Genomic DNA, 72,089 nt, shown 5'->3' with positions numbered 1-72,089 from the left:
ACAGCAAGGCCAACTCCGCTGCAGCCTCCGCCTCGTCCCCACGGGTGGCCCGGATGGGGGCTTAGGCATCCACAAGCCGGGCCTGCAGCCCCTCCGCCTCCTCCTGAAGCCCTTAAAATTTTGTCTTCTTGGAGGATGGCGCGTTGAAGAAGAAGATCAACCGCGGGACAATAGATGAAGGAAAAAGCAAAGAGACACAATGAAGGGCTTACTCGTCAACCATTACCCAGCGGTGGCGGACACGCGTAGCCCCTAAGGGCCCTCCGCCGTTGCCTCTAGGGGTGGACGAAGGCGCAGGAGGCGCCGCACGCTTCCCCCGGCCTTAATCGTCTCTGGGGGACGACATGAAGACGAAGGCCGAAGGAGAGAAGAGGTTGTCCCGCGGCAGACGGATGATGCAGAGAAGAAGCTCGAGGTTGCGGTGGCCCCTCCCGCGAAGGTGGCTGGGCGAATTTATAGGCACGCCCTAGCCACCAATCGTCACGGGAGCGTGGGCATCGCACGCCCCACAAGGGCCGCGAGGTGGGCCCACGGAAACGCTGCCGCCCACGTCGCCTCACATGTCCACCTACCGGTCACATCTGCGAGGGACGTTGGGTTTGGTCACATTCAATGAGCAATATGATGGCTGCCCGACCCTTGGAATCGGATCACCGTGGCCTGGCACCACTCGGGTGCCTCGAGGAGCGAGAGAGTCGCTGTGAAGCTTTGAGACATGTGGGTCACCTGACCCACAAGAAAATGGGGCTAGCGATGTTTCGGGCCGTCTTAAAGGCTTCGCCAAGAAGCCAACCCGGGCGCACCTTGGGACCGGGGGCTACTGTCGGCATTCTGGGAATGGGGGTACCCGTACATGCCTGCCTGCGGCCCAGGGCTGGCCCACTTCATCAACGCAAGATCGGCGAGGAACAACACCACCCTGAACAAGGCCCTCGTGAGGGGCCAAGCCTCGCGAGGAAGAGCGACATCAGGACCCACAGGGGGCCTCCTCTGGACCCCTCCGGAGCAACTGATAATTCAAGAAAAGGCTGGGCCTCATAAGTCAAGAGTGACGCCATGGATGGACAGGCGAGTAGCAGATGGCAGGACGGGGTAGTTTCCCCTTTAGTGCAAAGGAGGAAGGAGCTTATCAGGGCTTGAAAGGCATCTTCCAACGGTTTCCCTTCCGGTGCAGCAATATCACGGACGCCCGTTGGCAGGACGAGCGTCATCCGTGCGCCCAGCTCTGCAGCGCTGGAAGCTGCTTTGCAGGCGAAGACCACTTTTGACAGGGAAAGCAAGTTCCTTGTCTCCTACCAAAACTGGCCATTTTGGGATCCCTTCCCGCCTGTGATAAGGGAAGAGGACCCAGGCCTCCACTGTTAATAGAGAGGGTAGGATACTTGGCAAAAGTATCGGATCATTGAAACCCCAAAGCAACAACCGAGCCAATTGGCCGCCGTAGGCTCGAGAGCACTGTACCAGTTCATCCACCAACCTCCATGAGAGGCAAACCACAAAAGTAGGATTAGGGTTTGATGCTTCGTAGTGGCCTGAACCTAGGTAACTGTTGTGTTTTGTGTTCCCCTCACCATCGAGTGAGTTCTTCGCCGTCTCCATCGAGTAGAGGTCTAGGTAATGTCGAGCCGAGGGAGATCACCGTACACGCCCCTGCTTTCGAATCCTTAGAGTTTTGCGGAGCCCGAAATTCGACAACGGGGTTTTAGAAAGGTCTTTGAATACACCACTGTTTGCAACACCATGCATAGTACCTCCCTATTTGTGTAGCAACTACATGGCATCCTAACTACTTCCCCACTTGCAGAACCATCATAGGAAGGTTGCGTCATGCTAGGCGGAAGTATCAACAAGGATTTATCGGAGACAATCCACCAAGGTGGTCATGAAATCAACCTTTTTCAATTGCGATGAAGTAAAGTGCCATGTGACATGAATAAAAATTCGTTTAATAGTCATGGTAAAAGGGCGGCTTCCGGGCTCAACAAAGTCCTGGGGTATTCAACGTCCTCCAGTCCAACTCCTTCATCAACAACGCAATATATCGTCGCAATTGTAACGAGAAAAATAAGACCATGGCAAAAACAAGGAAAATAATTCACTCCCAAGAATTTCATACCATTTTTGTAAAATACTACGGTAAATATGAGATATTTAAGAATTATAAGGTCTTGGTGTTTAAGTGTTAAAAGTAACAAAAAACATATTAACACAAATTTAAAAATATGGTTTAAAAAAAATAGTATACATAACATTCTTCAAAAAAATTCACAAGTGGACTCACAAAATCACAAAGAATATTACAAGATTTTAGAAATGGAAATTGTTAAATTTGTACTTATATTGCAAATTGGGGGATATTAGCAAATCCCCTAGAAAAAGAAAAGGAGAAATCCACTGTGTGGCTGGGCCAGAACAGACCCGTCCTAGGTCGTCCTAGGCCAAAGTGACCCATGCGGCAAGGCAAGCATGCCAGCCAGGTTTTTAAACCTGACTGGTGGGGCTTTTGGTCAGACACATAGGGGACTGGGGGATAGAGGTGAGATCATGACAGGTGGAGCCCACCTGTCATCTTTTTCCTTGCGACAGGGAAACGGAGGTGGTCACCGGCTGCAAAGGAGAGATCGGAGAGTCAGTCTTGGGCACTGCGGCAATGGGCTTGGGTGCGAGTTTCTGTTCGGGGAGAGGTGGAGTTTGTCGGAGAGGGGGCCTAGCTTGCCGGGGACGAGGTCCCATGGTGGAGGCGCTTCGGGAATGGACCGACGGGGCCATTTGGAGCTGCAAATCATGGTAGGAGGAGGGGAATCGCATCAGTGGTGCACTGCGGTCCCAAAGAGAGGGAAAGTTAGGCCAGAGGGAGGCCGTACCCCGAGATCGACGGTGATCCCGACGTGGCGATGATTTGGTCGATTTCGAGCCCAAGGACTCAAGCGAGAGAAGGAGTGGTGCGGGGGCTCGATTGAACGAGTGATAGAGAGACCTGTGGGGAAAGTGAGCTCGGGGAGGCCATAGTTCTAGTGAGTGATGTGTGCACCATGGACCCGTGCGCAGACAAGGTCCTAGCCGAGGATGGAGGTCACAAGAGGGCTTGTCTTTGTGCCTAGGATGCACTTGGGGATGGTCTACTAGTAAGAGGAGACAAGACAGCAAGCTGTGATCACATGCGTGTGAAGGAGAGGGTTGGTCGGGGGAGGCGCCAGGCGCGCACTGAAGAGGGCTGAGAGAGAGAGGGAGAGGTGAGTCCCGACATGCTGGCATGTCATGGACACCGAGGCGCCTCGAGTCACGCAAGGGAGGGGCTCGAGGTGACCAGGGGAAGGCGTAGAGTCCACCTTTGTCTTGTCCTATGGCGCTCTCTAGATCATGCTTTTCACCGACATGATATCGACTTTGGCACGCTCTGGTGCAGCCAATAGTATCCACAACTATAGGAGGATTAACCTAGAGTGAAGGGAGCATGGGATTCTTTGAAGGCTGGGCATATGAGTGAGAGAGAATAGAGAGAGGGGAGAAATGGGGCTGTTCAGGTGATGCAAGTGGGTGTTTCAGCCATGCAATCATGGCCTTAGACATTGGGGTTTCTACTGGAGGTGCTCTGGGTCTTAGAGAGGTTGTGGTAAAAGTTTGGTGGCAAGGAGAATAGTATTGGAAGTCAAAATTGTAGTTTTTAGATTCTACCACAAGGTATTTGGTGGAGTTTTGGGCAAGATAACTTTGCGCACTTACTTTGATATTTAACAGGATAAAATGTTGTGTAAAAATTAGGTTGATCAGAGGATTTGCTCCTATTTGAAGAAAGTTGGCAATGCAAACTTTGAAAACCCTAGAAATCAACAGAATGAGGATTCTATTGATCTAGCTAAGAAAATCCGCTCCCGCAAATGCACAACTTGGTGTTGCATCATTATTTCGGGACTAGATCACTCCTGCATGGTTTCAGAGCAATTGGAGAAATTTTGCAATGTAGAGTTGCTCAAATTTGGTTTTGGACACAAAGGGTTTTTCAATATTTGGGTGGACCCAATCAAGTTGGATTGAGATTAAACTTGGCAAGATCATCACATATATCATGTGTGACTTGCGGAAATGTTCATCGAATTATTTGAGAATATTTCGTATGGAAATAGTTCAAAGGCTTGAAATAGGCATAAAGGGTTTTGAGGGGTTTTGTCCAATATTATGAACATGACCATGTGTGCAAACTCTTATACATGGAATATATATATCCATTGAGTTTCCCTAATTTTCCTCAAATTTTTTTAAAGAAAGAAAATAATTTTTCTTCGCAAAAGACTATTCCTGGCTTTAGAAAAAGGTATTTAAATAAAATAGGAAAATAACTTTAAAAATAAAAAATTTGTGGATTTGGGAAGTCATTTCATGATAGGATCCAAATAAAATCCTTGGGTCAAACCATCTACCATAATTTATGGACTTGCAACACAAACCTCAATACAGGGGGCTTTTGATACCTTAAACTGAAGAAAAGGTTTTTCGTCAAAATAAATTTTAATAAAATAGTTTTAGCTCCTATCCACATGGTATGGTCATTGGGCAAGTATTTTCAGCAATAAGATGAGTTTGAGCGAAGGGAAAATTTTGTGAATAAAAACCCAAATTGGTAAACAAGCATATAGAAACCAATTCAATCATCACATGCACCCAAAGAGTACTAAATGGTTCCAATTTTTGTAAAAATTACAATGTGGAAAAGTGGTACAAACACAGGTTGTGACAGACCTATCCCCATTAAGAGAATCTCGTCCCTGAGATGCCTAGGCTAAGTGCTAAAGTGATAAGGAAACTTGGATCTAAGGTAGTCTTCATTCGAGTACGACAACCTTGCAACTAGACACGTTCGAGGATGACAACATTTCGAGAAGGAAAGCAAAGCGAAGTCATGAAAAGCTCCAAAGTATTCTTCATTACGAGGTATTCCCTTTTAGGTGATTCCATGTGTATTAAAAGACCTGCACACGAAGGGCCCTTGTCAAAATTGTCTATGCTCTTTGTTGTTTTGAGTCTGCTCAAAAACGTAAGTAGCCGCGATAAGGACGGCAATGTGGACTTGCCGGCAACAATATCCCCGGTGAGTTACTAAGGACCCATTCCGCAAGCACTCATGGATAGGATATCCGCACCATCAAGCACTCCCTTGCAAGGATAGGGATAAAAACATGTAAATGTGAATCAAACATTGTCGGTGCTCTAGGACCCGGGGTACCCACGCCTGCATGCCTGTGGCCTAGGGCCCGGTGCATGCTATGGGCCCAGGGATGCTCCCCCGAGGCCTAGGAGTCTGATCCTAGATCGCGCCCCTCCTCGTGAGGTACTGGTCATTGAAGGTTGCGGGGGACAAGCACAGTCCCCCTCGTGGCTGTTTCCCCCGAGGCCCGCGTCAAGAAGCCGCCTCACGACAATCCTCCCATGTGGGGTGGACTTACCAAGGGCAGACTGCCGGGGTCGCACGGTCCTACCTCGTCACGTGGGGTGATGTGAGCCATGCTGCACGACACGAGGGTCGGTGCCAGCATGCACGAACAAAGAAGTTTACCCCTCTTGTGTTAAGGGGCCGAGCCATCACGTAGGTTCCCAAAGCAACCCCCAAAGTTTCCCGATCTGTGCAAGACGTCCAAGGCTGGGGGCTCGGTAGGACGGTTGTCACCCTTGAGCCACCAGCATATCATGGAGATGGGCACTTGGAGGAGAAGACCAACTTTGTCATGGCAGGCCACAGTCCAGTCCCCTTTGAAAATGGTCGTTGTGGCGACCCTTCCCACCAAGTGTGTTTTCTAGGGGAAGAGGACCACGGCCAGTACAGAAGAGAGGTCGGACCTCTGTAGGAGGTATCCCTCGACCTCATCATCTCCACTAGGGCAGGAACCCACATTTGTACTCGTCTTCCACGTGAAGCAATCCAGGAAAGGAGGAGTAGGGTTTTGCACTACAAGGTGGTCCGAACCTCGGTAAAGTAATCATGTGTTCTTGTTTGCTTTCCTTACCACGAGCCGTTGGAGAGTCACCGTGAAGTTGAGAGGTAGAAAAGGGTAGGAGAGCAAGCGCATCCTAGAGTTCGAACCTTTATTGGTATACGGAGCCCTGATTCTGATATTTGGTGCTCTAGGTAGGGGTGCGAAGCCATTCTTCGACTCGAGTTTCACTCTCGGCTTCCCGGCCCCATGGGTGACGTTCGCCGTCTGCGCATTGAGTGCAGAGCCGTGCGGGTCATGGTTACCGCGCGTGCGGTCCGTGGCGCCCACAGTCACTCCGCCGGGGCCAAGGCCGCGGACACCGACCCCGCTACCTGCAAGCAACAAGATTTATCAATGCACCCTACCATGTAGCAAGAGGGCCGCACCGCCATGGCTTGCTCCTCCCACGCCTGTCTCGAATGGGTGAACGCACAAGTGGTGCTACTCATGGCGCTTGAGCTACTTCACTATCGCCCGACGGATGCTGGCTACGACACATGGCTGGGGCGCACAACCGTGCTCGTCACCTCCGTGGGAGAGACCCAGGCGCCCTCTCACTCACTTCGCCTCCCTCCTTCCAACAATGGAGAGGAGGCTAAGGGAGCGGCGCAGCCTCCTCCCGTGCGCAGACCAGGTCGTCTAGGATGTTGTAGGTGACCCCTTTGACTATAAAAGGAGGCCCTTAGCTCATTCACAAGGGGTTAGACTCTCTGGACATTGGCGAAGAAGACGGTTAGCATCACTGTAACGAACAATGAAAGAACGTTTAACACGATCACACGAGTAGGACGTAGGGTTTTACACGTAAGCGGCCCAAACCTGGGTAAAAAGGCTTGTCGGTGTTGATTGTCACATCTGCTGTTGATGTTGCTTTTGCCCTCCCTACGATCACAAGGGTATCATGTTGATCCACATAGGTGTCGACCTAGCATCGCCGACAATGTTCATCCTCAATGTTAAGTCACCAAACTTGACCAACTAATCACTTTCTCATGTAACACCTTTATACGCAAGCACACTTGGTTTATGCAATAACAACTGGATGTAGTATAAGCAGGATTACCCAACTGTCCTTGACCGTGGACACGGCTATTTGAATAGTTTCACACTCTGCAGAGGTTGTACGTTGTACCCACGAGATCCGGAAAACTTTTGTGTCAATCACAACTCGCGGTATATAATATACCCGAGTTAAGTACCCGACCAATGCCTACATCCTGATGACACTAGACAAAGAGTCCACTCGATTGGTACCCAACCCACATGATGTACGTCTTACGAGCACCACCTCTAAACCGTATCATCCATGCAGGGACCAACGGTGTGCCGAGAACACGTAAAAATGCCATAATCGTCCTACCTGGCACGACCCCATCATGAGATTGACCATATCACTCCCGCCACTAGTAATGCGGGCTCCTCGCTAGCACGACCAGAGTAATCAACACAGCCTCGTCTCATAAAGGGGTATCGTGGTCGCACATGTAAGGTTGGGATGGTCAGCAAATCTTAAATCTAATCCCATTTCTGAAACCACTCACACAAATCCTTTCCGGTACACCACTTCTTTCTCAAGTGGCCATCCATCACAAGAGCATCAACCTCGGGCATTAGTGGCACCCTACAAGGTTTCCGTAAAACCTTTGTGTTACCATTACCATGCATATGCTCTTCCTATGCGTAGCACTACTATCTACTAGTCCCTTTATCAGCATGACCCTGATAGATGATAAGGTCATGTTGAAATGCAAGTGCTCCACTGGATCCATCGGCAACACCATATCGGGGTGTATCAATTAATCATGAGTATAGGCATCAGAATAAAGTAATCAACATGTCTTGCATAAAACATTTTCCCACACATGGTCAAAGGGTTGCTTGCCTCATCAGCTAGGTATCCGGGGTCTTCGTGGTCTTTGGGTCCATGTCCTTCGTCAATTGCGTGATCAATCGTCGTAATAACAATAATAATAATAAGGACCACAATCAAAAACAGAGTAAAAACACTCAATCATCGTAACCTACTCTGTAAAATCGTATTATTATCTATCAAAATGTTTATTTCTGGCTTTGGACTAAAAAAGTATTTTTAAAGTCTCTTGAACATAAGTTAAAAAATACTTAAACTAGGTTTTAAAATAAACATGTGCATAAAAGTTGTTATAAAAATTCTATAAACAACATTGTTGAATACTACATAATTTTACAAGAATTATGCTGGAAAAATATTCAAATTTGGATAAATATTTTATCCTGTAGATTTATTTTAAAATCAAGATAAAATTAAAGACAGAAAATCCAGCTCACTGGCCTGGCTCGGCTAGTGGCTGGGCCAGCCCAGCTGGCCAACTCCCCAGCCAGCCACCCACCAGAAGCGAGGGTGCCGTCAGGTTTAAACCTGACGGCGGGGCCCTATGGCCAGGACTATGGGGAGGGGTAGAGAGACGAGACGACCACTGACAGGTGGGGTCCCCATGTCGGGGTCGTATTCTTCTTTTGGACACAGAGGAGGGATGGCTCACTGGAGGCACCTCTGGGACTCTCAAAGTGAGACGAGTGCGGGAACAGACTCGTGGCTCCTCTGCCTAACTGATGACGGTCTAAGGGACGACGGAGGTGGCCTGTGTCGCCGGCAACGATGAAGCCACGGCGGCGACCCTTCGGGAACGGGTCGGAATCGGTGCAACGAGCAGGGTGAGGGATGGGGGAGTGGTGGAGAAGGCTCAGTAGGTCTCCGTGGTCACGTGGAAGGAGAAATGAGCTTGGGAGCGTGCTTGAAGCACGAGATCGATGGAACCCCGACATGGCGGCGCCTCGGTCGATATCGAGTATCGGGGCTCCCATAGCTCCAATAGGGTACTGGGTGGTCGACTAGAGTGGACAGGGAGGTTCTGGTGGTGCGTAGGAGTGCGGGGGTGGCCTATTTATCGGCTAGCTTCGCGTCACCAAGAATAGGTGCGCTGGTGAATTTGCTGCAAAGGCACGAGAGGGTGACAGGACTCAGGCGGGAAATCGTGTTTTGTAGATGTGGTTTAGAACCGCGCGGCATCTTCTAGAGGACCGGGGGCAGCTCCTTGGTGCATCGAGGTGGCAGAGTCCTTATGGCCTCTTCGGTCACGCGCGGTTACGCGTAGCCAGGGGTAGAGGAGAGGGGGAAATGTGGGGGATCGTTGGATGGGAAAGAAAAAATTTCCTATGCACACGAAGACCTATCATGGTGATGATCATCTATGAAGGGAGATCGCATCTACATACTCTTGTAGATCGCTAAGTGGGAATCGTCCGATATAGTACCGAATTGCCGCCGTCCAAATTGCCGCCGTCCCACGCTCCGTGCCGATATAGTACCGAACGGACGGCACCTCCGTGTTTAGCACACGTATAGCTCGATGACAATCTCCGCCTTCTTGTTCCAGCAAGAGATACGGGGAAGTAGATGAGTTCTCCAGTAGCGTGACGGCGCGCCGGGGGTGGTGGTGATCTATTCGTGCAGGCCTTCGCCTAAGCACCACAGAAATCTGATCTAGAGGAAGAACTACGAAGTAGAGGTTTAGGGTTGCATGTGGCAAAGTTCTTTTTTGAAAACCCTAAGACCTCTAGTATATACAGGAGGAGGGGAGGGGCTAGCCTTGAGGCTCAAGGGAGCCTCCTTGGGTTCGGCCGAAGTGGTGGAGGGAGGAGTCCTCCTCCAATCCCACTTGGATTAGGACTCCTTCCTAAATTGCCCACCTCTTTTGCATTTTCCACCTTTTTCCTCATGGGCTTTCCTTGGATGACTTGTCAGCCCATTGAGCCTTATTGTGCATTCAATAAACTCACATGGATCCCTTGGGGCGTGGTGGTGCCACTAGGTGGGCCCCCGGAACCCATTCATCACTCCCGGTACACTGCCGGCAATGCCCGAAAATCTTCTGCAATCCAAATACCAACTTCCTATATATCAATCTTTGGTTCGGGACCATTCCGGAAACCCTCGTGACGTCCGAGACCTCATCCGGGATTCCGAACAAAACTTCGATCACCAGCACCTATGACTCAACTATACATAAACGTCACTGAACCTTAAGTGTGCACACCCTGCGGGTTCGAGCACTATGTAGACATGACCTGAGATACTCTCCGGTCAATAACCAATAGCGGGACCTGGACGTCCATATTGGATCCTACATATTCTATGAAGATCTTATCGGTTGAACCTCTATGTCAAACATTCAAACAATCCCGTACATCATTCCTTTTGTCGTTCGGTATGTTACTTGCCCGAGATTTGATCGTCGGTATCCCCATACCTATTTCAATCTCGTTACCGGCAAGTCTCTTTACTCGTTCTGTAATACAAGATCCCGTGACTAGCTCTTTAGTCACATTGCTTGCAAGGCTTGTATGTGATGTTGTATTGCCGTGTGGGCCCCGAGATACCTCTCCACCACACGGAGTAACAAATCCTAGTCTTGATCCATGCTAACTCAATGGACACCTTCGGAGATGCCTGTAAAGTACCTTTATAGTCACCCAATAACGTTGCGACGTTTGATACACACAAGGCATTCCTCCGGTGTCAGTGAGTTACATGATCTCATGGTCATAGGAATGAATACTTGACATGCAGAAAACAATAGCAACAAAATGAGATGATCACATGCTATGTTTATAGTTTGCGTCTTGTCCATCACATCATTCTCCCAATGATGTGATCCCGTCATCAAGTGAGAACACTTATCTATGGTTAGCAAACCTTAACCATCCTTGATCAACAGGATAGTCAACTAGAGGCTCACTAGGGACATAGTTTTGTCTATATATCCACACATGCATTTATGTTTCCATTCAATACAATTATAACATGGATAATAAAAGATTATCTTGAAATAGGAAATATAATAATATCTATTTTATTATTGCCTCTAGGGCATATTACCAACAGTCTCCCACTTGCACTAGAGTCAATAATCTAGTCTCACATCGCTATGTGATTTACATTGTAACGAATCTAACACCCATGCAATTCTGGTGTTGATCATGCTTCGCTCGTGGAAGAGGTTTAGTCACCGGATCTGCAACATTCAGATCCGCGTGCACTTTGCAAATATTTATGTCCTCTCCTTCGACATAGTCTCGGATGGGGTTGAAGCGTCGTTTGATGTGTCTGGTCCTCTTGTGAAACATTGGTTCCTTTGGCAGAGCAATTGCACTAGTGTTGTCACAGAACATAGTTTATTGGATTTAGTACGCTTGGTACAACTCCAAGATGTGTCATCAACTTCTCATCTAGACACCCTCCTTAGCCCCCTCCAAGGCAGCTCTGTACTCCGCATCGAATGTAGAATCTTCTATGACGCTTTGCTTGGAACTGCACTAGCTTACTGCACTGCCATTGAGAATAAATATGTATCCTGTTTGTGACTTAAGAGTCAGCCGGGTCAGTGTCAAAGCTTGCGTCGACGTAGCCCTTTAGGACGAGCTCTTCCTCACCTCCATAAACGAGAAACATTTCCTTAGTCCTTTTCAGGTACTTCAGAATATTCTGGACTGCCGCCAATTGTTCCACTCCTAGATCACTTTGAAACTTGCCTGCCATACTTTTGGCCATGCTGACATATGGACTTGTGCACAACATTGCATGCATGATAGACCCTATTGCTCAAGCATAGGGGACGACACTCATGTTTTCTCTATCTTCTGCTGTTACCAGACACTGGGTTTTACTCAAATTTATACCTTGTAACATAGGCAAGAACCTCTTCTTGGATTCTTCCATTTTGAAATTTTTCAAAACTTTATCAAGGTATGTGCTTTGTGAAAGTCCTATTACGTGCCTCAATCTATCTCTATAGATCTTAATGCCTAATATATAAGAAGCTTCTCCTAGGTATTTCAATGAAAAACTCTTATTCATGTAATCCTTTACGCTCTCCAAAAACTACACATTGTTTCCAATCAGCAATATGTCATCAACATATAATATTATAAATGCTACAGAGCTCCCACTCACTTTCTTGTAAATAGAAGCTTCTCCTACAACTTGTATAAACCCAAACGCCTTGATCACCTCATCAAAGCGCTTATTCCAACTCTGAGATGCTTGCACCAGTCCATAAATGGATCGCTGGAGCTTTCAAACTTTGTCAGCATTCTCTGGATCGACAAAACCTTCAGGTTGCATAATTTACAACTCTTCCTTATGAAACCCATTAAGGAACACCGTTTGGACATCTATCTGCCAGTTTTCATAATAAAAAAATGTAGCTATTGCTAACATGATTGGCACGGACTTAAGCATCGCTACGGGTGAGAATGTCTCATCCTAGTCACCTCCTTGAACTTGTGAAAAACCCTTTGCCACAAGTCGAGCTTTATAAACGATCAAATTACCGATCGCGTCCGTCTTCTTATTAAAGATACAATTGTTCTGAATAGCCTTGCGACGTTCAGGTAATACTTCCAAAGTCCACACTTTGTTTTCATACATAGATCCTATCTCGGATTTCATGGCCTCTAACCATCTGTTGGAATTTGGGACCATCATTGCTTCTCCATAATTCGCAGGCTCATTGTTGTCTAACAACATGATAGACAAGACAGGATTCTCGTACCACTCAAGAGCAGTATGCGCTCTTGTCGACCTGCGAGTTCCGATAGTAACTTGATCCGAAGCTTCATGATCATCATCATTAGTTTCCTCTTCAACTGGTGTTGCCTCAACAGAAATTTCTTTCTGCCCGACGCCACCATCTTGTTGAAGCAGAGGTTCTACAACCTCATCCTGTTCTATCTTCCTCCCACAAAATTCTTTTGAGAGAAACTCTTAAGAAAAGCTTTGTTCTTAGCGACAAACACTTTGCCCTCGGATCTGAGATAGGTGTACCCAACTGTCCCTTTTGGGTAACCTATGAAGACGCACTTTTCCGCTTTGGGTTCCAGCTTTTCAGGCTGAAGCTTTTAAACAAAAGCATCGCATCCCCAAACTTTAAGAAACGACAACTTTGGCTTCTTGCCATACCATAGCCCATATGGTGTCGTCTCAACGGATTTTGATGGTGCCCCATTTAAAGTGAATGCAATTGTATCTAATGCATAGCCCCAAAACGATAATGGCAAATCGGTTAGAGACATCATAGATTGCACCATATCTAATAAAGTACGATTACGACATTCGTACACACCATTACGCTGTGGTGTTCCACGCGGTGTCAACTGTGAAACAATTCCACATTGTCTTAAGTAAGCACCAAACTCATAATTCAGATATTCACCCTATCGTTCAGATCGTAGGAACTCGATCTTATTGCTACGATGTTTTTCAACTTCACTCTAAAATTATTTGAACTTTTCAAATGTTTCAGACTTGTGCTTCATCTAATAGATATAGCCATACCTACTCAAATCTTTGGTGAAGGTGAGAAAATAACGATATCAGTCGCGCGCCTCCACACTCATTGTTCCGCGCACATCGAGATGTATGATTTCCAACAAGTCACTTGCACGCTCCATTGTTCCATAGAATAGAGTCTTAGTCACCTTTCCCATGAGGCATGGTTCGCATGTGTCAAGTGATTCGAAATCAATTGACTCCAAAAGCCCATCCACATGGAGTTTCTTCATGCGCTAAACACCAATATGTCTAAGCGGCAGTGCCACAAGAAAGTGGCGCTATCATTGTTAGCTATACATCTTTTGGCCTCAATGTTATGGATATGAGTGTCATCACAATCGAGATTCAACGTGAAAAAAAACCTCATATTGGGTGCATGATTATAAAAGATATTACCCATATAAATAGAACAACCATTATTCTCTGACTTAAATGAGTAACCGTCTCGCAATAAACAAGATCTAGATATGATGTTCATGCTCAACGCAGGCACTAAATAACAATTATTTAAGTTCATAAATAATCCCGATAGTAACTGAAGTGAGATCGTGACGACGACGATGACATGAACCTTGGAACCATTTCCCACGCACATCGTCAATTCATCCTTCGCCAGCCTTTGTTTATTCCGCAGCTCCTGTTTCGAGTTGCAGATATGAGAAACAGAACCAGTATCAAATACCCAGGACTACTAAGAGAGCTGGTTAGGCACACATCAATAACATGTATATCACATATACCTTGTTTGGCGTTAGACGCCTTCTTCTCAGCCAAATACTTGGGGCTGTTGCACTTCCGGTGACCATTCCCCTTGCAATAGTAGCACCCAGTTCCCGTCTTGGGTCCAGCCTTGGGTTTCTTCGTCGGAGGACCAACAGTTTTGCCACTCTTCTTGTAGTTACCCTTCTTGCCTTCATCGTTCTTCTTAAAACTAGTGGTCTTATTGACCATCAACACTTGATGCTCTTTCTGGATTTCTGACTCAGGGACTTTCAGCAACGCAAATAACTCGCCGGGTGACTTATTCATCCCTTGCATGTTAAAGTTCAACACGAAGCTCTTGTAGCTAGGTGGTAGTGATTGAATAATTCTGTCAGTGATAGCTTCTTGCGGGAGGGCGGTCCCCAGCTCAGCTAGATGGTTTGAGTAGCCAGAAATTTTGAGCACATGTTCACTGACAAACGAATTGTCCTCCATTTTGCAAGCATGAATTTATCGGAGGTCTCATACCTCTCGATCCGGGCATTCTTCTCAAAGATAAACTTCAACTCCTGGAACATCGCATATGCTCCATGACGTTCAAAACATTGTTGAAGTCCCGGTTCTAAGACATACAAAACTGCACATTGAAGTAGTGAGTAGTAATCCTTACGAGCTTGCCAAGCGTCCAAAACATCTTGGTTAGCCGTAGCGGGTGGTTCATCTCCTAGCACTGCATCAAGAACATAATTCTTTTGCCCAGCTTGAAGGATAAGCCTCAGATTTCGAGCCCAGTCTACAAAGTTGCTACCATCATCTTTCAACTTAGCTTTCTCTAGGAACGTATTGAAATTCAGGGGTGCTACTGCGCGAGCAATTGATCTACAACATAAAATTTTGCAGATATTACTTAGACTATGTTGAAGACAATTTGAGTTTAGCTAATCATATTACTAATAAACTCCCACTCAAATAGACATCCCTCTAGTTATTTGAGTGTGGCATGATCCAAATTCACGAACTCAAGTCCAATCATCATGTGAGTTGAGTATAGTTTCAGTGGTGAACATCTCCATGTTGATCATATGCACCATATGATTCATGCTCTACCTTTCGGTCTCTTGTGTTCTGAGTCCATCTATGTACATGCTAGGCTCGTTAAGTTTAACCCGAGTTTTCCGCGTGTGCAACTGTTTTGCACCCGTTGTATGTGAACGTTGATTCTATCACACCCGATCATCACGTGGTGTCTCGAAACGACGAACTGTCACAACGGTGCACAGTTGGGGAGAACAAAATTTTATCTTGAAATTTTAGTGAGGATCACCTTATAATGCTACCGTCGTTCTAAGTAAGATAAGGCACATAAAAGGATTAACATCACATGCAAATCATAAGTGACATGATATGGCCATGATCTTGTGCTTATTGATCTCCATCACCAAAGCACCGGCATGATCTTCATCGTCACCGGCGCCACACCATGATCTCCATCATAATGATCTCCATCATTGTGCCCCCGTCGTGGTTGTCATGCTACCTATACTATTACTACAAAAGCTACTACCTAGCAATATAGTAAACGCATCTGCAAGCACAAACGTTAGTTTAAAGACAACACTATGGCTCCTGTCGGTTGTCGTAGAATCGATGTGCAAGTCGATATTTAACTACTACAACATGATCATCTCATACATCAAATATATAATATCATGTCTTTGGCCATATCACATCACATGCATACCCTGCAAAAAAAAGTTAGACGTCCTCTAATTTGTTGTTGCATGTTTTACGTGGCTGCTATGGGTCTCTAGTATGATCGCATCTTACTTACGCAAAGCCACAATTGTGATATGCAAATTGCTATTTAACCTTCTCCAAGGAACGCCTCGGTCAAATCCGATTCAACTAAAGTTGAAGAAATAAACACCCGCCAGTCATCATTATGCAACAAGTTGCATGTTAGTCGATGAAACCGGTCTCTTGTAAGCATACGAGTAAGGTTGGTCCGGGTCGCTTCAATCCAACAATACCGTCGAATCGAGAAAAGACTAAGGAGGGCAGCAAATCGAACGTCAACGCCCACAAAACCTTTTGTGTTCTACTCGAGATAACACCTATGCATGAAACTAGCTCATGATGCCACTGTTGGGGAACGTTGCATGGGAAACAAAAAAATTCCTACGCACACGAAGACCTATCATGGTGATGATAATCTAAGAGAGGGAGATCAGATCTACAGACCCTTGTAGATCGCTAAGCGGCGAGCGTTAAGAAACGTCTTCGCGATGTAGTGGAACGTCTTCGCGACGCAAATCGCCGCCGTCCCATGATCTGTCATGATCTTGTTCCGAGCGGACGAGACGTAAGCGTTCAGCACAAGTACAGCTCGATGAAGATCTCTGCTTATTTGATCCAGCAAGAGAGATGGGGAAGTAGATGAGTTCTCCGGCAGCATGACGGCGCACCGGTGGTGGTGGTGATCTATTCCTGTAGGGCTTCGCCTAAGCACCGCAGAAATCCGATCTACAGGAAGAACTATGAAGTAGAGGTTTAGGGTTGGACGTGGCAAAGTTATTTTCAAAAACCCTAAAACCTCTAGTATATATAGGAGGAGGGGAGGGGCTAGCCTTGAGTCTCAAGGGAGCCTACTTGGCTTCGGCCGAAGTGGAGGAGGGACGAGTCCTCCTCCAATCGCACTTGGATTAGGACTCCTTCCTAAATTACCCACCTCTTTTGGATTTTCCACCTTTTTCCTCATGGGCTTTCCTTGGATGACTTTTAATCCCATGAAGCGTTATTGTGCATCCAATAAACTCATGTGGACTCCTTGGGGCGTGGTGGGTCCACTACGTGGGCCCGCAGAACCCATTCGTCACTCCCGATATAGTGCTAGTAATGCCTGAAAATCTTAGGGAATCCAAATACCAACTTCCTATATATCAATGTTTGTGTCCGGATCATTCCGGAAACCCTCGTGATGTCCAGTATCTCACCCAGGACTCCGAACAAAACTTCGGTCACCAGCACCTATATCTCAACTATACATAAACGTCATCTAACCTTAAGTGTGCAGACCCTGCGGGTTCGAGAACTATGTAGACATGACCTGAGACACTCTCCGGTCAACATACAATAGCGGGACCTGGATGTCCATATTGAATCCTACATATTCTATGAAGATCTTATCGGTTGAACGTCTATGTCAAGGATTCAAACAATCCCGTACATCATTCCCTTTGTCCTTCGGTATGTTACTTGCCCGAGATTTGATCGTCGATATCCACATACCTATTTCAATATCATTACCGGCATGTCTCTTTAGTCTTTCTGTAATAGAAGATTTCGTGACTAAATCTATATTCACATTGCTTGCAAGGCTTGTATGACATGTTGTATTACGGAGTGGGCCCCGAGATACCTCTTCGTCACACGGAGTGACAAATCCCAGTCTTAATCCATGCTAACTTAACGGGCACCTTCGGAGATGCCTGTAGAGTACCTTTATAGTCACCTAGTAACATTGCGACGTTTCATACACACAAGGCATTCCTCCGGTGTCTGTGAGTTACATGATCTCATGGTCATAGGAATGAATACTTGACATGCAGAAAACAATACCAACAAAATGACATGATCACATGCTATGTTTATAGTTTGGGTCTCGTCCATCACATCATTGTCCCAATGATGTGATCCCGTCATCAAGTGGCAACACTTGTCTATGGTTAGGAAACCTTAACCATCCTTGATCAACAGGCTAGTCACCTAGAGGCTCACTAGCGACATAGTTTTGTCTATATATCTACACATGCGTTTATTATTCCATTAAATAAAATGATAGCATGGATAATAAACGATTATCTTGAAAGAGGAAATATAGTAATAACTATTTTGACATTGCCTCTAGGGCATATTTCCAACAGGAAAGAGGGGTCTGACGCTGTCCTGGATGCGGTCGACTATGTGGTCAAAGGGGGTAATGGGGGAGGCGAGAATCGGCTGATAGTGGTCCCCTAGGTCTCGGTTGCGCACTGTAGCGCATCCAGAGCAGTTTTGGCATGCCATGGCATGCTGGCATGCTCTGGCGTGTCTTGGCTGTGTCTAGCATGTCTGGGAGATGGGGTAGATGCCCTTTGGGTTTTAGGAAGCAAGGATTATCAAGCTAGCCAAAGAGAGAGGGTCAAAGTGGTTCTGCCAACCTTCGTCGAGGAGCTAAAACGAAAATTTTAGCTTCCTCGCTTCAAACCAGAGTTGGGCCTCTCGTCTGCAGTTGAGGAGGGGCACATGCCATCTGTGTCATGAATTTGGAGTGAAGTGAGTGAGTGTGGTGGTTGCTAGATGTTGATTTACAATACTAGCAGAAGGTGTTTGCTGAATGTTTGGGGAAGTTAACTTCCTCCAATTGCGTTGAAAATGAACGGGATTTAGTTTCATGCATAATTAGGAGGCTCTACCAACTTTGAGCTCCATTGGACAAGTTTGACAATGAAAACATGAAAATATCCACAAATGGGGTGATGTGTATTTTTGTGAGAAGATGTGAGTGAATCAATTCCCACAAATCCATTTTTTAGCATGATCGCCATATTTTAGGTATTGAGCACTTCTGCAAAGTTTGAGAATAAATGGACAAACATCACAATGTAGAGTTGCTCCAACTTGATTCTGGACACACAGGGTTTCTGAATTATTTGGTTATTCAAATCACCTTGGATGGAGGTGAAACTTGGCAGGACCACCAAATAGGGCATGTAGGACATGCTAGAATGTTCTGGTAATTTATTGAGCTTTGGAAATATTCCAAAAGGTCAAAAGAGATCGATTTGGTTTTCAAAGGTTTGCTCAAATATTTTGAACAGAACTAGGGGTTAAAACTCTTATGTATGGAAAATATATGTCCTCTGGGTATTCCCAAGTTTTCTCACATTTTTCTAAGGTTGAAAAATAATTTTTCACCCAGAAATACCATTTCTGTCCTTAGAAAAGGACATATAAGTAAAATAGAAAAATAACTTTGAAAATAATTAATTAATGGTTTTGAAGAGTTATAATCACGTGAGAATCAAAATACAATCTTAGGTTGATGGCTCCCCCTTGAATTCAAGGGCTTGAAGTGCAATCCCCAAAGCAAGGTTTTGATTTATAAAAATAACTAAAAGGGAGTTTTTAAAAATATTATTTTCAAAATTATTTTTAAAAGATCTACTTACAAGCAAATACATAACAATGATAAACAAGGCACTCATGGCATTCTCTAAAAAAACTTTAATTCATACAAAATTTTAAGGAGAGACAAAGTGAGGTGAAAGTAGGGTGTGAGACACCTATCCCCCTTACAAGAATCTCGTCCCTGAGATTCCTATGCTAGGTTCTAAAGAGGTACGGAAACTCGGGTCTAAGGTAATCTTCATGCTCTCATGTTGCCTCTGCCTCGGTGTGGTTGTTCCACTTGAGCTTGAAGTACTTGATGGTTTGACTTCGGGTACCATGCTCGGCTTTGATCAGAATGCGAATCGGTCTCTCATGAGAAGTGAGGTCCGACTGAAGGTCAATAGCTTGATGGCCGATGTACTTATATATATCTAGACGACTTGGCACGTGAAGGCACTTCCGAAGTTGTGACACGTGGAAGACGTTGTGCACACCCGAAAGTTCTATAGGTAGCTCCAACTGGTAAGCAACTTCTCCATGCCTTGTATTTATCTTAAAAGGTCCAATGTACCTTGGAGCATGCTTTCCCTTGACGTGCAATAGCTTTGTTCCCATGAGAGGTGTGATGCTGAGGTACACGTGATCTTCAGGGTTGAGTTCCATTTCCCGGCGGTGTGAATCTGCGTAGCTCTTTTGTCGCGACTTGGCAGCCTTTAGGAGCTCCCTGACGAGTTGCACCTTTTCTTCAGCCTCACTGAGAACGTCTGGCCCGAAAATCAATCCTTTACCAGCCTCGGACCAGTTGAGGGGACTGTGGCACTTACACCCATACAACACCTCAAATGGAGCCATCTGGAGACTAGACTAATAGTTGTTGTTGTAAGAGAACTCAGCTAAAGGTAGACAATCTTCCCATTTGGTTCCATGTGCTAGGACACAAGCGCTGAGCTTGTCTTCCAATATCTAATTTACTCTTTCTGTCTGCCCGCTGGTCTATGGGTGGAAGGCAGTGCTGAAGGAGAGCTTAGTACCCAAGGCTTCTTGAAACTGCTTCCAAAATCTCGAAGTGAATTGGGTACCCCAGTCGGAAACAATCTCCTTGGGAAGTCTGTGGAGGCTCACAATACGCTCAATATTGAGGTTGGCCAACTTGACTCCCTCGTATTTAGTGTTGATGGGAAAGAAGTGGGCCACTTTGGTCACATGATCGATGACGACCCATACGGAGTCGTGTCCCTTGCCCGACTTAGGTAGACCGGTGATGAAGTCCATACCGACTTTATGCCACTTCCATTTGGGCACTTGGACAGGCTGTAGCATCCTAGCAGGTCGCTGGTAACTCACTCGCATTCGTCGCATTTGGCGACATATGAAGCTATTTCCCTCTTCATGCTATTCTACCAGAATCTTTCTCCATGGTCTAGATACATCGAGTATGGAGTATCATGGGCTTCTTGCAAGATTAGATGCTTGAGATCAGCCTTGTTGGGTATGAATGTGCGATTCTCAAACCACACAAATCCATGTTCATCCATTGAGAATCCTAGGGCCTTGCCTTCCTTGATCTTCCTCTCAATGCCTTCAATGCTCTCGTGTCCCTTTTGCTCCTCTTTAATGTCGTCCATCAGCCTGGGTTTGGCTTCGAGAATTGCTAGGGATCCTTGTTCAACTAGCTCCAACCCGAAGCTTTCAAGCTCTTCGTATAGAGCGAGTAGCCTTTCCTTGATCATGGCATTCAAGGTGCAAGCCTTTTGGCCTAAGGCATCTTCTACCACGTTGGCCTTACTAGGATGGTATAGAATGCTGAGGTCCTAGTCTTTAATCAACTCCAACCATCTCCGCTGCCTCATAGTCAATTCCTTCTGGGTAAAAATATACTTCAGACTCTTGTGGTCGGTGTATATTTCGCATCGCTTTCCCAAAAGGTAATGATGCCATGTCTTCAAGTCATGAACAACGACCGCCAACTCAAGGTTGTGAGTGGTGTACTTCTCTTCATGAGGGCGCAGTTTCCGTGACAGATAAGCCATGACAGATAAGCCATGACAGATAAGCCGTGACAGATAAGTCTTGCATTAAAACGCCACCGAGCCAAATTCTTGATGCATCGCAGTATATCACAAACTCTAGAGTGGCCACTACTCGGGCGGTTGTTAATATCTTCTTCTATTCCTGGAAGTATTCTTCGCACTCCAGCGACCATTCGAACTTCTTGCCCTTCTTCAGGAGCCGAGTCATGGGTCGGGTGACGTGGGAGAATCCTTCCACGAACTTGCGGTAATATCCCGCGAGCCTGAGGAAGCTCCTGACTTCCTTCACATCGAATGGCGACTCCCAGTTTTTTACAATAGTAATCTTGGTGGGATTGACTTGCAATCCATGTGCCGTCATGGTATGACCCAAGAATCCAATTTCATGTAACCATAATTTGCACTTGCTGAATTTGGCATAAAGGTTATGCTCTCGAAGTTTTTCCAACACCATCCTCAAGTGTTGCTCATGCTCTTACTTGGAGAAGATGAGTATGTCGTCGATGAAGACGACAACAAACTTTTCCAGGTATTCCATGAAGATCTTGTTCATGAGGTACATGAAGTAGGATGGGGCATTGGTCAACCCAAATGACATGATTGTGCATTCTTGCAAGCCATACCTAGTCATGAATGTCGTCTTTGGTATGTCTTCAGGACGAATCTTTAGTTGGTAGTACCCAAATCTGAGATCGATCTTGGAAATTACCTTGTCACCATTTAACTGGTCGAATAGGTCTTCAATCTTGGGGAGTGCATAATTGTTCTTTATTGTGACTTCATTGAGGGAACGCCAATCAACACAGAGTGTGATAGTCCTAGCCGTCTTGGACATGAATAAAGCAGGTGATCCCGAAGGTGAGGCACTAGGGCAAATAAATCCTTTCCTAAGCTGCTCGAGTAGCTGCTTCTTTAGCTATTCTAGTATGCAGATTCCATCCTATAGGGCTTATTGTAAATAGGCCTTGATCTGTGCATGATATCCATTATGAACTCGATGTCTCGATCAGGAATTATCCCAGGCAGTTCATCGGGAAAGACGTCTGGGTATTCACATACCACTGTCACTAGAGCCAACTGATTTCCCGAAAGTCAGTTAACCTGAGGGACTTGAGCGGAGGTAGGCTCAGGGACATACTTGACTTCGACTAGTTTGTCGCTAGTCATCATGAAAGCCATATTGGTGCAGCCTAGTATGCTCTGGTGCTTGGCCAACCAGTCCATACCAAGAATCACGTCCAAGCCTTGCGACTTAAGGACGATGAGATCTGCTACGAAATCTACTTCGTTAATGTTCATCTCAACTCCCCTACATCCTAAGTTGGTCCTGAATACTGCAGCCGGGGTCTGTACCGCCATTCGACCGTTTAGGAATATAGGTTTCAAGCCACCCTTCGTATCAATCTTTTGGAAGACAAAAGAATACGAAGCACCATAATCAAACAATATTTTTGCTGGAGTGGAGTTGATGAGGAATGTACCCAGTATGCAGTCCGTGTCTTCCTGGGCTTCCTGCGCGGAGATGTGGTTCACACGTTCCCTGCTGTGGTATTGATAGTTGCAAGGAGCCTGATTTTTGTTGGTTGCTCCATGTGCTTGATTTGGTGCGTTGGGGCACGGTGCATCGGGCTTCTTGTTGGGGCATAGCCTCGAGTAGTGTCCAGGCTATCCACACCCGAAGCAAGTGACCTACTTTCGATGTTGGGCTTGCCACCACTTTTGTTGGGTGGGTTGAATACTGGCTGGGGATTGGCATCCTGCTGCGCTTGAAAACATGGGCGATGTGCAGGAGCCTTGTACTACTGTTGCTTATAATTAGGCCTTGCCGGGGCGGTTTGCCACGTACACGCCTTCTGGTTAATTGAATCACCATTGCCCATCAGCTTGCGTTTGCGAGTATCTTCCATAGCACGACGCTTGTCTTCCAGCATGAGAGCCTTGTTCACCAGATCACAGAAGTTCTGGCAGTCACAAACAACAAGCTGATACTGCAGTGACTGTTGTAGCCCTTTCATGAAACGTTCCGCCTTAGCGGCGTCAGTGCTGACATTATCAGGCGCATACCTCAACAAGAGGTTAAACTTATGTAGTTATTCCTTGAATGTGCCGCTGCCTTGCTTTAGTGCACGGAACTCCCGCTTCTTGATAGTCATCATTCCTGGGAGAATGTAAGCAGCACAAAATCCATCCTTGAAGAGAACCCAAGTGATAACCTCCGTGCCTTGCATGAGGTGGAACCCGTCCCACCAAGCCCTGGTAGTGCCTCCGAGATAGTGAGAGGCATAGAGGACCTTTTCACGATCGTCGGTGCACTTAACCAGCATGAGGAGGTCTTCAATGGTGATGATCCAATCATCGGCATCCGTAGGCTCAACTGTCTTAGTGAATAATGGAGGCGTCGTCCTCATGAACTCCGACAGAGTGGAGCGACCATTGCCATTTCTGCCCTACGGTGGGTTGTTCACTAAGGCCTGAGCTATCTGATGGATAGTGGCGTTGTTGGCCTAGCGTTCCTCTCGGAGAACCTAGAGGAACTGAGCCACATTCAGATTCTAAGGAGGAGGAGTAGGCGGGGGAATTTCGCCTTGCGGCTGCTCCTCGTGAACTTCAGCTTGAGCAGACCCAGTCGCTCGTGGCTACTGGCTAGATTCGCGAGTGGTGGGGTGGCCGGAGATACTGGTGTGAGTAGCAATCGCCATCCTGTTTGGGGCAGTCATATGAATTTCCCAAAATGGTCGAGAGGAAAGCATAAGGGAGAAACGTGCCTACATAAGGGGGTGTTGGTATGGTGCAAGTTTGTCCAACAAGAACGGTCGGAGAACCCTATGCAAATACACTAATTTAGAATAAGCGATGTAGCTCTTTACATGTTTGCTAGGGCAAAAGTACGATTTGCATCGAGACACAAATAGAAATCACATACTACAAGCATACATGGTTTCATATGAACCATTACACGGACTCCCCTCCGCATGAGGGACTCCTGGTTTGACTTAAGCAGACCATACTAAGTAGCGAATTGCTCAGTCTCATACCCGCGCTCCTCGGGGCCTTCCTCCTCGCCATCAACTGCGCGAGCGTCGTCTCCCGTCAAGGGTGTGGGGGAAGGGAGTAGTCCATAACGACGACGCTACGTCGGGGAAGCGGTGAAGAGCTATGTAAATTCCTCGGCGGTCATGTGGCGACTCCGAATGGGGGAGACCTTATGTGGTGGTATCCCTCCTCTGAATGCGACATGAGGCTCTCCTTCGAGTGCTCCTTCTTTCTTGATCTTGGCTACCTTAATCTTTTCTTGGCGGAGTAGCTCCTTAACATGATGGAGTTCTTGGGGATGCACCACTAATTCCTTGATCACGTTGTGGACCAAGCTATCGGCACAGAGGCTGAAGTTGGTCTGAAACCTGGGTGGTGTTCCTCCTTCCGGGGATAGATTTAGCGTCCAACTCCCATCAGCATCATCCTTAACAAAAGGAAAGTGGCGGGTTGCCGGCTCATCAACCATCTCTGGAAGCAAGTCACGGATGTGCACGAGCGCCTCTCGTGCTGCCGTCTCAACATCCAATACCATAGTCTCCATGTGTGGTCCTTTAGATAACTAACTGGTTACAGAGTCATTTGCCTTCACTATCACGTCCACGTGATATTCCTTGGTGACGTCATTGATCCAGTTCTCGTGGTAGAGGTAAACGAGCGTTCGGCGTACTTGACACTTCTCTAAGCTATCCCCCGGAAGTAGGGGAAAGCTAGTTTCCAGGAGTGTCTCATGTACGACGGCCATCTACAAGGTTTTAGGAGAGAGGTCAGAAAATAGTGAATGTTATAGAAAGGTTCTAAGGGTGTATAAAACCCCATATGTAAGGACTGAGTGTGCTATTTGTTCCAGCTAACGTCCATGATACCAATGGCTTCCTACAGTCAATATGGCTCTGATACCTGCTCTGTGGGGACCCCGACTTACGAGTCGTGATCATCGAATGAACGTGTACAGTGATCCCAGAGATCAATGCTCACTGACCACACAGATACTGAATAACAAGAGTCTTACATCCATGAGTAACGTTTGATACAAATAATGACCATTATGGTCAAGTCTTACAAACACAGGGCCATGAAGGCCAATCACACCAACTCAACTACTAGCGGAATCTTGGTAGTAAACGTGAACCCATGCCATCAGCCTAACCAACCGGCAATCTGACTAGGAAGCGTCCTAGTTCACGTGTCCGTATCCGATGATGAATTCCTCTCCATATTTCAGTCCCTCCATGTTTGGTCAATAAGATAACCTATGGCAAGCCAATGAGTACTTTTGATTGTACTCACAAACAGCCGACGATACAGGTTATGCAATTGAATGTAATATGAAGAATAATGCATCCTTTGCGGTAAGCAGGTTTAATTAATGCATAAACATGGTCAAGTATTTAGATGGTCATGCATCACTAGGAAAAGTAGTAGTCATAAGACCAGGTTACATACATCAATAAAAATATTCTCAGGGCTGAAGACTTCATGTTCATCCTCCATGTTAAGTCAACAAACTTAACCAAGTAATCACTTTCTTATGTAACACCTTTATACACAAGCACACTTGGTATGCGGAAACGACTGGATGTGGTACAAGCAGGATTACCCAACTGTCCTTGACTGTGGACACGTCTATTCGAATAATTTCACACTCTGCAGAGGTTGTACGTTGTACCCACGAGATCAGGGAAACTTTCGTGTCAACCACGACTCGTGGTATATAACATACCCGAGGTAAGTACCCGATCAATGCCTTGCCCATGATGACACTAGAAAAAGAGTCGACTCGATTGGTACCCATCTCACATGATGTACGTCTTACAAGGACCAACTCTAGACCGTATCATCTATGCAGGGACCAACAGTGTGCCTGGAACACGTAAAAACGACATTGTTGTCCTACCTTGCACGACCCCTTCACGAGAGTGATCATATCACTCCCGCCACTAGTAATGCGGGCTCCGTGCTTGCACGACCAGAGTAATCAACACAGCCCCGTCCTATAAAGGGGTATCGTGGTCGCACATGTAAGGTTGGGATGGTCAGCAAATTTTAATTCCAATCCCATTTCCGAAACCACTCACACAAAACATTTCTGGTACACCACTTCTTTCTCAAGTGGCCATCCAACTCAACACCATCACCCTCGAGCATTAGTGGCACCCGACAGGGTTTTCGTAAAACCTTTGTAATCGCCTTTGTGTTACCATTACCATGCATACGCTCTTCCTATGTGTAGCACTACTATCTACTTGTCAACCTTTATCCGCGTGACCCTCATAGATGGTAAGGTCATGCTCAAATGCAAGTGCTCCAGTGGAGCCATCGGTAACACCTTACCGGGGATGTACCGATTAATCATCACTATATGCATTAGAATAAAGTAATCAGCATGTCATGTATAAAACATTTTCGCAGACATGGTCAAAGGGTTGCTTGCCATGATCAGCTAGGTATCCGGGGTCCAAGTCCTTCGTCAATTGCGTGATTTATTGTCGTAATAGCAATAATAATAATAAGGACCACAACCAAAAACAGAGTTCTGGTGGTGCGGTGGATTGCGGCGGTGGCCTATTTATAGGCTAGCGGTGTGTCAGCGAGTGGTGGTGCTCTATTTGTTAGGCTCCGGTGGCAGGAGAGGGAGAGAGGACTTAGGCGTGAAACCATGGTTTGCAGACGTGTCTTAGGACTGCACGACATCTTCCGGATGAGCGGGGGCAAATCCTTGCCGCGTCGAGGAGGCGGGGTCCTTCTGGCCGCATCGGCCGTGCGCGGGAACACATCGCCAGGGGCAGAGGAGAGGGGGGAAAGAGGGGCCTGACGCTTCCCTGGATGCGGCGGACGATGTGGTCAAATAGGGGAAACATGGGGAGATGATAACCGGCCGGTGCTGGTCCCCTCGGTCTCGGGTGCACCCTGTAGCGTGTCTAAAGCGTAGTTTTGGCATGCCACGACATGCTGGCTCGCTCTGGCGTTTCTTGGCTATGTTTAGCGTGTCTGGGAGATGGGGTAGATGCCCTTTGGGCGCTAGGAAATGGGGAGGATCAAGCTACCCAAAGAGAGAGGGTCAAATTGGTTCTCCCAGCCTTGGTCGGGGAACTAAAATGAGGATTTTGGCTTCCTCTCTTCGAACCAGAGTTGGACCCCTCGTGTGCAGTTGACGAGGGGCACAGGCCATCTCTGACATGAATTTGGAGTGAAGGTATTGAGTGTGGTGGTTGCTAGATGTTGTTTTACAATCTAGCAGAAGGTGTTTGATGCATGTTTGGGGAAGTTAACTTCCTCCAAATGCATTGAAATGAACATGATTTCGTTTCATGCATATTTAGGAGGCGGTGTCAAATTTCAGCTCCATTGGACAAGTTTGACAATGCAAACTTGAAAATACCCACAAATGGGTTGATCTGCATTTTATTGAGAAGATGTGAGTGAATCAATTCCCACAAATCCATTTTTTTTTGCACGATCCCCTTATTTGTGGTATTGAGAAATTCTGCAAAGTGTGAGAACAAATGGACAAAATTCACAATGTATAGTAGCTCGAATTTGATTCCGGACAAACAAGGTTTCTGAATTATTTGGTCATTCAGATCAGCTTGGATGGAGGTGAAATTGGCAGGATCACCAAATAGGGCATGTAGGACATACTAGAATTTTCTGGGAATATATTGAGAGTATTTCCTTTAGAAATATTTCAAAATGTAAAAAAATCTAGATTTGGTTTTCAAAGGTTTTCTCAAATATTATGAATAGAACTAGGGGTTGAAACTCTTATGTATGGAAACTATATGTTCTTTGGGTATTCCCAAGTTTTCTCAGATTTTTCTGAGGTTGAACAATAATTTTTCACCCAGAAATATCATTTCTAGCCTGAGAAAAGTACAAATAAATAAAATAGAAAAATAACTTTATAAATAATTATTTAATGGTTTTGAAGAGTTATAATCAAGTGAGAATCAAAATACAATCTTAGATTGGTGAATCCCCCTTGAATTCAAGGGCTTGCAGTGCAATCCCCAAAGCAAGGTTTTGATTTATAAAAATAAATAAAAGGGATTTTTAAGAAAATATTATTTTGAAAAATAATTTTAAAAGATCTACTTACAAGCTCACACACAACACTGACAAAAAAGGCACTCATGGCATTCTCTTAAAAAAATAAATTCATACCAAATTTTGAAGGAGAGGCAAAGTGAGGTGAAAACAGAGTTTGAAAGAGTGCCACCGAGGGCATCACACGCACGAAGGCCTATAAGAAAAAGTCAAAGATGTCCTGTAGGAGGACGGAGTTGGGTTGAAGGTATAGGGCTTGGATCTGGTAATGGGAAAGCATGGCATAGAAGAAACCGGAGAACGGCGGGACCAGCCCGACGTAAATATGCGGAGGAAGAAGGGGTAGGCAGTCTTCACCACGCTGCTCGGCGCTGCCGAGCCCGGCCAGATGGAGGTAGCTCCCTCCATGTTATTGTCGCTGACCACCAGCGCGAGCACCGGGCCCAAGTACTCCTCCCTGGAGATGCATGAGGGCATGAGAGCAGGCTCAGTTCCGCCGTGACCTCCCCTTTCTTGCCAACAGGCGCCATCTATGGACAGGAGCCGCGAGAGGGGCGGAAGGTGACTCGGTTGGAGAATGGATCTAACACGTTCTTGCATGAAGGAAGAAGGTCCAGAAAGGTGGGTGTGGCGTGAAGCTGAGTAATGATGGCTCTGCCCCGTGTGCCCACTTTATGTCAGCCGGGGCAGATGTCAAAGTGTTGTGGAAAGGCAGGGCGCCTCGCGCCCCATCGTGCGCCAAGCCTTCTGCCTGGCCCACAGGCGGTGAGAGCTTGCACCATCTCGCCCTCTGATTGCTAGGTCGTGAACGTCGCGAACTTGGATGCTACTATCGGGGCTCTAGGAGTGGGGGTACCCAGGCCCGCCTGCGTGTGGCCCAGGGCTCGGTGCACGCCGTGTGCCGGGGATGCTCCCCGTCGAGGCCCCTGAGTCCAACCCTCGCGAGGGCCCCTCCTCGCGAGGTACTGATCACTGAAGGTTGATATGGACCTGCGGAGTCCCCCTCGAGGTTGTTCCCCCTGAGGGGCGTGTCAAGAAGCCACCTCCCGACAATCCTCCCCCGCAAGGTGGACTTACCAAGGACAGTCTTTGAGGGTCGCATGATCCAAACTCCTCATGTGGGTGATGTGAGCCATGCTGCACAATGCCACAGTCGGTGTCGGCACACCCAAACTAAGAAGCTTTCCCCTTTGGTGTTAAGGGAGCCGAGCCAGCCCGAGGGTTCTCAAAGAAACCCCCAAAGGTTTCCCGTTTGTTGCAAAAGGTCCAAGGATGGGGGCTCGGCGGTACGGAGGTCACCCCCGAGCCCACGAGCGCGTCATGGCAAAGGGATTTGTCAGGTGAAGACCACCTTTGTCAGGGAAGGCCGTAGTCCTATCGCCTTTCAAAATGACTGTTGTGGGGACCCTTCCCACCATGTGTGTTTTCGGGTGGGGGGGGGAGAGGACCAAGGCTAGTATAAAAGAGAGGCATGGCCTTTGTAGCAGGGGTGCCTCCAGCTCATCGTCCCCACTAGGGCAAGAACGCACCTTTGAACTCGTCTTCCACCTCAAGCAATCTAGACAAGCAGGAGTATGGTTTTGCGCCACAAGTTGGCCCAAACTTGGGTAAATTTCTCGTGTGTTGTTATTTGCTTTCCTTATCTTGAGCCACAGAGTCGCGGTGAAGTTGAGAGGTAGAATAGGGTAGGAGAGCGAGCGCGACCCAGAGTTCAAACCTTTCTGGGTCTGCGGAGTCTCGATTCCGACAAGCATGTAGGAAACTAGCTTCTTTTTTACAACGAATGAATTTAATACATACCAAACAAAGTTGCATTACTAATTAAAGACGAATATTTTTGATACATGCACCATAGCAATTACAAAGAATTCACCCATTCAGGATGATACAGTCGGCCCTGTCCGATACCGAAGCAACGAAGGTGTCCAGAGTGCTTGTTTCGAAACCCTTCGGCAGGTTGGAGAAGGCCTTTCTCAAATCCAGTAATCGGTTATGATAAGAAATATTCACCAAGACTTTGTGGAGAACCCTACGGCAGAGCTTGCGACAATCGTGGAAGAATTTTTCGGCCCGACTGGCCTCATAGTTCGCCAATGCATAAACATGCTTTCCGAAGAAAATGGATAGTGTCGTGGTTTTTTCATGGTACATCTCTTCATGAAAGGACTTAGGTGTGAGGCCATCGCAACTAAGTGCCAGATTGAATGTGGTTGATCAAAATCGAGAGGCACGAGTCTCCGTAGGTTCGGCCCCTCCAATGGAGGTAAAAGCCTACATCCTACTTTTTGTGTTTATTGATGACGATCTCAGTTATGAGGGTGCACAATTGTTGCCTATCTCTCGAGGGTTTCTAACTTGTCAATCTCTAATAAATTCTTCTCTCTTGGGGTGCCTTGCCCCTCCTTATAAAAGTTGAAGGACCAGGCTTAGATGTAGAGTCCTACTAGGAGTGGGACTAGTCTCTTTTATATTACAAGTGGAATCCTAATCCGTATCTTGCTTCTTTTGTGAGGGAATCTTTCCTCTTCTTGGGCCTTCTCTATGAGCTCGCCATCTAGGCTGCTCCATGAGCCGCCTTCTGCCACGGTGCACACTAGGCCTTAGGCTTTTTTGTCCTGGTCGACTCGATAAGTGAGGTGACCCATGAGACACCAAGTGAGGGGCCGGGTCAAACCTGCTGGCCAGGTCAAACCGTGGGCAATATCCCCAACATTAGCCCCCAGGTTATCTTTAATTTATTCATGGTAACCTCTTGAAATAAGAATAATGAATATTCCAAGAGACAGACTTTCTCCACTAGACGGCTTATTTTAGTGATGTGGCTCCTCGAAAATCCGGGTTTCTTCTTCATATCAACGAGTCGTCTTTACATTCATCTTGCTGATTTGTGTCCTTTGTAATAAAATATTGGGTATAAAAAACCATCCATTATTGAGCTGGTTTTCAAATGCTTCAACATGTCGATGTCATGTTCTTATCGAGTTATGAGCGTCAAGCTTTCCTCATCATGGAGGTTAATGTCGTTAGGTGGTGGCATTGGACTCCTAGAAATTTCAGTATCTTTGTCATCGATAAGCCTGCTTCAGAAATAATTTTGGCGAATAAAACATCAATTTACCATTTAGTCGACCTCCTATTCTTTGGCTTTAAGAAAATCTTGGAAATAGAAATAATTTCAGTATCTTTCCGGGTATTTCTATGAATAACCTATAGGAGATAACTCACTTCAAAATTGATATCTTGAAGATGTTCTTCCCTTTTTTATATCCAAATTACTTGTAGCCCCCAAGCTCCAAGATTATCAATTTATGATGACTTGGTGCTTTCTGTAGAACAATATTTTGACTGTATAGGCCCCAAGTGGCGAGTTGTTTTGCATGCAACAACATGGGACTTTGAACTTGGTTTTGAATGTTGTTGGTAGATAGATTTGGGGAAATCCAGGTTGTCATGCGAGTCGCCGCCAGTTATAAACTAAATGTCTTGCATTTCACACAATATTGGGGATATTGCTTATCGGGAATTTATCGGTCGACCCAAGGTAAGGGATAACTCGGCCGATTTATCGGCATATCGGCCGATTTATCGGCATAGAGGTCAACTTATCAGCAAATTTATCTCATCGGTCACACACCAGTAATAGATAAATTGGCCGATTTATTAGCATATCGAGGGATATATTGAACATTGGTTTCACATGTGTAGCCCCAAGGGCCGGCTCATTAGTATGTGATGGGTCGGGTCTTAAGTTTGGATATTATATCTCGTAAACAACTGAATACTGTTGCCTCCTAGTGCCGGGTCACATGCCTGCAACGACTTGGGACTATAGAAAATGTGATTTTTATTTTTATGCCCGTGTTTTCTTAGTTGTACTCGGTTTTCCTCATTCTTTAACTTTTTCCTCACTTTTCCCCATGTCTCGGGTTTTTTTACATTCACATTTTCCTCACATCTCCCATGAAAAGTTGCTTAAAAAGGACACCAAATGAGCGAACGGAGAAAACTGAGTACAACCAACGAATCGAGGGCATAACTTAATAAACCCATAGAAATTTTGATGTGAGTAGTGTAGCCCCCATGTGATGGACCATTTGTGTGCAGCGACTCGGGTGTTTATTTATACTTCTCCTTTTAAAAAAACCGTACGATGTAGCCCCCAAGTGCCAAGTCATTTGCTTGCAGCGACATGGGTTTGTGTGATAATATATTACCCATCATAATGCACTTCGGAAGTTTTCTTGAACTAATATTGATTTGATTTGAATGAATCCTTGCTCGTGGTTATAATGCAACCTAGTAATTTATCTATTGTACGAATATCCTGAAATAATGCCTTTGTGCTTGAAATGAAATCCCTGCCCGTGGTTATGGTGCAACCTAGCAAATAAATGTTTGAGAAATCTAGAAGTGTTATAGTTTACTACAGAGAACAAGTTGAAAATGTCAAAGAGCCGGTTAATTAGATGACCTGGAATTATATGTGATAGGCTGGATCTTTGAGAATAGTCATTTCTTATGAGGTGGCTTTGAAAACCCCAATCATTTTATACTGGTTATGATAAACCATGATGAAAATCCGGCTATTTTGGTTGTCTAAGTTTTATTGTTCCTGCAGAAGTTACAATGTAACATGGTTTGAAGACCGGCTAAAAAAATATAGATATCTATGTATGATGCAATGCACGATGATGTATGATAATAGAATATAAAAGTGCCACATTTCCAGACTTGAGACTTGCTTCAATGAAGTTTATGATCCGGCACTCTATTTGACTTGCCCATGGTTTATCTTCGCTTTCTGTAAGACGGCTCTCATGTGACTCCAATTGATGTTTTAACCTCGATAAGTTTATGATCCATGTGGATTGACTTAACGAGAGTACATAGGGTCACTTTTTTTTGGAGTAGAATCTTGCAAATAGGCAGGTTTAAAAAAATTGTAATGGCTTTTAGACGGTTCTAGAGGAATACAGTTAGAGGCTAACTCATTGAGTCGGGAGCCCCTAACTTACTTTATGAGCATGGAAAAGCTCGACATAGGATATATAGGAGACAATGCTACTACTGCGAAACATCTGGGGTCAAGATAAGGCAGCTTTATTACATTGCTCATAATAATTTGGCAACTAGTAATTTTTCACCAACAAGGCACGAAACCCATGTTTGAACTGTGCACCATGGGAGCTAGTCCTCTTGGGCAGCAGCTCCCGGGACCGGGTGATCTTCCTTGCAATGACCAAGGGTTCTTGTATTTGTTGAAAAATGGTTAAATATGCCGATTCATGACTGTGTAGCCCATGGGGCTTAAGTTGAGTTGAGTAGTTGGCTTGAGAGTCCTAATACTTGGTTGTGGCATAAGCCGACGTAGGTCTCGGAATTGGGGCTCCGCAGACCCAAAAGGTTCAAACTTAGGGTTGCTCTCACCCATCTACCCTGTTCTATCTCGAAACTTCAGGGTGACTCTCTGGCTGCTGAGGTTAAGTAAAGCAATCAAGAACACACGAGCAGTTTACCCAGGTTCGGGCCACCTTGCAGTGTAAAACTCCACTCCTGCTTGTCTGGACTGCTTGAGGTGGAAGTCGGGTACAAAGGAGGGTTGCTGCCCTAGTGAAGATAACGGTGATCGAATCTCCCCTACTACATAGGCCTTGACTCTATTTTATACTGGCCCTGCTCCTCTTCCCACCCGAACACACATTCGGCGGGAATGGTTGCCACAACGGCCATTTTGAAAGGGTCTAGGACTACAGCCTGCCCTGACAAAGGTGGTCTTCGCATGCAAAAACCTTTCTTCATGTCGCGCTGCTGTGATGGGGGGTGACCTCCGTCTTGCCGAGCCCTCAACCTTGGTCTTCTGGCACCAATCGGGAAACCTTTGGGAGTTGGCTTGGGATCCCACCATCTCGCACTGCTTCCCTAGCACGAAAATGGAAATCATCCATGTTCGTGTCTGTTGGACGCTCATGTGCCGCGTGCGCAGCCTGCATCACCAACATGGAGGGACAGGGTCATGGGACTGTGCCTGGCTGCCCTCGGCGGGCCCGTCCCCTGAGAGACTCAAGGGTAGCCTCGGGACATGTCCTTGTAGCGGTAAACCACTTGTTATCCTTGACGATGACCCCTAGATGCTTGCCTCGCGAGTGAGGGGCCCTTGCTGGGGTCTTCCTTGCCAAGCTTGACGATGGGCCGAACCAGGCTTGCCCATCCGCGTCGCTCCTGGGTACCCCCGGTCCCACATGACCCATAGTACCCCCGGGCCCACGTCGTGCATGCCACCTCCTGGCAGTGGGGATTAACGCGTCCCCCAACTGCATGCGGCTAGGCTTGGCGCATGGCACTCAATGCGACGAGGGATTCTTCCTGCACGCTTCGGGAATCGCCCCGAGTGGGTTGATGCAATGCCTCTGCGCCACGTCAGCCATCATTTCTCTTTACCAACGCAACCCACTTGCACCATAATTCCCACGTAAGGTTGCCCCTATGCCCATGGCATGCGCGGAGAGGTCGGTTGGGGGAATGAGGTGATCCGAGCCGTAACTGTCCATGAACTAGTCATGGCACGCGGCACACGATGGGGCGCATGACGCGTCCACTTCCCATGACGCCTTAGGGACTGTGTTCACGGCTATAAAACCGCCACACGCGGGGGGAGGAGCTACAACCACATTGCTTCGTCCTTTCGCCTTCCTCGTGTGCTGCTCCGCCATTCCCGCATGAACGTGGCATTCTTCCTTCTTCCACCCTTTCCATGGAGGCCTAAAGGGATGCTTCACGTGCTCAGGCGCGAGTGGGGCCTTCGGAGCCACGACAGCCCCTGTTGCGACGGCGCTCGGCCACCAGCGATGAGTAAGTACACCTTTGCCATTTCTTCTTCTCGCGTGCCTTGTCCGTCTCGACAAATCTGATAGCTGGACATTCGAGCGAGCCGACTCCCTAGCGGCGAATTGTTGCACTACTAGGGAAAACCGTGTACACAAAATCATAGCAGTAGCGTTGGATAAGAGGGGGCGGTACTCCTAATTAGTAGTATCGTGATGACCCACAAGTATAGGGGATCTATCTTTGTCCTTTCGATAAGTAAGAGTGTCGAACCCAACGAGGCGCAGAAGGATCTCACAAGTGGTTTTTAGCAAGGTATTCTCTAGAGGCACTGAAATTATCGGTAACAGATAGTTGTGTGATAAGATGATTCGCAGCAAGTAGCAAGTAACAAAAGTAACAATGATGCAGCAAAAGTGGCCCAATCCCTTTTGTAGCAAGGGACAAGCTTGGACAAACTCTTATAGGAGGTAAAGCGCTCCCGAGGACACATGGGAAATTCCGTTAAACTAGTTTTCATCATGTTCATATGATTCACGTTTGCTACATTGATAGTTTGATATGTGGGTGGACCGGCGCTTGGGTACTGCCCTTACTTGGAGAAGCATCCCACTTCTGATTAACCCCTCTCGTAGGCATCCGCGACTATGAAAGAGGAATTAAGACAAAGTCTAACCATAGCATTAAACTAGTGGATCCAAATCAGCCCCTTACGAAGCAACGAATAATCTAGGGTTTAAGCTTCTGTCACTCTAGCAACCCATCATCTAATTACTACTTCCCAATGCCTTCCTCTAGGCCCAAATAATGGTGAAGTGTTATGTAGTCGACGTTCACATAACACCACTAGACGAGAGACAGCATACGACACATCAAAATATCGAATGAATACCAAATTCACATTACTTATCCCATGTCCTCAGGTTCAAAAGTAACTACTCACAAAGCATAATAATATTCATGACCCGAGAGGTATTGAATAGAATCAAGGGTCTGAACATATAATCTTCCACCAAGTAATCCAACTAGCATCAACTTCAAAGAGTAATTAACACTACTAGCAACCTTACAGGTACCAATCGGAGTCGCGAGATAGAGATTGGTTACAAGAGATGAACTAGGGTTTGGAGATAAGATGGTGCTGATGAAGATGTTGATGGTGATGAGTCCCCTCCAGTGAGAGGAGTGTTGGTGATGACGATGGCGACGATTTCCCCCTCCGGGAGGGATGTTTCCCCGGCAGGACAACCCTGCCGGAGCTCTAGATTGGTTCTGCTCAAGTTCTGCCTCGTGGAAGCGGCGATTCCTCCCGAAAGCCTCCTCTTGATTTTTTCTAGAACGAAACCCTCCTTATAGCAAAAGAGGGGGGCTAGAGGGCCAACAGGGAGCCCACAAGCCTCCTAGGCGCGGCTAGGGGGGAGGCCGCGCCTAGCAGTCTTGTGGCCTCCTACTGGCTCCCCTCTGGTACTTCTTCGGCCTAGTATTTTTTATAATTTCCAAAATAAATCCTCGTTGATTTTCACGGCTTTTGGAGTTCCAGCTGCCGACATTCTCAAACTTGCTCCTTTTTCAAAAGGTATCTCAAACTTGCTCCTTTTTAGGCCAGAATTCTACCTGCCGGCATTCTCCCTCTTCATGTAAACATTGCAAGATAAGAGAGGAAAGGCATAAGTATTGTACCGTGAAGTGTAATAACAGCCCATAAAGCGATAAATATTAATATGAAATCATGATGCAAAATGGACGTATCAACTCCCCCAAGCATAGACCTCGCTTGTCCTCAAGCGAAAGCCGAGATCAATAAATATGCCCACATGTATAGAGAGAGAGGTGTCGACTAAACAAGATACGGACATGCAGGCATCATGATCATAGTCAGAACATCAATACCATCATGTAAACTCTTATGCTAAAGTGATAATTCCTTCACAAAGTAAAGTATGGATCAAGAACCTTACTGAGAATTAACAACCGATAGCCTTTACTCGTTGAAAGAATTGCAATTTATCATAACATCAGAAAGAGTCAAGTAAGATCTTTTAAAGCAAATCCACATACTCAATCATCCTTTTGTCTTCTACAATTGCTAGAACTCACGTGGTACTCATGAGATCAAAGTTTCAGTCGGACATAAAGAAGGATAGGGGCTTATAGTTTCGCCTCTCAACCATTTACCTCAAGGGTAATGTCAACAATAATAATTCATGAATACTTACCTCCAAATTGACATATGAATATAGATCTTTCCCTAGCATAAGACGTTAGCCAAGAAAAAGGCGAAATAAGGAATTGGGGTAGATCACCATGACTCCTTCCAGGGCAAAAAGTAATGGTACAAGATAGGCCCTTTGTAGAGGGAAGCAGAGGTTGTCATGTGCTTTTGAGGTTTGGATGTGCGACCTCCTAGTGTGAAGGAACGTCACTTTGTATTGCCTCCTATGATAAATAACTTTATTATGCAGTCCGTCACTTTTATGTCTTCCTCATCACAGGTTCGTGCAAACTTATTTTCCACACACTAATAGATCATACTTAATTAGGGAGCAATTTTCATTGCTTGCATGATGAAAACTTACTTGAGGGATCTTCTTAAATCCATAGGTAGGTATGGTGGACTCTCAAAGCAAAACTAGGTTGAAGGTTTATGGATGCACAAGTAGTATGTCTACTTAGTGCGGAAGTTTTGGCTGATAAGAGGTGGAAGCAATCGTCACATGCTAAGGGATCTCCAGTCATATAACTCATTATGTTGTCTTCCTTGTCCAACATCTACTTCTAAGCATGTAATAGTTTCATGAGTGTTCACAATCATAGATGGTGTCAAATATAGTATATTTATATGTGAACCTCTCCTTCTTTATCACTTCCTATTAAATGCAACATAGACCAAGGTCTACGTTTGTCTATCCTCAACATGTTTCAATCAACATTATTTTTATATGTGAAGTCATCACTTCCAATAAGATCATTACATGATTTTTCATGCTTTTGTTCTTTTATCATTCTTTCGATCATGGCATGAGGCAAGCCCCTTGACTAAGGCACTCTTTATTATATGGCTCACGAGTTCAAAAACATCGGGGGTGACACAAAGCAACACTCAAGCCTAAAACACTAAGAACATTATTCTACTAGAGAAAGATAAAACCAAAAAGAATCGAACTAACAAAAATGTAAAGGCAAAAGATGTGATGGAGATACGATACCGGGGCAACTCCCCCAAGCCAAGGGGATTGCCCATGCCCGTGCTTAGTTGTATTCCTTTGGAGTTGATGGTGGTGGAGTTGTTGCAACGTGGGTTTGATCCTTCGTCTTCCAAGGCATATGTGCTCCATCATGGAATGATGATCGAGTCTCCAGAATCCTCAAGTCTGCAACCAACCGTATTGATTTAAATCTGTAATCATACTCAAAATTTTGGTTCTGCAGGTCATAGATCTGGGCTTGGAGGTGATCAATTCTGTCATAGAGCCTGGAGAGGTGCTCCCCGATGTCATTGGCATCGATCTTGTGCTTGTTGGTGAACTCCGTGATCATCATGTGGTTGGCGTTGAGTCCACGCTCCACCATCACTTGGCACTTCAAGACTTGCTGCTACATTGCCTCGAGCCTTGCCTCCACGCTTCCGGTCTTCTTGGGCCCCTCAACATCATGGATGTGCAACTTCCCCTCACGCATCTCGATAGATTGAGGGTATTGCAGCACTCCGACGAGGTAGGGATTGATGACCTTCTCGAAGATCCTGTCGTTCGGAGCTTTTGGGGACGTCATAGCGATCAAGATCTGCAGCAGAAACAAGCTTGAAACGAAAATAGAGGAAATTTGCGTGATACGAGGGTAAGACCTTTCGGGAGAATATATAATGATTTTTTCCGACCAAAAGGAGTACTCCGGAAGAAAACGGAGTTCGGGAGGCACACGAGGTGGTCACAAGCCCCCCAGGCACGGCCAGGGGGTGGCCCGCGTCTGGCAGGCTTGTCGCCTCCTCGTGCGCTTTCCGGACTAGTTTTAAATTTTCTATTTTTCTAAAAATTCAAAAACGGAGTAAAATTCCTACTGTAAAAGTTTTGGAGTGTGTTTACTTACCGAATCACATACCTCTTCGTTTTTAGAGTCTGAAACAGGCTGATAAATATCCCTTATGTACTCCTCCGGAGTTATGGTACTGATAATATTGCTTTCAACATTTATGGGAGTACCTGAGATATAATGCTTGATTCTCTGCCCATTTACCACTCTCTGAAAATTACCTTACGCGTTGTTGATCTTGATGGCACCGGAACAATATACTTCCTCAACAATGTAAGGACCTTCCCATTTAGAGAGAAGCTTGCCTGCAAAAAATCTTAAACGAGAATTATATAGCAAGACATAATCACCTACATTGAACTCACGTTTTTGTATCCTTTTATCATGCCACCTCTTAACCTTTTCTTTGAGCAGCTTGGCATTTTCATATGCCTGAGTTCTCCACTCATCAAGTGAGCTAATATCAAATAACCTTTTCTCACCAGCAAGTTTGAAATTAAAGTTGAGCTCTTTGATTGCCCAATAAGCTTTATGCTCTAGCTCAAGAGGTAAATGACATGCTTTACCGTAAACCATTTTGTATGGAGACATGCCCATGGGATTCATATAAGCTGTTCTATAAGCCCACAATGCATCATCGAACTTCGTAGACCAATTCTTTCTAGACCTATTGATAGTCTTTTGCAGAATTAGTTTAATCTCTCTATTTCTTAGCTCTACTTGACCACTGGACTGAGGGTGATAGGGATATGCAATTCTATGATTGGAATCGTACTTAGCAAGCGTTTTACGGAAAGCACCATGAATGAAATGTGAACCACCATCAGTCATTAGATATCTAGGGACTCCAAATCTAGGGAAAATTAACTTCTTTAAGCATCCTGATAGCGGTGTCGTGATCAACACTACTAGTAGGGATAGCTTCTACCCACTTAGTAACGTAATCAACAACAACTAGGATATGAGTATACCCGTTGGATATTGGAAAAGGTCCCATATAATCAAAACCCCAAACATCAAATGGTTCAATGACAAGTGAATAGTTCATAGGCATTTCCTGACGTTTACTGATATTACCTATTCTTTGACATTCGTCGCAAGACAAGACAAACTTACGGGCATCCTTGAAGAGAGTGGGCCAATAGAAACCTGATTGCAATACCTTGTGTGCAGTTCTATCTCCCGCATGGTGTCCTCCGTAAGCCTCGGAGTGACACTTCTATAGGATCTGTCCCTGTTCATGTTCAGGTACACAACGTCTAATAACACCATCTACTCCTTCCTTATAAAGGTGAGGATCATCCCAAAAGTAATGTCTCACATAAAAGAAGAATTTCTTCTTTTGCTAGTATTGGAAACTAGGTGGTATATATTTGGCAACGATATACTTTGCATAATCAGCATACCACGGTATACTACGTGAAGCATTGATGACATTCAATTGCTCATCAGGAAAGCTATCATCAATAGGTTGTGGGTCATCTAGAACATTCTCCAACCTAGACAGGTTATCTGCTATGGGGTTCTCAGCACCCTTCCTATTAACAACATGCAAATCAAATTCTTGTAGCAAGAGAACCCATCTGATAAGTCTAGGTTTAGCGTCTTTCTTTTCCATGAGGTACTTAATAGCAGCGTGATCAGTGTGAATAGTGACTATGGAATCAACTATGAAAGACCATAGCTTTTCACATGCAAACACGACTGCTAAAAATTCCTTTTCTGTAGTAGCATAGTTTCTTCGGGCAGTGTCTAGAGTTTTACTAGCATAGTAAATAACATTCAACTTCTTATCAACTCTTTGTCCCAGAATAGCACCAACAGCATAATCACTAGCATCACACATGATTTCAAAAGGTAAGTTCCAATCAGGTGGTCGAATAATAGGTGCAGTTATCAAGGCCTTCTTATGTATTTCGAAGGCTTCCTCACAATCATCGTCAAAAACAAAAGGAATATCCTTTTGCAAGAGATTGGTAAGAGGCCTAGAAATCTTAGAGAAATCTTTAATGATCCTTCTATAGAAACTAGCATGACCAAGGAAACTACTTATACCTTTGATATCTGTGGGGCATGGCAATTTCTCGATTGCATCATCCTTAGCTTTATCGACGTCAATACCTCTTTCAGAAATTTGATGTCCTAAGATGATGCCTTCATTAACCATAAAGTGGCACTTCTCCCAATTCAAGACAAGATTGGTATCTTTACATCTCTGCAAGACTCAATCAAGGTTGTTGAGGCAATCATCAAAAGAAGACCCGTAAACTGAGAAGTCATCCATGAAAACCTCAATAATCTTTTCACAAAAGTTAGAGAATATAGCCATCATACATCTTTGAAAGGTGGCAGGTGCATTACATAAGCCAAAAGGCATACGTCTATAAGCACAGGTACCGAAAGGGCAGGTGAAAGTGGTTTTCTCCTGATCAGATTGTGCAACAAGTATTTGGGAGAAACCAGAATAACCATCTAGAAAGCAGAAGTGTGTGTGTTTAGATAGTCTTTCTAGCATTTGGCTGATAAAAGGCAAAGGGTAATGATCTTTCCTAGTGGCTTTATTCAATTTCCTAAAATTGATCACCATCCTATAGCCAGTAATAATCCTCTGTGGGATCAACTCATCCTTATCATTAGGGACAACGGTAATGCCTCCCTTCTTAGGAACGCAATGCACCGGACTCACCCAATCACTATGAGCAACAGGATAGATAATACCTGCTTCCAGGAGATTTAGTATTTCTTTTCTTACTACCTCTTTCATCTTAGGATTTAATCTCATTTGATGATCAACAACTAGCTTGGAAAGAGGATCAGTTTTAATCTTGTGCTGGCATAGACTGGGACTAATGCCCTTAAGATCATTGAGAGTATATCCAATAGCAGCACGGTGCTTCCTCAGAGTTTTTAGTAATTTCTTTTCTTCATGCTCTGAGAGGCTAGCACTAATTATGAGAGGATATATCTATTTTTCATCAAGATAAGCATACTTAAGAGTATCAGGCAACTGTTTAAGCTCGAACACGGAATCATCCTTTATTGAATTTCCTAAAGTCAATCACCATCCTATAGCCAGTAATAATCATCTAGGGGATCAATTCATCCTTATCATTAGGGACAATGGTAATACCTCCCTTCTTATGGACGCAATGCACCGGACTTACCTAATCACTATGAGCAAGAGGATAGATAATACCTGCTTCCAGGAGCTTTAGTATTTCTTTTCTTACTACCTCTTTCATCTTAGGATTTAATCTCCGTTGATGATCGACAACTGGTTTGGAACCAGGATCGGTTTTAATCTTGTGCTGGCATAGAGTGGGACTAATGTTCTTAAGATCATCAAGAGTATATCCAATAGCAGCACGGTGCTTCCTGAGAATTTTTAGTAACTTCTTTTCTTCATGCTCTGAGAGGCTAGGACTAGTAATAACGGGATATATCTCTTTTTCATCGAGATAAGCATACTTAAGAGTATCAGGCAATTGTTTAAGCTCAAACACCGGATCACCCGGTGGGGGTGGATCTCCAAGCAGTTCAACAAGCAAATTATTCTTAAGGATAGGATATTGTTCAAACATAACTCTATCTATCTCATCCCTTTCATCCATATGCATATCATTTTCATGCTCAAGCAAGTATTGCTCTAAAGGATTAGTAGGAGGCAAAGCAATAGAAGATAGGGAAATAATTTCATCCATACTAGGCAACTCTTTTTCATGATGTTGTCTACCAAACTTGGAGAAATTGAACTCATGTGACACACCTTCAAAGCCAGCAGTGATAGTTTGCTTCTCACAGACAATATGAGCATTGATAGTATTGAGGAAGGGTCTGCCAAATATGATGGGACAAAAGCTATCCTTTGTGGTAGCAAGAACGAGAAAATCAACAGGATACTTCGTTTTACCACACAAGACTTCAACATCTCTAACAATTCCCACAGGGCAGATAGTATCACTATTGGCAAGCTGAATAGTGACATCAATAGATTCCATCTAAACAGGTGCAATCTCGTCTTTAATTTCATCATATAAGGATTGAGGTATTGCACTAACACTAGCACCCGCGTCACATAAACCATGATAACAATGATCTCCTATCTTAATAGAAACTACAGGCGTGCCAACAACAGGCCTATGTTTGTCTCTAGCATGAGGTTTAGCAATTCTAGCAAAATCTTCACAAAAGTGAATATCATGGCCCTCAACATTGTCGGGCATGAGATCTTTGATAAGAGCAATTCTAGGTTTAACTCTAATTTTCTCAGGGGATGTAGGTGTTCTAATGTATCCCCTACGTACCACAGTTGAAACTTTAGAATGATCCTTTATCCTAACAGGGAAAGGTGGTTTCTCAATGTAAGCACTGGGAACAATAGGATCATTATAAGCAATGACTTTCTCTTCAACTGGATTGGGTTTAACTACATTGACTTCTAAGGGAGGATGATATTTATACCACTTCTCTTTAGGGAGATCAATATGAGCAGCAGAGGATTCACACAATGAAGCTACTACCTCAGAGTCAAGTCCATACTTAGCGCTAAAATCACAAAAAGTATTTGTTGCAGCAAAGGATTTAACGCAATCAAACTTGGGATTCATACATGAGTCCTTAACTTCATCAAACTCCCAATCTTCAGAGTTGAATTTAATTCTTTCCAATAAATTCCATCTAAATTCAATATCTCTCTTCATAAAAGAACTGGTACAAGAAGTGTCAAGCATGGTGCGATCATCATGAGAAAGCCGAGCGTAGAAGTTCTGAATGATAATTTCTCTCGAGAGCTCATGGTTGGGGCATGAATATAACATTGATTTAAGCCTCTAACAAGATTGAGTGATGCTTTCTCTGTCACGAGGCCAAAAATTATAAATATAATTCCGATCATGATGTACTCGATGCATAGGATAAAACTTTTGATGAAATTCCAATTTCAACTGGTTGTAGTTCGATTATCGAGTATCATCACATAGCCTATACCATATCAACGCTCTATCCCTCAAAGATAAGGGAAATACCTTCTTCTTGACCTCATCCTCGGGCAAACCTACAAGCTTAAATAAACCACAAACTTCGTCTACATAGATTAGATGCAAGTATGGATGTGATGTTCCATCCCCTGTAAAAGGATTAGCCAGCAGTTTCTCAAGCATACCCTAAGGAAATTCATAGAAAATATATTCAGTAGGTGCAGAAGGTTGAGGAGAAACTCCTTGTGCTTCCGTTCTAGGTGAAGATACCCCGAACAAGCTCCTCAAAGGATTAGTTTCCATAGTGACAAGTGACAATAAATTTCAGCACACTATATAAATGTTTCCTTACCAAATTCCACTTACCAAAGGCGCTTCACTCCCCGGTAATGGCGCCAGAAAAAAGTCTTGATCACCCACAAGTATAGGAGATCTATCGTAGTCCTTCCGATAAGTAAGAGTGTTGAACCCAATGAGAAGCAGAAGGATCTGACAAGTGGTTTTTAGCAAGGTATTCTTTGTAGGCACTGAAATTATAGGTAACAGATAGTTGTGTGATAAGATGATTCACAGCAAGTAGGAAGTAAAAAAAGTAGCAACGGTGCAGAAAAGTGGCCCAATCCCTTTTGTAGCAAGGGACAAGCCTGGACAAACTCTCATAGGAGGTAAAGCGCTCCCGAGGACACATGGGAAATTCTGTCAAGCTAGTTTTCATCATGTTCATATGATTCGCGTTCGCTACTTTGATAGTTTGATATGTGGGTGGACCGGCGCTTGTGTACTGCCCTTACTTGGACAAGCATCCCACTTATTATTAACCCCTCTCGCAAGCATCCGCAACTACGAAAGAAGAATTAAGACAAAGTCTAACCATAGCATTAAACTAGTGGATCCAAATCAGCCCCTTACGAAGCAACACATCAACTAGGGTCTAAGCTTCTGTCACTCTAGCAACCTATCATCTAATTACTACTTCCCAATGCCTTCCTCTAGGACCAAATAATGGTGAAGTGTTATGTAGTCGACATTCACATAACACCACTAGAGGAGAGACAACATACAACACATCAAAACATCGAACGATTACCAAATTCCCATAACTACTTATAGAATGACTTATCACATGTCCTCAGGAACAAAACTAAATACTCACAAAATGTAATAATGTTCATGACCAGAGAGGTATTGAATAGCATCAATGGTCTCACATATAATCTTCCACCAAGTAATCTAACTAGCATCAACAACAAACAGTAATTAACACTACTAGCAACCTTATAGGTACCAATCGGAGTCGCGAGACAGAGATTGGTTACAAGAGATGAACTAGGGTTTGGAGATGGGATGGTGCTGATGAAGATGTTTATGGTGATGAGTCCCCTCTGGGAGGGATGTTTCCCCGGCAGGATGACCCTGCCGGAGCTCTAGATTGGTTCTACTCAAGTTCCGCCTCGTGGCGGCGGCGATTCCTCCCGAAAACCTCCTGCTGGCTCCACTCTTGTACTTCTTCGGCCCAGTATTTTTTATAAATAACAAAATAAATCCTCGTCGATTTTCACAGCATTTTGGAGTTGTGCAGAATAGGTATCTCAAACTTTCTCCTTTTTTCAGGCCAGAATTCCAGCTGCCGGCATTCTCCTTCTTCATGTAAACCTTGCAAAATAAGAGAGAAAAGGTATAAGTATTGTACCGTGAAGTGTAATAACAGCCCATAAAGCTATAAATATCAACATGAAAGCATGATGCAAAATGGACGTATCATAGCGCGTGTCATAAAGAGGTGCTACTGCTAATTAGCAGCAAGGCGCGTGAGAAAGTGGGGCTACTGCTACATAATTGGCAGTAGCGAGTCTCGCTAGAACAAAGCTACTAGTAAAATTGCCCGACTATTTCCGCCAAGTGAGGTTTAGTTGTAGCGCATCCACATTAACTGCGCTAATGCTACTGCAATAGTAGTAGCGCACTTTTTATGGAGGGAGCTACTACTAATTTTCAACCCGGCCACATGGCAGACCCCGCTTTGGAGTAGCGTGTGTTCCGAAAGAACCCTATTGCTAGCTTATTAGCAGCAGTGTGTTTTACACATAGCGCTACTACTAAACTGCAGCCACCACCTTTTTCCTCCGCATCCCCCACCCCATCCTCTCTTCCTTCACTTTCCCCTAGCTCCCACCTCATCTCTCCCTCACTTTGCTTCTTCGTCACTACATCTCCCCCCATTACTCTCCTTTTATACCTATATTTCTTTCTCTTTATTACTCCTAGCTAACTACACCACCTCTCCATTAATGCATATCCTTACTCTTTTTCCTTCCCCCTCCACAAGTTGAACTTGTATCCTCCCAAACTAGCTAGATAGGTAGATATAGAAATTAGTGAAGTGACATACGTACATTCCTAACTAGATCTAGACTTGTCAAGAAGAGCTTTGTCCACTATTGATCATTCCATAGTTGTGAATAGCGACACCTATCGACATCATCATCACCGTGCTCTATCTCAAGATAGGTGATTAAAAATTTACGCTTTCGTTAGAATGGAAATATGTGTATGTGTGCAATACGACATAAACGGGCGATATGATGGAAATTGTGTGTGTGGCATGAGTTGCCACCGAATTGTGCTTGTGATTTGCCTATGTTTTGCCGAAATGTCGATTTATTTCCATTTCGGCGAATTCTGGGAAACTCTGTATGTCCTACTTTTAGGTATGGTCATGCCGAATTTTTTATGACTTTGATGCATGCATGCATTTTGATAATCAATTTGTTTAGTGAAGGTGTTCATGATGGTCAATTGAATGATGGTGGACAGGTGGTTGCGGTCAGCGGTGCACGACATGAAAGAAAATAACTGGATATAGATTTTATGTCCATGTCGAAGATCCAAAGGAGGAGTGGCCTATGAAGATGGTCGGGTGATGGCGCACTTGCTCATCACTGGTCTCATGGATGGCTATACTTTATGGATAATTGAAGATGAGGATGGTGATGATGAGGACGCCGACGGGGAAGGCTATGAAAACACGGGGCAAGACAAAGAGACGACCAATAATGGCGGCGTAGAAGGGGATGGACATGGCTGCGGAGAAGAGGACGGACATGGAGGCTGAGAAGGGGTCGGACATGGCGGCAGAGAAGGTTCCGGACATGGTGGCGGAGAAAACGTGGACTTCCACGCCGCAGACTTCATCGGTATTAAGTTTAATAATGCGGGACCCTCATATTCAAGCATTGCTTTGCAAGGAGACGAATACTGATAGAGCTGGTTATAGAGAGGTGGCCAAGCCACAAGAAGTGGTGGTAGACTCGAACACTCCATTGTAAGATGGTTGCGATCCCGAGGTGACCCGCTTGAGTTTCACGCTCCAACTTCAGAAGACGAAGGCTAAAAACAAATGGACCGACACTAGCCTCAATGAGCTTCTCAAGTACCTCAAGGATGTTCTTCCCGCGGGGAATCTATGTCCTACTAGTGTGGATGAGGCCAAAGAGATCATGTGCCCTCTTGATCTACCACATGTTAGATACAATGCATGCATCAACGATAGCATAATTTATCAGAAGGAGCACGTGGAAAAAACCAACTGTCCCGTGTGCAATACTTCTCGATACAAGAAGGCCGGGAAGAAATCTCCCTAGAAAGTTGTATGGTACTTACCGATCACTCCCCATCTGCAACGTTATTTTGTAGATCCCAAGGAAGCAAATCTCATGCGTTGGCACACGGAGAGGACAAAGCCCGACGATGAAGATGATCCAACGATGAGACACCTCGTGGATAGAAGCCAATGGAGAGCATTCAACGACGAATATCGGTATTTCGCATGTGACTCAAGGAACATCGTGATCGGCACGTGTACCGATGGCAGGAATCTGTTTGGCAACCATAATACCAACCATAGCACATGGCCCGTGTTTGTTTGGATGTACAACCTCCATCCCTGGTTGTGCATGAAGTCAAAGTACATACACATGAGCATGCTGATTCAAGGGCCGAAAGAACCGGGAAATAATATTATTTTGTATCTGGGCCTACTTCAAGAGAATTTAGACACATTATGGAAAACACTGGCCAAGACATGGGACATGAGCAAACGCGAGTATTACTATATGAGAGCCGCATTGACCACGACGGTGCATGACTATCTCAGTTACGGATATGTCGTAGGCCAGGTGTGCCATGGGTATTGTGGATGCACGCACTGCATGGATTATACAACGTCTCAGCAGCTAACGTCAATGAAAGATGGCGGGTGTGGAAAATCGTGTACATGGGGTATTGAAGATCGCTCAAGAAGGACGACCCATGGAGAAACCGTGGAGATCTGTTCAATGGTGAGGTTGAGCATCAAGGACCTCCACGTAAGTGGAGCAGCGCCGAAATTGATGAGCTATTTAAAAACTAGGAACAGTGCCCCGCGTCGGGAAGGAGCATGAAAAAGGCGCCGGAGTTGCAGTTGAAGGTATGGAAGACGAGGTCTATTTTCTGGGACCTGGAGTACTGGCACAAACTCGACATGCCTCATTTCCTTGATAAAATGGATATGTGTAAGAATGTCCTTAAGAGCTTCCATGCGACACTGATGAGCATGCCCGATAAGACCAAGGATGACCCGAAGACAAGAAAAGACTTGCAAGATTTCAAAATCATGGGATACAGAGATGGAGACAGAGGCACGGGAGAAGAAGGGTAAAAAGTGAAGGAAGAGGATCATTGCCACCCTTCTTGCTTCACCTTAAGTCTGGCGGAGATCGATCAATTCTTCAAGTGCCATACCAGAATCAAAGTTAGTTCCGGTTACTGCGGGAAGATAAGCAGATTTCTAGACACGAAGAAGAAATGGTTCAGCAGGATGAAATCCCATGACTGTCATGTGATGGTGACACAGATACTGCGTGTTGCCCTTAGAGGGATAATGGACAAGCACAAGCTCGTCTGTGACACACTTATTGGTATTTGCAACTTTTTCAACGTCATCTCTCGAAAGTTGATTAGTGTGAAGCAACTTTGAAGGCTACAAGAAGAGATTGTTGTGATCCTAAATGAGCTTGAGATGTACTTCCCGCCTGCGTTCTTTGACTTCATGGTGCATTTGTGTGTCCATATTGTGGATGACATAATAGACCTAGGGCCGTCATTACTACACAACATGATATCGTTCGAGAGGATGAATGGGCCATCAAACGATTCGTTCGTAACATGTCCCGTCCGGATGGAAGCTTCGTCCAGGGCTATCTGACACAAGAGTTTATCTCTTTATGTGAGAACTTACTATATGGCACAGACCGGCCGCCTGGTGTTGGTTTGCCCGTTAACAAGCACATTGGGAGGATCGATGGAGAAGGACACTCCAATGGTCACAGGGAACTGCATGTGGCCTACTCAGATCGATGCAACGACTTTGACAGAGCAAACTTGGTAGTGCTACAACACCTAGATCGGCTAGATCATTTCGTGACACTGCACAAAGAAACTATTGCAAAGAAGTATCGTGACCGGGGGGTATGCAGGATGGACGCCGAAGTTACTAGACAGCACAACTCCACTTTCCTTGATTAGTTCAAAGAGCATATTCTTAATAATCACCCGGAAGAGGCCTCTAAGGACGAATTGCTAATATACGCCATAACACATGGCCCCTAACCCAACCTCGTCACCTATCAGGCATACGATCTCAACGGATACAGGTTCAACATGGAAGCCAAAGATATGAATAGTCATTTTTAGAACTCAAAGGTGACGATGGAATGCATGACCGGCAGCGACAACGGTGCAACTAAGAGATTCTACGGAAGGGTCGAGGAGATCTGGGAGCTTGACTACTCTAGACTGCATAGTGTGACGATGTTCCGTGTGAGATGGGCTAAGAACATCGACAAAGAAAACCCGTATTTCACTACCATGACTATACCCGATGCCAAGAGCGCTGGCGTGAACGCTATCGCAAAAAATGAGCCATGGATACACGCTATGCACGTGACATAATGCTTCTTCATAACCGACCTGGGCAATCCGAGCCATGTTGTCATGAGGAGAGGCAAAAGGAACATCATTGGAATGGATGGAGTCACCAATGAGGAAGACTACGACCTGTACGGCAACCCAATGAGGGAAGATGACGGTGACGGTGAAGTATACGTAAAAATAAGAATCAATACTACATTACCTAAGAAAGATCGTACTCCACGGAAAAAGAAAAGTCACAATGAGGGGATCAATTATTCGTCAATGAACAAGAAGGGCAATAAGCTTACTCAAAAACGAAAACGCCGAAGCTGAGAAACCGTTATCGGTCAAATGATGTAATATATATATATGTATATGTTCCTATTTTGTATACACACTTAAATGTTATGGTTCAAATGATGAAATATATATATTCCTATTTTGTATAGAACACTTAACCATTATGGGTCAAATGATGCAATATATATCGCCTTAGTTATAAACATTGTATCTGCTTCCCTTCGCTCCAGCTCTCGAAAAAAAGGAAAAGAAAAGAAAAGGTAAAGAAGAAAAGAAAAGGAAAAGAAGAAAAGGAAAGGAAAATAAGAAAAGGAAAAGAAAAGGAAAATAAGAAAAGAAAAGGAAAATGAAAGAAGAAAAAGAAGGAAAAGGGAAAAACAAAAGAAAAGAAGAAAAGAAAAGAAAAAGGGAAAATGAAAACAATAGTAGAAGCTTTTTCTTTAAAGAGCTCTATAGCTACTAGTGTTAGCAGTAGCGCATTTCCCTGGAACGCGGTACTCCTACCTTAGCTATAGCGCGTTTTTTGGAAAATGCGCTACTTCTATATTCAGATAACCCCCCACGTGTTGGCTTCCCTTTCCTGGCTACCCCAAATCCCAACCGGCGTTCTCTCTTCGTGCCCTCGACGCCGGAGCCCCTCCCCTCGCCCCCACCCTGCCCTCGCCGATGGATCCCGTGTCGTCGAGCAACGCCAGAGCCCCTCACCTCGAGAACTGCCAGAGCACTCGCTGTCATGCTTGCTCCTGAACCCGCACCCGCTGGTCGCTGCCGCGCCTTGTCGCTGCAACGCCACTATCTCCCTCGACAGCCACCACCACACCAGCCTCGTCCCTTCCTCCTCCAGCTCCCCGCCGCAGTCTCCCCCGACAACCACCTCCCCGCTGTAAGCCCTCCTCTCCCCTCGTCTTCACAATAATTAGGGTTAGATGTTCTAGGTGTAGTTAAAAGAAAAAAACATTATTTGATTATATAGGTTTGTTTCATTTTCGTTTAAGTTCTACGGAATGTTGATCCATGTGAACCCTAGCTATTTAGTGCTACTTAGTATGAATTAGTATGAACCCTAGGCTATTTTATAATACTAGTTAGTTAATTAGAATTAGTATGAACTCAAGACTTCTTGTGTTTTCTTCAGGTTCTACATGTTTCTTCCTATTATATGCAAATTTGAAGTGGACATGTGATATGTGCACATGTGATTTGGACATGTCATATTTGGAATTTGGACATGTCATATTTGGACATGTGATGTTTTCGACATGTGATATTTGGAGAATAATGGTTATGTGTAGGGTAAATGATCCGAGTGGCCTATGTTTCACCAGAATGCTGATACATTTCCATTCCGGTGAATTTCAGGCGCTCGATATGTCCACTTTCTAGGAAAGGTCATGCCAAAATTTCCCGTGAATTTGGGCATGACTTGTGCTAGAAAGTAGGCATATCGAGTGCCGGGATTTTCTCCGACGGGAATGAAACGACATTCCGGCGAACCATAGACCTTTTTTATGTCATTTCTTATTTCATTATAGTCTTATAATTAAACAAGGAGACTTGCTCATAGGAAACATGTCGAACAACGAAGAAACCGAGCCTTCTGACGAAGATGTAGACAAAATGGATTATGAGGGTGAATAATAGTACCTCGACTTCTTGTCTGTTAAGCAAAGTCAAAGTTTGCACGGCGGCCTTGATGATGGTACTGATGCCGACATCAACACCGACGGCGTCGACACCGATGGTGGTAGCGAGACCGGCGGGGAAGGTATCGGCGGGGAAGATACCGGAGGGAAGGTACTGGCGCCGAAGCCACTACGAAACAGAAGAAGCAGAGGATACGAAAACCTATAAAACTCGACAACGGACGACTGGTGATCACAAATATGGCCCCTGGCAAGTTTGAGCCATTAGAGACGAAAGAACCCCACAAGTGCTATGGGAACCAAGTAGAATGCATCCTATGGGAATGCGGGAGCATCAACGACGATGACTTAAGGAGTAAAGAACATTGAGGGTAGTTGCTCCGGACGAAGTTGCACAAGAGATTGAAGTTCCGCGACTGGTATGATAACATAGAACAACCATGGGATGATCCAAAGATGACAAAAATTAACAATCACGCCATGGGGATGTTCAACAATGATTTGGCCTCCTAGAAAGGGAGGTTGAAACGAGCTATTGAGGCTGAGGGACCCCTGTCCAAGATTTTGGAGGAAAATCCGACACATATGGAAGATGAGTTCCAAAAGTTCAAAGACACTTGTGCTACCGAGGCAGCCAAAGCTAAGGCTGTGAAATTCAAGAGCCTTCAGCAAAGGAACACGGGGAACCAACGCCTCCGAAGCCGTGGTTACCTTGGCAAAAGGTCCATATGGAATAAGGACGACTTGGAACATGAACCGTGGGTCACCCAGACCCATTCGTGAAGTTCACCAACCCCTTGGAGCGTGACTTTATCAGGACCCGCTACAAGTGGGACAAGGAAAAGAAGGTTTTCTACACGGACCCGATCACAAGGAAGTTGATCAGAATACTGGTAATAATTCTTTTACCACCTTACATTTAGCTTCTGATCAAGATGACTACGCATTCGTAAACGGTTCGCATTCCTTCTACAGGAGAAGTAACACCAGCTTGCAGCTGAAAGCAAGTCTTCATCGATGAGGCCCAAGTGGGACACCCATGTCAACCGGGCCTTGAACGAACTTAGGGACTCCTTTTGGACCAGCGACCGCAATATGGATATGTGCACAGCGCTGGAGATGGGGCCATGTGGAAGGTCCTTCACAACAAGGGACTGGAGGCCAAGAGGCAGAAATAGAAGTTGAGTCAAGTGGACGTCGACGAGAAGGTGAAGCTTGCATTCGAGAAAAAAAGAGTTGAGGACGTGAAAAACGCTGCCGAGGCTTAAATGAGTTGCCACAACACGCAGTCGACGCAGCTCTAGCTGCGTGCAGAAATGATTTTGCTACTAACTTGATCCCGCCTATCATCTACTGTACGAAGGAAAATCTAGACAAGATGGTAGATGATTTCCCCATGCATAGTTTCATCGGGAGCAACTCGGTGAATAACACCACCGCACCATCACCTACTTAAGCAACCGCGCCTACTCCCGCACCCGCTCATAGCACCCCGTCCTTAGTCTCTGGCGCGCTAGGCGGTCCTTCGTTTTTGGCTGAGCACGACGCTCTCATGGTAATTACCTGTCACACCAACATATATCTAGAATATTCCATTTTTGTTGCCTTTCGGATGTTTTATGACGCAGAAATGTGTGTGCAGGACGACGAAACCCCATGCACCGTACTCTACTTGATCAAAGGCCACAAGGTGGACATTGGCAATGCGGTGATAACCAAGACCTTGAACTCACGTTCCACGGCAAGCCGATGCCCGGTGGGCACTTCAGGGTTACCTTCTCGAGTGTGAAATCGGGGCACGAGGATTTGCCTCCTCGAATATGGGTAGGGGGAGAGGACGACGAGACCGTGCCGTGGCTTGGAAACTGCAAGGTCTGGGTGCTTCTGTGATCGAAGAATGTTCTTCGTATGGAGTCGGCCAAGAGCACACCAATAACCACACATCAACAAGCAGGTATGAACACCACTACCCCGCCGACGTAATTCCCAGCGCCTGTAGTGACGGGGGAGAGCGGCGAACGACCTGATGAAGGTGGTCCAATAGTGGCAGATGTAATCGCCCCCGTAGAACAATGAATGGTTGATGAGATCGACGAGGACCCTCTTCGGTTCCTTAAAACAGGCGCCTATGATGAAGACTTAGATATGATGATTCAGCCATATGACGACTCGGGCTATGAGCATGATGATGAGGATATGGATGATCTGCCCAGGCAGGAATGTCCTAGCAGGGTTTGCAAGAAGTCTCTCTTCATGCAATCCTCACAGGACACGCCTAAAGAAGCTGCCTCCACACATGCTCAACTAGCCGAGTGTCGTACAATGCTTAGTCCGACAATCCTCACAGGGCAGGGGTTAAGGAAGGGTCTAGAAGGTCAGCCCAAGAAAAAGGAGAGGAAGAGACCGGGGAATAGAGGCTCTACTGTCTACAAACAAGCGAGAGCACATAGCAGCCAAACGACGGATTTTGAAGAGTGTGTACGTGTCAAAGGTGCGGCCATGTTCCATGTCACGGGTGAACCGATGCTACCGCCAAAACAACTGGAGGCAATATCAGGGGATCTTAGGAGACTACACGACCATGTGTTGTCCGCTGAGAAAAGCCTACTAGCCTCGAAGTATCCAGGTTATCCGACATACGCGGCTCGTGTGCCTGAGTATAAGTGCTACGTTGACACATGGCCCACGAAGGTGTTCTTCCTGCGGTTTGAGCATATTTGCGAGATGTTTCAGACAAGGAGGCTCGATTGTACAACCGTCCGCCTTTTTGCGCTACATACGATCTCCATCATGAAGAGAGAAGAAGTCTCGCAAATCCGTGTGGCGGATCTATACTACATGCACGAGTCCTTCTCGAGTCTCGGCGACTTTGAGCGTAAAATTGCCAGGGAGTACCTCGAAAACTTCATGGTACAGAATAAGGAAGAGGAAATTGTCCTCCTGCCTTATCATCCAAAGTAAGTTAGTGCCGGACAACCCTTTCGTACATTTCAATCATTCCTTCTTCTTCATTTGGAGAATAATTTGAGATGTTTTTCCCCGCGGCAACGGGCGCACCGTCCTTCTCGTTCTTTACCCGCGAGTCTCCCACGCCTTGTATTTCGACCCTACCAAAAACTACGAGAAGAACAACTATACCCACGTAATGAATATTCTGGATGAATATTCTGGGTGGGCACCTATAGATGAGGAAACAAAGGAACAAGAAGACGGGTTCCTCGCATAAAACTAACTTCTGCTGCATCCATGTCCCAAAACCAAGCACTAAAGATGGATTCTACTTCCTCCATCTGATGATGGAATTTAGAAGATATCACCAAAAGCTTCACATGACAAGCAAAAATGATGATCATATCCGGAAGTGCGTAGAATCTCATGGAGAAGTGGATAATAAACTTAGAGATGACTTCTTTCGCACCCATAGTAACATTGCAACGCTCATCGTGAAAGAAGTCGTCGAAGAGAAGGGGATGTTCCATCACGGGCCTATATCGCGAGCTGACGTTCAAACTCGCATAGGCATGCAACGTCAGGACTTCATGCCATTCAAGAAGCTAGGGTGCATTTTCGATGATTTGCAAGGATGAAACTTCTAGTGATTTACGATTCCGATGATGATGATACGTGTCGGTTGAACTTGTAAAGTTTATGTCGCGATGAAACTTTGTGATGTCCGTGGTCCCTGCCGAACTTGCGTAATGCTACTTTGTTAGTTTTGGTACGATGACCTGCATACCTCTAGATAATTAGTTTGCGTACGATGAAAATGAGTTGATTATTTATATGTTTCCTTTATGTTGCATCTAGTTGCTAACCCTTTCCTTTTCGTGTTGCTCAAGTATATTTTGGTGCATATGATTGTACATTCTCCAGATGAAGATGCATCTCTAACAGGTACCTAGTTTCTTGATGGATAAGAAGAAGTGCTATGTCGTGTAGAAAGGGAAGGTTACGGCAGTGTACGACGAGTGGCCTCAGTGTCAGGTGCAAGTGGAGGGTGTAACACCCAGTTTTTGGCCTTCCTGACTACTTAACTTATTTCAAAATTTAGGACCAATTAATTTTTTTGTGAATGCTTGTGATGCTTGGAGTGACTATTGTCAGCGTGTTTGCTTGAGTGCATGTGATTGCTCCCCAATAATTCTCTCTATCTTCCAACTCACCCCCTCATTCCATGATCTCCTGCCTAATGATCATGCCATGTGTTTAGGATAAATATCGATTTTCACCAAATATTATTTTCACCAAAAACTTTTATTTGAATAAACCTTTCAAACCCCTGAGATGAGGTTTGTAGTACAAATCCTCAAATTAGGGAAATTATTTTGCACCAATTATTTTATTTAAAACCTATTATCAAAATGTCTTCCAAAAACCACCATATTATTACTTTAAAAGTTATTTTATTATTTTATTTAAAAGCCTCTCTGTGAGGCCAGAAATGGTCTCCTATGAAGGGAAGTTATTTTTACTGCTTTCAAAATATTTCAGAAATTTAGGGAAATCCAGTGGAATATTTATTCCATATTTATGAGTTTCAACACATGGTCATGTTCAAAATATTGGGAAAACCCCTCCAAAACCATTCCTGCCTATTTCAAGCTTTCGAAATAATTCTATTAGACATATTCTCAATAAATTCCAGTAAAATTCTAGCATGTCACCTATGATATTATTGATGATCTTGCCAAGTTTCATTTCAATCCAAGTTGATTTGGCTCCCCTAATCACTCTAAAACCCTATCTGTCCAGAATCAAATTTGAGCAACTTTACATTGAGTAGTATCTCCAATTGTGCTCAAATTTGGTGGACATGTTCCAATACTCCAATAAAGCATCCAGACCAAATGGTACACCAAGGAGATTAGAAGAACTTGTCCTAAGACCCTCAAAACCCTCTCTGTTGATTTCTGACTTTGGCAAACTTTACATTATAAAGTTTCTCCAATTGACCTCAAACTTTTTGTGCATGCCTTAATGCTCAAATAATGCCCCTACACCAAATATCGGCTTTGTGGGAATTTATTTGAATAGGGTTCTAAGCAGAAACCCATTTCTGCCCATTTCATGCGTTTTCCAAGTCTACATTGGAAAACTTTTCTAGAAAATCCCAAATTTGGTGTGAAAACCTATTTTCATCTATTATATGATACTGTTAAGTTTCATAGCCATTGGAATCCATATGGTAGCCTAACCACAGATCAAACACCTTGTGTGCACTCACTAAATTGGCTTCTTTGACCCCTTCCACTTTTACCCTTGAGCTCAACTTTGTACCACAGCCTCACATAATTACATTGTACCTCCAGTAATTTTGCCACCCCTCTGGTCAATTATTGGAGAAGGAACCTTTTGTAACTATTTCTCATTTTACCCTTGAAAGCACTATTTTACCTCTCTTCTCATACTTCTGCTTAACCCAAGGCCCCCAATTCTATCCAGAGCCTCTCTAGTGTGTCATAGCTTCATTTCAAACCAAGATATGACATGCTCATGCGGAGAAAATGAGCAACACCTCCTCAAGTTGATTTCTGACTGAAATATGGCCTTGTCCAACAAGTACTAGCTACACTTGCTTTCTTGAGCTGAAACTTTACAGTCTTGTAGTCCTTCTATTAAAAACACAGCTAGACAAGGTTTCACCTCAACTAGCTCTCTATGAAAACCAGTTTTGCTAGCCTTAAGTTTGCTGCTGCAATCTTAATCATAGTCAACACCCATTCAAACCTAATCCACTTGGCTCCAAACTCCACCAGTGACCTCTGGAAAGCATGCCCTACTCGAGAGACATCTTTGTAAGATCAAACTGTCACCCTGGACACGCATAGCCATGGTGACCATGCTGGCTGCATGCACTAATGGTGCTATGCACCATTACCTTGTCCCCTAGCTCGTGTCCCGCAGCTGCAGTATGCTCCAGAGCGCCAGAACATCCCTAGCTCCACGTTGACTCCCTCCATGACGCTAGCTAGCTTCCAATGCCCTCAGGGACGCGTGGCCGTCGTGCCCCGGGTGCACCAGAGAGCCCCGAGGTCCTTCTCGGCTCTTCCTCCCCCACTTAGAGCCTCCCCGAGCACCAGAGCCTCGGAACCACTCCCCTCTCTCTCTAGGAACCCCCCCTGGAGCGAGCCGCATGAGCTCCCAACCTCCCCATTTCTCTAATGGCCGTAGCGGAGCCGCCTCGGCCTCCTCTCAGATTCGAGGCCCTCCGAGCTTCCCCTCTCCCCTGACCCCCTCCGGTGCCATAGCACCTCCATGTGGAATCCTCGGTGACCTTCATTTCGTCCCAGGGGCGCCAAGAGCTTGAGGCTGCGGTTCCCGACAGCCACCTCCGCGGTCGTCCGAGGCGCCACCACCTCAGCCCATCCAAGCTCGCGCGCAACATGGGAACGGGTGCGGCTCGCCTCCTTGAACCCCCTGATGGTTGAAGCACTTGGAGCCGTGCCCTGTAGCTTCGGCAGCCGCCGCCGGCCTCCCCTTCTCTCTCCCGTGGCGGGAGGTTGAAGAAGGCCGCGGTCCCGCACGTCAGCCGGCTGGCAAGGCCGCCAGGTGTGGCCGCGCCACTTAAGTGGCCGCACGTCGGTGGGATGCCGTCACCCCGCGCAGAAAGCGCATTTCGTGCAAGGCGCCTCCCGCGTGGCCTCTCGTTGGTGTCCCGAGCCACTGGGCCGGCCCAAAGGCTTATCTGGCGCCGGTGGCGCAAGATAACCCCCCCAGAGGCTGAGCTCTTCTTATTTTCATTTTTCCTTAACTTGTAAATTCCATCACAAATTCATACTAACTCGAAATCTGATGATTCAAATTTCTACAGGTTTCTAAATTCAAGCTCTATCCACATATGTGCCTTGCCCAATTTTCCAACACATGTTTCTGTGGTGTTTTTATTTAAATCCAATTCTGGTTAATTTGAACCCCACTTTGTGATGATCCTAGAGGTTTCATTTCAACTCCAAATGGAGTTATTCCAATTCCTAGGGATATCTAAAATCATTCCCTATTTTTAGAACCCTAGTCAACATTTTTGTGTGACTTATTTCTATTCTAATAAATAAATAGCTTTCTGTTGCTATTTATTCCACATTAGAAAATTCCTAGAATATTCATTCCAACTCCAAATCTAGTGAAACCACTTCCTAAATATTTCTAAAATCATTCTTTGTTAAATGGGTGCCTCCACTCATTTTTAACATAATGATTTCTGTTGACTTCTTCAATGGTCACCTGTTCCTCCTTCCATCCATTCAAAATCCCCTGAGGATCCAAATATCCTATATCAAGCTTCAGGTATTTTTCCCATGACCAGAGAGGTCCAAGATAAATAACACTTCTATTTATAGAACACATTTATTTCTGCTTCATGTGTGGCTTACTATGATTGTTTCCGATGATAGTTGACGGTAGACGGAGTATTCGGAATTGGAGCAGAAGGCCTCGAAGACCCCGAGGACTTATGTGAGCAAGGCAAGAAGCCCTTTGACCTTGACTGAGCATATGTTACTTTCCATGTTAAATAGAAAGTATTCCCATTGCATATGATCATAAGTGTCGGTAATGATTGGATATGATTTTACCGAAGGCTCCTCCGGAGCATTTGCATTGAGCTTGACTCTACCCCTTGAGGGTCAGGCTAATACCATGTTGACAAGTAAAGATAGCAGTAATACTATCATGAGCATGATGTTGTCATAAAGCAAGAGTTTATGAATACCCTGTCGGGTGCCACTCATGCCCGAGGGTGATGACGAGTTAGGTGGTCACTTTTGGTGAAGTGATGCACCCGGTATTTCTGTTAGTATGCTTTCGGAAATGGGATTAGATTTATGATATGTCGACCGTCCCAGCCTTACCAGTACGACCACGTTACCCCTTATGGGACGGGCTATGTTAATTACTCTGGTCGGTGCTAGCAAAGAGCCACATTACTAGTGGCGGGAGTGATATGTGGTCACTCTCGTGATGGGGTCATGCTGGGTAGGACGACTATGCCATTTTTATGAGTTCCACTCACACCGTTGGTCCCCGCATGGTTGGTACTGTCCAGAGATGGTCCTCGTAAGATGTACAATATCTGGGCTGGGTACCAATCGAGTGGACCTCTTTGTCTAGTATCGTCAGGGGAAAGGCATTGATCGGGTTCTTACCTCGGGTATGTGATATACCGCGAGTCGTGGATGACATAGAAGTTTCCTGGATCTCGTGGGTCCAGCATACTACCTCTGCAGAGTGTAAACTATTCGAATAGCCGTGTCCACGGTCAAGGACAGTTGGGTAATCCTGCTTAAACTACGTCCTGATATTTTCGCATAAACCAAGTGTGCATGAGTTGTGTGTATGGTGATGAGAAAGGTGATGCTATGACATCAATAATATGACCAAGTTTGGTGACTTGGCATATAAGGTGAACCCGGATGGTTCAGCCCTCGATAGATATATCGATATCTGTAACCTGTTCTTCAAGAGTAATTCTTTAACTTGATGCATATTCATGACCATTCTAGCCAGATGAGTTACACTAGAGATGCATGATATTGTTATCCTTCACTTTCATTGTTCATGTCATGGGCTGTTTGCGAGTACATTCAAAGTATTCATTGGCTTGCCACTGGTTATTTCATTGACCAGGTGTGAAAGAACAGGATATGGTGAAGATTAACTCGGTGACGTTCTTGCGAGCTATGACGCTTCCAAGTGAGATTGCCTGTAGGTTAAGGCTGATGGCATGGGTTCACGCTTTCAACCAATAATTCCGCTATTGGTCCAGTTTGGAGTGTAGGCCTTTAAGGCCCTGTATATGTAAGACTCGACCGAGGTGGTCATTTATTGTATGAACAGTATTTGTGGATGTAAGACTCTTTTATTCGGTATTTGTGCTCGTTGAGCATTGATCTCTAGGATCACTGAGCACGGCGGTCTCGACTCGTAAGTTGGGGTCCCCACAGAGGAGGTCTCGGGCGCCAGCCATAAAGGCTTCAAAAGCAAACAAGAAGCATAAACTAGTTACTTGAGGTTCACGCTAGCGCGAGAGAGGACTCATAACTGCCGCCTTATGTACGACATAGTTCCGCTCTTACACATAGTGATATCTCTTCTCGCGTATATCATTGTTTAGATGGATGAATGTCGTTGTTCTATGATTGGGGGTACCCAGACCTGCGTGCCTGCAGCCTAGGGCAGGCCTGCCTCACCATAGCAAACCAACGGGCCCAGCACAGCTCAAGGAAAGTCCCTCGTGATGACCCAAGCCTCATGAGGAGGAGCAGCGTCAAGACCCGCAGGGGGCCTCCTCAGGACCCCTATGGAGCGGTGGATATTCCGAGGCATGGCAAGGCCTCAAGAGTCAAGGGTGACGCCAGGAAAGGACAGGCGAGCAGCATATGGTAGCACGGGGCAGTTTCGCCTTTGGTGCAAAGGAGGCAGGAGCGTACAGGTTTCCCAAAGGCATCTTCCAAAGGTTTCCCTGTTGGTGCAACAAAGCTGCAGCCTCCCACCAATAGGGCAAACGTCATCCATGGGCCCGCCTGTGCGGCGCGGACAATTACTTTGCAGGCGAAGACCACCTTTGGGCCGGGGAGCATGTTCCTTGTTCCCCTTCAAAATTGTCCGTTGTGGGATCCCTTCCGACAGAAGTTATGAGGGAAGAGGACTTGGGCCTCCTCTATAAATACAGAGAGTAGGATACTTGAGAGGAGGAGCTCATTTGGATGGTAGAATAACACACCTAGTCGCTCGGCCTTCGGAGGCCGAAGAACACTGTACTAATTCATCCACCACCTCCGTGAGAGGCAATCCACCAAAAGCAGGAGTAGGGTTTTACGCTTCGTAGCGACCCGAACCTGGGTAAATCGTTATGTTCAGTGTTCCCCTCCCCATCGTGTGAATCCTTCATTGTTTCCGTCGACTAGTGGGTTAGGCGAGGTGAAGTAGGGAGAGGCCTTCGTACACGCCCCAGTGCTCGAATCCTTAGGGTTTTGCGGAGCCCAAAATCCAACATTTGGCGCGCCAGGTAGGGGCGTGTCGAGGTTTCGTCCAAGCTGCGCCCTCACCAAGCTCCACGGCTCCGATGGCTGACGCTCGCTGTGTTCGCACAGAACGCCGCGCCACCCGCATCGCCCAAACCACGCCCGTCGGTGCTGCCAGCCCGCACCGGTCGCCATCACCCGTGGTGAACGATGCCACAGGCCCCGAAGCTCATGAGCAACATGGCTCCGCCCAGCCGGCGACCGAGCCGATCAACGGCCGCACCGCCACGCCATCGCTTGCCAGGCCTTTCGGGTCGGGATCGCATGCTCGGCTAGAGATGCCCTACGGCCACCGCGCGCTTGCCATAGCCACCGACCTTCTCCGTTACCGCCCCGGTCCTGACCGCCACGACGATTGGCCCATTGCATCGAGGAGCTCATCACCACCGCTGGTGACTTAGCGGTGCTCTCCTGCTTGCTCCGGCCCCAACCGTCCCTGGCGAACAACGAGGAGCAAGACGTGCCGCCCTAACCCCCGTGATGTGTCGCGGACCCCAAGCCCAGGCAGGAAGTGCGACCCCGCAGCCGGCCTCGTGACCCTAGGGAGGGGCCCGGGGATGAGGTGAGCTACCAGATGATCCCCCGGCCCCGCGCCATTGCGTGCACGCTCTCGGCGTTGCAGATCCCGCATCAGGAGCGCGCCCCGCTCGAAGCAGACCCTGTGGAGCAACAAGACCCGGCAGCCCCCCCCCCCCGCCCCCCCGCGTACTATGTTTGTTGGACCGGTGGGGTGCTTCGCCATCGCCCCCGAGCTCTACCCCGTCGCGTGGCCCTACAAGTTCAAGCTTGTCTTGCCCCCACATTATGATGACACCCAAGACCCGGCTGAGTTCCTGCAACTCTACACGGTGAGCATCAGGGTGGCAGGAGGAGGCAAGAATATCATAGCGTGGTGGTTCCCGATGGCGCTCAGGGGCGGCGCACTCTCGTGGCTCCTCAACCTCCTGAAGGCGTCCATAACCTCCTGGGATGGCCTGCGCAACCGCATCAACGCCAACTTCCAGGGTACTCGCGACTGCGCTCCCACCGTGAATGACCTGTGGCACGTCAAGCAGCAGGAGGGAGAGACCCTGCACAAGTTCATACAATGTTTCACGGTCATGCGCCTCAAGATCCCCAAGGTGTCGGACGAGGCCGTCATCTCCGCTTTCTCCAACGGAGTCACCGTCCTCAAGGTGAAGGAAGAGCTCGCCATGAACGATGAAATGAGCACCGCACTAGAGATGTTCAACTTGGTAAGAAAATGCGCCAAGGCGGAAGAAGGATGCCTGTCCCTCCTCGAGCCCCAGGCGGCGGACCGAGAAGAGAAGAAAGCCAAAGCCAAGGAGGTGAAGCCCAAGGCCCCGGCGGTACTTGCGGCCGATCCTAAGGAGAAGCATACCCGAGGGGGAGAATGTCCATCCAGAGTGGGCCGACGTGCATCTTCCATGGCACCAGGGTCCATGATACCTCTGAATGTCAAGAACTCCGTTTGGTTCGTGCCGAGCACATCAACACGCGCCCGGACGGTTCGACAGAAGCCCTGTGCATGGAGGAGGCCGCAATGGGGTCCGCTGGGATGACTGTGAGCCGCGTCAGGGGTGGCGTGAACAGCCTCGGGAGGATTGCTGGCGAGATAATCCTAAGGAGGGGCAGCGACGCGGCCAACCTCGTGAGGCTCGCCCTCGAGAGGCCGAGCTACCCCCGCTACCTCTGCAGCCCAGGAGGAGGGATGAAGACAGGCAAGACAACGGGACTGGGGTTTCCATGAGTCCAGCGAAGTGGCTTCCATCCTAGGCGGTGCCCAGACCCCAGCCTCCAAGCGCGCCTTAAAGCAGTTTGCCAGGGATGTGAATGCCGCCCTCCCAAGGCCACAAGCGATGCGTCCAGTCAACTAGTCCCACACCATCATTGCTTTCAACCCAAGCGAGCAGCTTAGGTGCTCATTCATGGCCGGCAAGCTCCGAATGATGTGCACACCAACCATCAGCAACTTCCTCATCACAAGACCTCATTGATAGTGGAGTTGGGCTCAACGTCCTATCAGTCGAGACCTTCGAGAAACTCCAGCTGCTGTATGAGAAGCTCATGCCGACCAAGTCTCCTCAAGGGTAACACAGGGATCCACCATACCCATTGGGAAAGTGCATCTGGTCGTCACCTTTGGCGAGCGCCGGAACTACCACATTGAAGTCATCATCTTCGACGTCGCGCACATGCACCTGCCATACAATACCATCCTCGGGTACTCAGCGCTCGCCAAGTTCATGGAAATGGTCCACCATGGATACAATGTCCTCAAGATGCCACGGATCAGCGACGTCATCACCATTCCCTGTCATCAGAAGGAAGCCGTCTGTGCACTGGAGCGAGCGTATCACGCGGCGGCTGCAAAGCACTCGGACGATGAAGATGACGAGCTGCCTCGCGAGGACCCGCGCAATAAGAAGAAGGAGCTCCTACCCACGGAGTCCCTCGGGGTCTTCGGATCCGTGCCCAAGGACGGAGCCCTAACCCCGTCGCATAGGGATGCGCACTCGGCGCCCCTCTTGGGTCAGAGCTGGGGGCTCCCACCGGGGAGGCCCCTAGCCTGATCAGTTAGGCAGAGGGAGCGTTCGACAACATCCCGAGGGCGCGCTCGAGAGCACCTCCGACCAGCTCTCGCGAGTCCGTCATTTAAGAAATCCGAGAGCTTCACGAGGCCTAGGCCATGCGACGCGTTGACTGCCCTACACCACCTATCGAAGTCGCCGTCGTCGTCACGGTTGACCGACCCCGCATCTGCATCAACGCGTCCGCAACCAACATAGCCGCGGCACACCGCCCCTTCTGGCCTATGCTCACTGGCTACCGGTGGGAGTACCCAGGTGCCAAGGTCTTGATGCCCCTCGGGCTGGGGAACGCGGCTGGTACTTACCAGAGGCTCCAACAGGCTAGGATCGTACCACGTGTCCTGGGGCGCTGCGAGGAGGAGGAGGAGATTCTTGGTCCAGGCGAAGACCCCGAGCCTCGGGAGGCGGCAGACCTGTGAGGGTCGCGACTGCGGAGACCGGAGGCCAAGCGACAACGGAGCCTCCGGCACTTCAGCGGCTCGGCCGTCAGGTGACTTTTTTTGGCTGCTCCCACGTAAATTTTGGTTCACCCCGTCCGCGGCCTACCCAAGCTTCGGACATTTCCCGGCTACTACTTTCATTTATGCATTGTTTGGTTGTTCAATTTCACCTGTTTGGCATCCTAATGTTCTGCCTTGGTTATATTGTCGGGTGGTTGGCCCCCCGCTTGGGGGCTCCGGTCAAAGTTTGTACATGTAGATGCGCAGTCGCAATCCCAAAGAATAAGAAGTCAGCAGGGTTTGACAGTTACCCAAACCAAGTCAACTCAGTCAACGAATGACTCGGGGGGAGGGACACTCGTGAGGCCATAGCGTCCTCGCGACCTCCCATATAGACCCCCACTGTGACACTCTCACGTAATAAGGAGCCGAGGCTATATACGCCGAGGGCCCTTGAGGACACGGAAGGGTCCGTCCCATGCCTAAGGGAAGCCCTACGCTCCGCACTAGGGAGAAGATCAGGCCCCAATGCCTCGAGGGTAGGAACACTCGCGAGGCCATAGAGTCCTCGCGAAATCCCATATACACCCCACCGTGACACTCTCACGTAATAACGAGCAAAGGCTGTATAGGCCCAGGGCCCGCCGAGGATGCGGAGGGGTCCATCCCACACCTAGTGGAAGACCTATGCTCCATGCTGGGTACAGATAAGGGCAATCAACATAGTCCGCCGATGACTACGCCCTCAGCTGGCACCAATGCAGTACACGAATGACTACGCCCCCCAGCTGGCATCAACACAGCCCGTCAATGGCTACGCCCTCGGCCGACAAGGAGATCAGCGCAATCCACCCCTTACTTCGCCCATGCCCAGCGCATGGGGCAAACAACTGAAGGTACGGACCCGTGCGCACGTCAAGGGGGACCCCTGAGTATTGCGACTGAGGGGCTTAACTGTGCCCGTAGCCCCTTCCCCCTTTGGGCCTTCCATTGACGGTTCAATCGCGGGAAGGTACGCGCGGGGCGGGCCCTGCCGACGCAGAGCCCAGTGCGCTCAACAAATCGTGTCGGGTCCCATAGGAAGAACGCTGGAGTCACTCGTACGTCAAGGGGGACTCCTGAGCATAGCGACTCAGGAGGCTAAACTACGCCCGTAGACCCTTTCCCTTTTGAGCCGTCCTTTTCCGGTAGGTTCAACCACGGGGATGTACGTGTGGGGCAGCCCTGCACACGCAGAGTGCTGAAGGAGTTCGAGAGTCTTATATCAGGGGTTTCTTAGGTGGAGCATCGAAGTCACTCGCACGTCAAGGGGGACCCTTGAGCATCACAGCTCAGGGGCCTAACTGTGCTCATAGCCCCTCCCTCCTTTGGGCCATCCTTGGTTTCCGGTCGGTTCAATCGCGGGGAGGTACGCGCGAAGTGGGCCCTGCTGACACGGAGTGCTGAAGGTGTTCCGAGTTTCGGAATCTTTTCCACGTTCTCCTCATAAGGGCAGCTTGCGTGTCAAGGGGGACTCCTGAGCATCGCGACTCAGGAGCCTAACTGCGCTTGTAGCCCCTTTCCCCTTTGGCCCATCCTTGGTTTCTGGTCGAAATATTGAAGAATTCAATTATTACAGACCATGACCCGGATCATAAGAACGCCTCCACGAGGCACGATGTGCATTGCAGGTAGATAACAGGTGTAAGGGCTCGCGAGGAGCCGTCGCCGGTCACCCCCTTTGCAGGGGTCTTCTCGTCGATGTTAGAGGCATCGTCTTCCACGTCATCGGCTCTAGCGGTACCTGGGGACAAAGCGCACGCGACGCGGGCAAACCTCCTCACCAGCACCTCCACTAGACCCTTCACCGCCTCCGGAACGCGGTCGCGGGCCTCAGCAAGGACCGACACGATCACAGAGCTCAGATCAAACCCAGGGTCACAAAGATGAAGGTGATAGAAGAGGCGAGTCGCGGCACTCTCTGTCCAAGATCTTGTCCATCTGCGTGACGGCAGCCTCCAGAGCCGGGATGAGCCGCTTCGCGAGCGCGGCAAAGCCATCCTCCGGGGTGGCCAGAGGCTCATAAAATTTGTCCTGACAGAGGGACCGGAGCGCCTTGCGAAGCCCGAGCTCGACGCCTGGGAAGCAAGTCAGCTCGCCGGCCTTTCTTTCCTCGGACGCGGCAGGTGCTTTTTCCTGGACCTCATGGAGAGCCTTCCTCGTGGTGATATCCTTCTCCAGCTGCGCCAAATGCACTTGTTCGCTGTCCAGGCGGCTCGCCTTCCGGGACAGTTCTTCCTCCCAGGCAGCGAGCTTGGTCTTGCGCGCCTTAAGTTCCTCCTCCTCTGAGTGGCGTTGCCCAACCAGCTTGGCATGTTCCCCTTGGAGGGCGTTCAGGTGGGCTTCCACCTCTTCGCAATGCTCGATAGCCGCCTTGGCTTCCTTGAGTGCCCCCTGACATTCGACGCGGGCGGCCATGACCTCTTCCTCGACCTTCCTCATCTCAATTGCGACACCACTCAGGGAGGTGAAGGCCTCATCCATTATGCCTCAGCGGAGCACCGAGGCCTTATGGCCCCCCTCCTGAGGAGCCTCGAACACTGGCGTAGGTGGCGCTACCGGAGGAGCAGTGCTAGGAAGAACAAGGGACCCCGAAGACTGCTCAACAGTTGCGGGCGTCAGCACCTCCGGAGCCTGGGGATCCTCGCGCGTCTGTTCCCGGGCAGTGGCATCCCCACAGTCGCCTCAAGATGCTTCGGAAGCTCGGGGTACTCGGCGACCGAGGCCAGGGAGGCCGCCCCACGAGCCTCCTCCTCCCCACCCGTAGACGGGGACGTGTCGACGAGAGCAGGCAGAGCATCGAGAGCCGCCTTCAGCCTGATGACCGTCTTCTTCCTCTTCTCCCCGGCGAGACGACATCCCTGGGCGCCAGGCAAAAAGGAATAAATAAGCCAAACGTAGACAATAGACACACAAGGCGCGCCTCCGCAGCAAACTTACTCTTCGACATTGCTCCATCACTTCCTCTTCTCCGCCCCGAGGACGACGGAGGAAACGGGGCTCCCCACGGAGGAAGGTGAGCTCAGCGCCTTGGCTCTCCCGTCGGCAGAGGTGGGGTGCGCCGGAGGTTGTTCAGCCTCGAGGTTTTGGGAAGCATGCACACACGCAGACCGTGTGGCGCGCGGAGTCGGCAGAAGCCCCCTAGAAGCCCCGGCTGGGCGCAAGGGAGTTCCGGCGGACGTATCATAAGTGGCGCCATCATCCTCGAGCTCACGCAGAAGGACGGATTGCGACGGGAGGGGCACGCTCATCGCACGGTGGTCGATGGTCTTCTTCGAGCCCCCCTCACCGGAGGTGTCGCCGGATGACACCTGCACCGGACAAGAGCCTTAAGCCGGGAGAATCCCTCGCTCGTTGAAGATGAGCATCACGACGACGAGATCGGTCTGTTCATCACGATGATACAGCGGACACAAGGCCTCGGGAAGGTCGCCAGGGTCGCCGCCCAGCAGAATCGCCAATATCCTGCTCAGGTCCTCTGCGGGAAGGTCCCCGGACCAAAGCCAGAGTTCGTCGTCGCGAGCCCGTTACTCCCAAAGGGGCGCCAAGCACTGCGCCAGGAACTCCATCACTATCATTCCCCCGGTCATCCTCTTGGTGGTGATGTCACGGTAAAAGCGCTCCAGCACGGGCACAGCCCGAGGGTCGGAGAGCTTCGTCGAGCCCCATGCAGATGTCTTCTCCGGCAACCCCTTCGGCTCTTCCAGTCGGGGGTTGGCATCAGTGAGACCCATAAGGACCCATAAGGTGCGTGAATTTCTCCAGCTTCTTCCCGGCCTTCAAGACAACGTTGCCGCTCTGGGCCACCATGAAGGAAACGCACGCCGACAAGTGACCGCCGTTGTGCAGGCGTAGGCTGAAGAAGTGGCGGGGGACAGCAACCGAAGGCTCCACACCAACAAAAGCCTCGCAGTAGAAGGCGAACACGGATAGAAGCAAGATGGTGTTGGGTTGGAGATGAAGGGCTTGGATCCCATAGTGGTCCAAGACAGCAGACAAGAATCGAGATAAAGGCGGCACGAGCCGAGCATAAATACTATGAAGGAAGAAGGTGTATACCGTCCCAGGCACGGTCCGCTCCTCTATGGCTTCGGGCCAAATCAGGGTTTGCCCGTGCTCGCTGGACTCGGTCGCGGTCCAAGGAAGCATTGGGACGAGATCTGTGTCCTTGCAGAGGGCGCAGTCCAGGAGCGGAGAAGCCGGGGCTGGACCATGCCCCTCTGGCTTCTGCTTGTTGGCGGGAGCCATTGCTGGACTGGCAAGGAACTATGCGAAGACTTAAGAAGAAAGGCGAGTGCGAAAAAGGAAAGGCATAAGTCACATAAGCTAAAAGTAGGGCACCTAATAAAGGGGGGCAGAGATAGAGGACAAGGAGGACCATACGCAAGTCGCGTGATGCCCGTCGGCTTGGCCCACAGGCATTTGAATGCCCACGATGTCTCATGCTGCCTCCCGACGCTCCGCCCTCAAGCAAACCGGAGCACGCCGTGGGCCGGCGGGCTAATATCGACATTCTCGGATTGCGGGTACCCAGACCTTCCTGCTTGCGGCCCAGGGCAGGCCCGCCACACCACACAAACGGACGGTCCCGGCACACCTCTAGGAAAGGCCCTCGTGAGGGGCCAAGCCTCACCAAGAGGAGCAGCGTCAAGACCCGTAGGGGGCCTCCTTAGGACCCCTCCGGAGCAGCGGATATTCCGAGGCAAGGCCAGGCCTCAGGAGTCAAGGGTGACGCGAGCAAAGGACAAGCGAGCATAAGATGGCAGGACGGGGCAGTTTCACCCTTTGGTGCAAAGGAGCCGGGAGCGTACACGTTTTCCAAAGGCATCTTCCAAAGGTTTCCCTTCTGGTGCAACAAAGCCCGTCATCCACCAGCAGGGCAAACGTCATCCACGGGCCCGTCTCTGTGGCACAGACAGTTACTTTCTAGGCAAAGACCACCTTTGGGCAGGGGAGCATGTTCCCTTGTTCTCCATCAAAATTAGCCGTTGTGGGATCCCTTCCCGCCAAAGCTATGAGGGTAGAGTCCCCGAGCCTCCGCTATAAATAGAGAAAGTAGGATACTTGACAAGAGGAGCTCATTTGGACGGTAGAACAACACACCTAGTCGCTCGGCCTCCGGAGACCCGCGAACACTGTACTAATTCATCCACCACCTCCCTGAGAGTCCATCAAGAAAAGCAGGAGTAGGGTTTTATGCTTTGCAGCAGCCCGAACCTAGATAAATCATTGTGTTCTATGTTCTCCTCGCCATCGTGTGAGTCCTTCATCGTTTCAATCGAATAGTGGGTTAGGCGAGGCGATGTAGGGAGAGGCCCTCATACACGCCTGAGTGTTCGAATCCTTAGGGTTTTGTGGAGCCCGAAATCGGACAATGACGATGTAGTTGCAAGTATTCGAGAGCAGTTTTTTTTGGATGACAAGAGAACACTTTGTGTTGGATGATGACTATGATGGTGACATGATTTGATGAGGCTATTTGCATGTATATACTATGATTACATTGGTATGTGTATCATGATGACATTTGTATGTGCTAAAGATTATTGTATAAAGCATGTTAAAATAAAAAACAAATATGCAGGAAAAAAATCAAAAACTAATAAAACTAGCAGTACAGAGTGGAGAAAAGCTAGGAGCAATGCGGCCTTAGAAGTAGCGCGGCTTAATTCAAAGCATTGCAACTATTAGAAGTAGTGCATTGCTGTAGAGCCCGGTACTGCTACGAATGTATAACATTAGCGCAGGCCTCCACGGGTACTAATACAGGTTAGCTGTAGCGTCGTATGATTAGCACAGGATCGCGCACTACTGATACACCTAATACCCGCGCTACTGCTAGTGTTGGACCGCCAAGGACGTCCTTTTGCACGCCGCCTCCTAGGGCGAGTCCTCCTCCGTGCTAGGCCCGGCGAGGCCCGGGGGACCCGCAATCCCCTCAGGGGCCATGGCAGGGCCCTAGGAGCGCAGAGTCCAATCCACCACAAATTCCCCACGGGGCGTCGGGATCTAGGCAGGCTTGAATTTGCGGGAGGTGGCGGTCGTCGGGCGAGAGGGGGAAGTGGATCTCCACGAGCGGGAGGTCGCCCACATCGCCTACTATCAAGAGGCGGACAGAGATCGTCTCAAGACCATGGAATGGCTCGTGCTTGCAGACGAGGACACCTTCCCGACGATGTATTAGGAAGCCCTAGCCGAAGTGGTAGCGAGGGTGGCCCGAGAGCGAGCGGCCTACCTGGAGGAATACGACGATGAGATCGCCCGGCATTAGAACCACCTCTAGCTGAGGTGCGACACGCTCTAGGGCGAGGTAGGCATGCTCAGGGCCCATCTGCAAGACACTTAGGTTGCTCTCCAGGTAGTCCTCAGGGGCGAGGATGGTGCTACGGAGGAGCTGGCGCATTCCATCTTGAGGTCAAAGAAGCGAGTGATGCCGTGCACGCGGCAAGGGACAGCGTGGCACATGCGTAGATGATGGAGGCGCAGCGTGCCAAGCAGTTCTTGGAGCTCGCCCACCACGCAAACGGTGCGCTCTATCGCTTCGTCGAGGACGCCCCGCCGCTACCGCACGCGCATGGTGATGAGGGCTACCTCGACTTCTCCCTCAAGGTGGTGGACGCGCTCGAATCAGGCGTCTCCAAGGCTGAGGCGCTCGAACCACACATCAAGTCTAGTGCACGCGACGTCCTAGTCGGTGCGCTAACGCGCGTCTTCTCCAACCTACGCCACCACGACCCCACCTTCGACCACGGTGCCCGCGGAACTCCGGAGCACCATCATTGATGAGGTCTGTGATCACACGGAGTCCCCGGTTGGGCGTTTCGTCCAGGCCACGACGGGGACACCGCCTCCTCCGCCTAGGCTTCTCTTTCCCATTCTTGTTGCATCAAGGATCGCTCGGCCCTGAAAAGGGCATCAAACATTATGTAATATACCTTTGTTTTGAGTAGTGGTCGCATGTTATGCTTGGTGTGTCT

The sequence above is a fragment of the Hordeum vulgare genome, chromosome 4H, assembly GCF_904849725.1.
Source record: "Hordeum vulgare subsp. vulgare chromosome 4H, MorexV3_pseudomolecules_assembly, whole genome shotgun sequence".
NCBI classification, from domain to species: domain Eukaryota; kingdom Viridiplantae; phylum Streptophyta; class Magnoliopsida; order Poales; family Poaceae; genus Hordeum; species Hordeum vulgare.
The sequence above is the reverse complement of the archived record's forward strand: the minus strand, read 5'-3'. Positions refer to the sequence as shown.